Source organism: Diadema antillarum, unplaced genomic scaffold, assembly GCF_040938485.1.
Source record: "Diadema antillarum isolate AM-2024a unplaced genomic scaffold, OU_Dant_1.0 seq00001196_RagTag, whole genome shotgun sequence".
Classification (NCBI taxonomy): Eukaryota; Metazoa; Echinodermata; class Echinoidea; order Diadematoida; family Diadematidae; genus Diadema; species Diadema antillarum.
Genome location: NW_027271991.1, coordinates 30,716 through 96,133, shown reverse-complemented (window position 1 = coordinate 96,133; position 65,418 = coordinate 30,716). Strand labels below are relative to the sequence as shown.

Genomic DNA, 65,418 nt, shown 5'->3' with positions numbered 1-65,418 from the left:
TGTACGTAATTTGCATATTTCCTTCTGATTATAAAACGTACTAACAGTACCTGGGACAACTTGACTGTTATTAGGTCCCGAGCAGAACCTAAACATTGATCAATCTGAATACAATAAAAAAATATACTACACCTAGTATATATCACAGCACTACACAATATGCAACACATAGCAATTTTCATACAGCCTTGCATTTGTAGAGCTGTTTCTATTAATACAGAAGAAAAAGGCAACTGCTCTAATAGAAGCCATTGTAATGGAGAAACACAAAAGTTAAGTAGACTACGATAAATACATTCTAATACTGTTCACAAGAATATATGGACAAGATTACATGCAGACAGATTTACTTGTAAGCGTGTTACACACTGAATGTGCACTATAGATACAAAATATCATCCTTAAACTATTTTCTAATGGCATCTGCCTGTCTGATTTGTTTCCAAAGAGAGCATTTTCTATGTTTTTGTGACATCCTTGTGTACAACTGTCAGCTTACAAAAAATATCTTCCTGTGATACAAAGACTGCTTTCCCTATATAGGATGGCCTTTATACAACAGGTTTCACAGTGCATGCAAGATACATGTAGTTCTGTGTGTATACAGGCAGGCCTTTGACAGCATAATGGAAGATTCAGTATTATAATTTAACACATATCATATCTAGATGGTTTTAAGAAGAAAACTAAAGCTTTTAATTTTTCTTTTTCAAAGATACAAATGTTGTTTCTCAAAGGATCTGGAAAAACAGTGGAAGATGAAAATATGGTATATATAATCATAGGCACATCAAACACACAGATAAATAGAAACATTAGAATTCTCTTATACTTTGAATATAATATGAAATGCTGTGTGTTGATACACAGCAACATGAAAAAGAAATCAAAATGAGTTCATGGGACTTCAGACCAAAAAATAAATGGATGAATATAAATTGCAGTTCTTTGTTTAGCTCCACCATTTCCTGATGATCATTGCAATCTTGTATTTAAAGCAAGAAATTTTCCTGGTATGAAATTTTCAAGAACTGGAGCAGACGGCCTTTGCCCGTCACAAAATTTTCATGAATTCAATTCAATTCAATTTCAATTTAAATTTATTTTCATATTTCTCAATGAAAAAATACATCAAATATAACAAAATTAAATGAAGTACATGATATCAAGCTGGAGACATAATAAAATATTGCCACTGGCATTCATTGTATACAGTGTAGACAGAACTTTCATACTGTGTTTTGGCAAATTTTGCCTCTCGCGAAATTTGCATTTCCAAATTAAAATGCATGCAAACATTTCTGCTTTTACACTCTATAGTAATCATCATGATAAACAATGACAAATGTCATAACTAATAATTCCAAATCATTTCAGTGTTGATCATCAAAACAGTACAAATGTTAATGATTTGTCCTTACATTGCTACTATTTTGCTGTAATTCATCATGTGCATCATGATAATCACTTCGAGAGAAAAATGACAAATAAATGAAAGAGTGAGAATATGTGATCTAAAATAATATACAAAATGAAGTTGAAATCCCCCCCCCCCACAAAAAAAAAGTTTGGTCACAGGAAGGAAATATTTGATCTGCATATTCTAGTTTGTTTTTTCTGTTCCCTTTCATATCTGTGGCCATGGCAATGAAAAATATTTGATCAAGGATCAACTGTGCAAACACACTCCGAGTTCTGCAAAGAAATGACAAGTGTGATTAGAGCCATCTCACAAGTATACACTCAACATGTGAGGTCCATAATAAGGACAAGTCCATGTGTATTTGCATGTGTAAAAAGCAGAGCATACATTGGAGTGATGGGTGCATGGCACATACCAGCAGCCACCTTTATTGAGGACAAGTTGATTTTGCTGTAAGACATATTTTGTATTAATAAATGCCCAAGTATGGGGGTGGGTGTGGGGGAACTAGTCTTCAATGGGTTGAAAGAAAAAGAATCCTATTACGAGCTGTATGTCCTTCCTCTTTCGTTTTACATGTTTATGACACTAGAGTGGCCAAAGGGTGGATGGTGTCTTTGTTTTTTTCTTTTATCACTTCTGTTACATGAGAAGCTTGTCATATGGTGTACAGTTTGCATCCACGGTTTATTTCAGTTCCTCATAAATGCCTCATGTGAGCCAAAACAAGGTTATCATTTGCTGATAGTCTCTAATCAAGTGGCACACTGAGATTGATTTATTCAGCTGCGAATTTGATGGCACCACTCTTAACTACAACTCTACCGTGATATGCTCACCTCTACCAAGAATGTCATCATGAGTTTTTATTCTGATGTTGGTGTATAATTCAGTTTGCTGTTTTTTTTTTCATTGCCTGTTGATTGCAACTTTGGTTTTTGGTTGATTTGGACATACTTTTAGGGGCTGTCAGATGTGGTTCAAGAAAGAAATATTCATATTTTTGGTGATAATGCAGATCACTGTCTGGAACCAGGAATTATAATACTTCCAAGATTCTCCATCATTATGAGTTTAAAGACAGTTTGGTCATTCTAGTGTTATACCTTAAAACATACCCAGGAGGCTTTCTACATAGAAATACAGTGGACTCCCATTACAACGAAGTCCTTGGGACCGGCAGTTTTCTTTCGTTATATCGAAATTTCGTTATGGCTGAACAAATAAACAATAAAAAAACATAGGGCTGATAATTTCGCGACCTGGATTTTGATTTCGTTGTAACCTAAATTTCGTTATAACTGTGTTCGTTAAAACGGGAGTGCACTGCAAAAAAATAAAAAACAAAAAATCAAGGACAAAACCTAAAAGCGGATAATACAACACCACAGGATCTGATCTGGATATACATAGCAGTATTGTGGATCCAGTTAGGCTTAAATCCCACAAGTTAATATGAATTGAAAACAAAAATCAAACACTACACAGTAGTTGCAAATCCATTTGAGGAGAATGAACTGCCATGACAGAGGTTGTGTTCTCGGAACATTCCTGTCGAGGTGTTTGCTTCTCCTTCTGATATCTTGAAGCTGATAACTACATATCATTGGAACTTTATAGATGGATGAAAATAGCCTCATGACTCACAGCCCTGAGAATGTCAGTTTCTGGTAATCATTAACACAAGCACTCAAGCTGAACTGATTACTGTGATACACAGAATCACATGATGCTGGAGGATTGAAAAACAAAGTACTGTACATTGTAGACCCCACTCAATTTATTTTGCTCTCTTCTCTCTCTTTCTACAGTGTGTTTGTTGTTCTACATGGTGCAAGAAGTCAGAATGTCCTCTTCACACATATCATGAAATGCAAAAAAAGCATAGGAGCAAGGCAGATAATACAATGAGTTTAAATGTCAACTTAAAGAAGCAACTGGACTCAGTACATGGTTTTTATTTCCAAAAAGAAAGGATGGCAGCACAAAATTGTTCCATTTTTATACCATTCTCACAATCTTTGATGAAAGACTTTAAAGTGGAATGAGCTACATGTAAATTACAGCGTATGCAAGAAGTCTTTTCGCATCTTTACCTTATTGGTCCGAATTCATGAAGACCATGGTTTAAAGTAAGCATTAAATAGGCGTACCTTTATAGTTCAGTTTTAGTTCATTACTGGACGTCTGTTGGCGTACGCAATTTGTCAAGTAAATCTTAATTACACAGAAGGAATTTACATAAACCATGGTTTAAAATAAATTTAAACCAACCTCGTGAATTTGAGCCACTGAGTTTTGACAGTTTTTGGACAAGTATGGTATCTTGGAGACAAATTCTAGCTCCACAGCTTGGTGTTATACAAAATGTTACTACTGTGACAGTGGGAATTCAGAGAAAAGAAAGTGAGAGTCACAACAAACAAAAAAATCTAATCAAATATGTGCAATCACATTGCTTCAGCTGAAATAATGACTTACATGTTCAGACAATTAGTTTGCAGGACTTCAACTTCCACTGTACAGCCTCATACAATGGAATATGATGACAGGACTTGAGGTATTCATGGTTTACTAAACATAGATTACAATGAGTTTCTTTTTGTTTGTTTTTTCTAAGCAACAAAGATATCATTTGTATATAAAATCAGATGAATAAAGATAGCCAACATGACTGAGATGTCGATTTGAGGTGCAGGCGAAATACAGAATGTTACACCCAAAGAGCCTCATGCTATTGATGAAGGTTAGGAGTCCAGTTACAAAGTAACAGGATTTCTAACCAGTTACATCCTCTTAATGACATACACCAGACATTGATGCATTCAATAAACAGGATTTTAAACCCTAAGGTTTGAACATTCAGTTGATATATTCTCCACAACAAGAGCCATTATCACTGCCATGCATCAAACATGAACGCAAGTCAAAGAACTCTGAGAGTAATACACATTAATATGAATTGTCCGCACTGGCAGTGTTCACAGATCACCAACATGCCAAGATTATAATTGGCATAAAGTTTCAGACTACACTGTCTGAAATGAACTGTTCAAATGTCCACTCATAAATCTATTAATGTGTTCAAGAAGGTAAGCAAAACATGGTAGACACAAATTAATGCCAGTATATCTTTTACTCACACACAAGACAAAGACCCTATACTTTTTTTGGAAACTCCACAAAAATATGATGTATACTACATATGATTTGATGGTGATATTAACAATGAAAATCTGGTGGGCAGTAGCAGAATCAACATCAGAACATGATGCAAGACACTAACATGAGTATGTTTCTAGAACAGTCATGTACTCACACAGTATGAGCCGTGCATATATCTACAAATGTATAGACACACCCAGGGAGTAGGTATCTTTCCGCAGCATGTCTGAAAGGATACAATTTATCTCTTGGCTGGTATTTTTGGCGCTTGAAGGCATCTGAATCAGAAATTCAAACATCCATCAACACTGGCACATCTGTGAACTTATTTCAGACATGTGATTACAGCATCGCACTTGTTATGCACAGTAGCAAGCTTGACAGGAACAAAACAGTAAATGACGATTAAACCAGCATCCCGACAGACATGGCTTTACACTGATGAAACAGGCTGCATTGTGACTGGGTCATTTGCCACGTGTACTGCACCTGTGTCCATGATTTCAGGCTCTGCTTTGGGGGCAGGTTCTTGAAATGAGCGGGGAGGTTCGTGGACTATCCTGCTCGCAATCCGGTGTTGAGGCCTGAGAAGGAGATGAGGATAAATGTATCTTCGGTACTTGTAAGAGAAAAGGTTGACTCGGCGTGGAAGTTGATTCAATATCCTCACTTCATGTGTTAGATCATCTATATGAGCTCTCGGGCTGATAATACCATCCCCTTCATCCCCTTCATCCTCTTCATCCTCTCCTCTCAACTGATGGTTTGTCTTGTTGTGATCTACGTTTACTGGTTGTAATTCCAACAATTCAGTCTTCAGGTAAGGAGGTTGCTCCATTACAATTGTCTGATGCTTTTGATCATTCGCACCAGTTCTGAAAGCATGGGTATCATCCCCTTTGTCTGATGTTACAGTGTCTGGACTCTCCCCACCACAGGTGGGTGAGATGCAATACGGCAGCTGCCCTTTGGGGTGACAGAACCGGTAGTAGAAGACCATGAGGAAGATGCCCAGGAAGAAGCCGCCCCAGACGAACACGAGCGCCGGCAGGCCGTATATCTGTTCCTGCGATTCCTGGTAACTGTACCACAGCCCGAACATGACAGTATTCTCCACGAAGATGACGGTGTAAAAGAGCAGGGCACGGTATCGCGTGGCGCCCTCCTTGACGTTGAAGAAACAGAAGATGTGGATGAAGCCCATGACACAGTCAAAGAGGACCTCCTCAAATTTGGTGTCGCAGAAGGTCGTCTCCTGCCAGACCAGCCATACCGTGATGACCAACCAGTGGACACCGCCCACCACAAATATCCACCACTCGTAGATGGCAGCAAAGAGGGCCATGGCAATGACCCGGGATGTAATCGTGAACAGCCTCCAAGCCATACGCAACGCCAGTGCAAGATATGTGATGCTGTTCCCATCAGTGCATGAATCTCGCAGAGCCTTGTGGTAACCTTCCAACGCCCATGCCAATGACGACAGCGAAACCAGAGCACAGGCAGCTGCAGAACAAAAAGCATAGTAAACTGAATGAAACTGGTATTCATCAATATAACTCGCATTGTCAGTACAGACAAATGAGTCGTTAAATGCTGCAAAGATTTAAATGAATTATGAGGGTACACTGTATTAAAAAAAACGCTTTTGGGGGCATTCTTTTCAGACTTTTACATTTGAACTATATACTATTCATACTGAGTAGAGAGTTTCAGAATTTATAGTGATTGGGATGAGGAATAAGAATGTTTTCAAAATGTATAACATATTGCAATGAACAAGGATGATATGAGATGGCAGCCTCACCAAAGGTATGCACGGGTTGGAGCTCAAGAAAGAAGAACAAAAGAAGAAAGCATGCAGATATTCTACAGTGAAACAGTTATAAGCAAGGGGTATTGTGATGGAATTTAATACTCTAATACACTTCAGGAATATATCAGGTTCCTATGTCATCAGCTCTGTTCGGTGTAATTTGTTTAACATATTCAGAGTGTTGATTTTCTGCTCAAGGACCACAACAAATTCCACAAATCTGTACATGGAGCTGTCGATTTATGCACTATACGATGTGAAATTATGAAAATCGTCTGGAATGCCCCTTGAAAGGGGGTGTGGCTGACCTGTGAGCCAGTACAGTTCTTCTGTCTCCACCATGATGTACACCTGGAGAACAAGCTGAGGAGCCGACTCCATGAAGGCTTCCAGGAGGCGCAGCATGGTGATGTCGAGGTACTCGCAGATCACCAGCCGGTAGTACTTCTTCTCCTTGCGGCTCTGCAGGCCAAACTTCAGGGTGCGCCAGTACCTAAGGGGTACGGGAACAGGACAGTGTCACCAAGAAACAAAAAACAAACAAACAAACAAACAAACAAATGGGAAGTACCTTAAGGGGTACGGGAACAGGACAGGGTCACCAAGAAACAAAAAACAAAGAAAAAAACAAATAAACAAATGGGAAGATGCAAACTATGCATCATAGATGTATCAGAGATGTGCTATAAACATGCAGTAAAGTGACTGATGTGTGAATTAAAAAGAATCAGCAATATTGCAATAAAAAAAAAATCCACAACCTTAATGTAAGCTAGTTTTTAGATAGTATCCTTTGAAATGCATAATACTCTATTGATATAGATGAGTATTAAATACATGTACACAATGTCACAGTTGGTATGCATCATAAAGAAAAACTGTGCATGCAGCAATAACAAGTCACTTGTAATAACAGGGCCATCCATTTCATAAAATACAAAGACACTTTAAAAGGTAACCACAGGCTTGAGCATCATATGAAATAAAGTTGTGACTGATGGGATTAAAAGCAATCATAATTCTACGACTAGCCATACACTAAGCACAGTTGTAGTCACTGTAATCTGGGTTCAAACAATAAATACTTTCTCTGTTCAAACCTTTCGCTTGTGCCTAGTCTAGCTCCAAGACTTTAGGTTTTTTACATAACTGTAAGAAAACCATGATGCTACAAATCACTTTGCACTGTCTAAATGCTGGTTCAGTGCATCTCCCTCTCTCTCTCATATCATGCAATGGTGTGCCAATAAACACAAGCTTCATCTGAGGAGGAATGCTTTTCAAATGGTTTGATACACATCTAAGTGCCTGGAGACAAGACTAGAGCAATTTAACTGCTTCAGGGAGTTGAAGCTGCTTCTACTGCAATTACTATTGACCGATTCGGGTTCGTTGAGGGCAGCAGACATTTCATGGCACTGAGCGCAGCCTTAGTGGGTGTCTCAGCCGACCCCCCCTGCTCTCCCCCACCCCGGGCAACATGTTTATCGCGCACTTGTAACAGAGGTTCGCGCACTAAGCAAGCATTCGCGCACTCAGTACGAGACGCCCATTGGCTAAAGCAGTTTTTCATTCTGCGCGCGTGCTAGTGTAGGGAAAGGGGTGGGGAGTGGGAAGGGGGGGTCGGCTGAGACACCCACTATGGCTGCGCCCATGCCAAAAATACACATAGCGCATCACAGAATCGGTCAATACCGGTATGTGCTAAAGGCTTCTTCAATGAAACTCATACATTATGATGACGCTCATTCATCTCGCACCAAACCTACAAGATTATACTGCAAGTTCTCTGCACACAGAGTAGTTTCCAATTGAACTTCATCCATTAAAACAAATATCATTACCACTGGACTTATTTCAGGCTACGTTCATGGTAACAAAATGACATCCAAGGTAACTTTTAGTAACCTTTGAATGACCACAAAAGCCAAAAACATTTAAAGCCTCCTGCATCCTCCGGGACAGAAGCAAAAAACAAGACAAAACAAAACTACAACAACAAGCATACATGTATGTGATGTTGGGATGGAGAGAATAGCTTTACTCCCCTTTTGCTCTTACCTTTTCAGCGCACCAAGCTGGAGAACATGCGTAGCTAGCCAATCACACCAGCACACCAGCTTCCCTGCCCAACCTTTCTTCTTGTGGTCGGAGTCTTTCTCCAAGTCGGAGACGAACCACCTGAAGCTAAAATACTGGAGGACGAGGGATGGGATGAGTACGAAGATGAAGGTCATGATGCTCCACAAGTAATGGTCGCTGCGGAAATACTGCACCCCGACGAGGAGATCGGTCACTATGTCTGCAACATAAAGGATCATCCCGCTGAGCATGAAGGTGATGTTGAATATGGTGAAGTGGTCTTCCTTGATGCAGACGAGGCACCTGGACCCATCGCCCTCCTTCCCCTTTGTGGTCTCACAGCAGCTGTTGCCGTTCTCCTGCTGTGGCGGACACTCCAACTCCAACTCCAACTCCCAAAATGGCGTCTTGCGCAGTGCATTGGCAGTATCCCCAATATCAGTGGTATCCATCGTTATGGTAATGCCAGGCTCATATACCGGTAAACAGAAGTCAGTAAACCCTCTACGATTGATCCAATTAGAAACTAGGGACTGACTTTGGCATGATGTTTCTCCCTGCTATCAGCTGGTTCAGGGTTGACAACTGCAGTTTTCCTTGAATTGAATGCATTTCATGTTCTCGAACATGACTTGCCTGAGACTAGACGTAGACAATGACTTCTGTCCATTTTTTGTGTTGTATGCCCAAAGAGTTGTGTTGTATCTTCAGGCCATCAATAATTGATCTCAAGAGGTCTGCTAGCTAGTTGGAGCAATCACGTTTCGGAAACAAGAAGTTCCCACTGCAACACTCTTCTACCACATCTAAATGCCACTTTCTTCCTCCTGACGTTGAACAAAGAAATGAAGTTTCTTCGTGTCCCAGGGCACTTCTATGTGAATCAATTACTTACTCAGACTGTGAGAGACTGCACACTTCTCATGATAATGTAAACTGACCCTCATGGACACAAACACAATAGCGAGATAGACTTTAAAACACGGCAGACAAACTACATTGTATGCCACAGACTAAAATAACTGCTGACTGATTAATCCGAGAAGTAGAATTGACATCTTAGTACACTGTAAACCTTTCCAGTAATATGTGTGTTCACCTATTCTCTATCTACAGCTGCAATTTATGGGTACCATATCATGCAGTCCATGTACATTGTACCTGCCTTGACATCTGATAGGTTGAGCTCTTTGGACAGTGCTGTCAAGTTGTTTGCTTAACTATGACTAATCACTGTTTACAGAATCATAATAAGCAGGAGAATTGAAAAACAAAGCATAGTTGTACAGTGTAGATCTCACTCTGTTTATTTTGCTCTCATTCCTTTCTTTCTCTCTTTTTTTTTCTGTGTTCTTTTGGCATGAAAAGTCAAAATGCCTTTAAACATTTGACAAAATCTGAAATATAAGCAGAGGAATACTGCCACAAGACACAAACAGAGCTTTGATTGATACAATGAGTTCGAAGGGTGTTACAACTTGTAGCTTACAGGACATTTTTCCAAAATAAAATGTCAGTACAATATTGTTTCATTACCATTCACTCCATCCTAAAATTTTTTGCTGAACGGTTTGACATAGAACAAACTAAATTTACAGTGTAGAAAGTATCTACAAGACGAATTCAATTTCAAGGACAGCTTGGTGAAATATGAAATGTTACACCCGTGAAAGTAGATTTCAGAACAGAAAACTGATAGTCAAAACAAACAAATAGATAATTCACATTTGTGCAAGCACATTGCTTCAGCTGAAATAATATCTTGCATGATGTGTATGGGTGTAGTCACTTTTTATCTGCAAACCAAAACTTCAATGAAGAGTATGAACCATTCACCTTCAAACATCAACACCATCAAGTATGATGATGGCATATCTTGAGGTATTCATGGTTATGTGTTTACTGAACATACAATGTAGATTACAATAAGTTGTTGTTTGTTTTTTTCTGAAGCAGCAAAGAAATCATGTGTATTTGATCAAATCAGATCAATGCATCAAGAAATGCAACACTGATATAATGACTCACGGTGTCGGCAACATGCAGAATGTTCTGCCCCAAAGGACAGCTCATGCTATCGAAGAAGGTTATGACTCAAAAGATACAAAGCGCAGTGGCATAAAATTTCTTACTTGTTAATACCTAAGGTTAGAACATTCAGTTGATAAATTCCCCATGACAAAAGCCATCATCAATGCCATGCTTCAAACAGGTATTAAAGTCAAGAACTCTGGGAGTTACATTCATTTCAATATATGGAATTTTCTGCACTGCCAGTGTTCACAGATCAACAACAAGGCCACATTTTATTTGTAGTGTTAACCTCCTGGAGTAGGTACTGCTTCCTGATACAATAATGCTCTCCCACTCTCAATGCCTTTCTCCTCAGGGGGGAATCACGATGTATCATGACCAACCAATATGTGATCAAGGGCCAGTGTTATAAAGAGTTGCAATTGATCTTACAATTGATTTATTAAGCGCAACTTGTTGGATCAAGCGTAAGTTCAATATTGAGTGTAAGCCCTCTTTTTAATATCCACACTTACATTTGATTTCAAGACAAATCAAGCGTAACTTTCAGTAGATTGAGTGTTACTTGCGATAAATTGTAAAGTTGTTTATGAAACGCAATTTGCGATTGACTGCAACTTACATTGTACATCTGTATGTTCAATCTTTATGAAACAGGCCCAATGTTAAATAAGAGCTGTTCTCTTTTTTTATTATTCATACTCAGTATAACAGAACATTCCATCAAACATATATAATCATAACAAAATATGCCACTACCACAGAAGTATGTTTCAAATAGCAATGACTACCAGTCAACTAATTTTATACATGTATACGACCTTGTACATATTATATTTGATATCAAATTGTGTGCCCCCCCCAAAAAAAAGCACACCCTCAAAAATCCCTTTTTAAACAACGTATTGTAGGTGTTTAAGACTAAGATTTATTTTGTACCTGTCAAAATATTAAACAGATTAATATGGCACCACGGAAGATGATAGTCATATGATGTATGAGGAATTAGATAATATCAGCAGTCTCCTGCAGTCATTGTCGATGGCTAGGAGATGATAGGCAGCATGTACACTTTACTGCCCACACACAGACAAACACCCACAATTTTCTACATAGTATACATTACATATACATTGTACATTAATTTACTGTTAAGAAAGCGATATTGACCATATTGTGTGTGTTCCATAAGAATTACTTGTCCGTCATTGACACTTCAAGAGAATCATAATTTATTATCTTCAGTGCTCGTAAACACAAGGATGTCTTCCACATGACCAAAAGCCCCTATTATTCTTTGTGTCTGTTTGTTTGTTTGTTTCTTCATTTCCATCTGAGAAGATCGCTGGATAGCCCACTACATTCAGCTATGTCTGTGCCGACTCTAATTAAATTCTTTGCTCATGAATCACAGGTAGAATATAAGCTTCAATATAGCAAGACGGCATTAAAGGTATACTTGACACAAAGAGTGTCAGTGGCATCTGTTTCTGTGGTAGAAGGTCAGCAATATATGGCTGACACAAAAATCTCATTCACACACACACAAACAAGACACCAATTCCATAGTTTCTTTGGGAATTCCACAAAAATATGACACATATACCATATGTTGATAAACAATACTAAAATGTTATGGTTATATTTACGCTAACAAAACAGGTGGGCAGTAGTAGAATTAACATCAGAACTTGACACGTGATAACATTTAGACATTATGACAGCAGTCTGGAACAGTCATTTACTCACAGTATAAGAGGTGCATGTAGACACATCCACGGTCATATCTTTTCGCAGCATGTCTCAATTCTCTTGGCTGTTATTTCTCGTGCTTGAAGGCATCTGAATCACAAATTCAAACGCTCATCAACACTGGCACATCTGTGAACTCATTTCAGACCAGTGATTTAGGCATCGCACTTGCTGTGCGCGGCAGTAAGTTTGACAAAAGCAAACAGTAATTGGCCGATGAGCGCCACAATGGTAATGGCTTTACAATGTGTTCTCGGAGACAGTTTGCGTTGTGACTTCGCCATTTACCAAGCGTACTGCATATGTGTCTATGATTTCAGGCTGTGTCTTGGGGGCAGGTACTTGAGTTGAGCGGGGAGGTTTGAGGACTATGCTGCTCACAATCTTGTGTTTAGGCCCAAGAAGGAGATGAGGATGAACTTTTCTGCGGCATTTGTACGAGAAAAGGTTGACTCTGGATGGAGGCAGCTCCGATACACTCATTTGAGGTGTTTGAGTAGCTCTCAGGCTGATGGCACCATCTATTTCGTCTGATGGTTCAGTGTCTGGACTCTCCCCGCCACAGGTGGGTGAGATGCAGTACGGCAGCTGCCCGTTGGGGTGACAAAACCGGTAGTAGAAGGCCATGAGGAAGATGCCCAGGAAGAAGCCACCCCAGACGAACACGAGCGCCGGCAGGCCGTACATCTGCTCCCGCGAGTCCTGGTAGCTGTACCACAGCCCGAACATGACGGTATTCTCCACAAAGATGACGGTGTAGAAGAGCAGGGCGCGGTATCGCGTGGCGCCCTCCTTGACATTGAAGAAACAGAAGATGTGGATGAAGCCCATGACACAGTCAAAGAGGACCTCCTCAAATTTAGTGTCGCAGAAGGTCGTCTCCTGCCAGACCAGCCACACCGTGATGACCAACCAGTGGGCGCCGGCTACTACAAACACCCACCACTCGTAGATGGCGGCAAAGAGGGCCATGGCGATCACGCGGGATGTAATCGTAAAGAGCCTCCAAGCCATACGCAATGCCACAGCAACGTAGGTGATGTTCTTCCGGTCGGTGCGGGAATCTCGCAGAGCTTTGTGGTACGCTTCCAAGGCCCATGCCAGCGATGACAGCGAAACCAGAGCAGAGGCAGCTGTAGAACAAAAAGCACAGCAAACTGAGTGAATCTATTAATCATCAATACAACTGGGCATCATGTTCCCCCATTTTCAGTACAGACAAATGAGTTGAATGATGCAAATGATTCAAAGATTTAAATAAAAACTGGAGTATTAACAAATTTTTCTTCAGGCATTGTACTAGGTGTTTCAAAAAACATTTCCTACTTTTGATTCTTAATAATTCAAAAACTATATATCGGATAACACTGCCATTGATATGAGTGATAGCTGAATAGTGTACAATTTGGTTGAAGGTGGTTTAGATATGAAAGCATAAATAAGTTTCATGAAATCCATAGTTAATTTCACAGTTAGTTTCCAGACTTTGCTCTATTTTCAACCCTCTGTACAAAATTTCACTTTGCACAGGGGTCAATGGGAGTGTATGGGAGTGTGTGGTTAACACCCTGACAATGGTCCTGAACAATGACCAGGGTTTGAATGCTTCATTATTCATTCATGAGAAATTCCACCATCACAGCTAGTCTTTATTCAGCCTCTGGCAGTATCTGTGTAAAGTCAAACGCCAGTCGATACTGTCGTTGAGTCGCGTCAGTGCTCTCCCTACTTCTGAAAAACAAAATCACGATGAATACCTTCTGTTCCATCGTAAACGTGGTGAGGAAGTAAAGAAAATCAATTAGAGTATATATACACTTGTGTATATGGAGCCTTAAATAAATCTACTCTGAAACAAATCGCCCCAATGATAAATGCTGCTGAACTCTTTACCAAAAATGATCTCTTTTTATCGAAAAAGCGAAAAATTTGTCAATCTATTCAATTAGCAGACAGTTGTATCAAAATGAGGAACTTTAGATCATTCATGCTTATTTATATCCCAAATTTAGTGATATGTCAGAAGCAAAATTTGAAAATGATTGCCAGCTGGAATGAAATGTGGTGTTTGCAAGCACTTTACCGTGCATGAATTCAGACTAGCAGTGCCCAGGGCAATCCACATGAATTATTGATTAAGCATTCATGTGCCAGGGAGCACCAGACTGACTGCCTAGTCAACAGGTGGTTCAGGCATGTCCATTGTTCAGGGCCATTGTCAGCACACACTCACATACACATCATTGGTTCCTGTGCAAGGTTCAATTTTTGTACAGAGGGTTAAAATTTGACCAAAATCTGAAACCTTACTTCAAAATTAATCTTAGATTTAATGAAACTGATTTATGCTTTCACATGCAAATTGCCTCCAACCAAATTGTACACTATCCAGCTATTACTCATATCAATGACAGTTTTATCGAATGAATAGTTTTTGAAATATTTATGATCAAAAGTGGGAAATGTTTTTTGAAACACCTAGTACATGAATACAGGCAACTCTCATTGTAACAACATCCTCTGGACCTGCAGTTTCTTTTATGGAAATTTTGTTATACCCAAACAAAGAAAGTATTTACAAAGATATACATATAATACTTTTGGGACATGAATATTCACTTCATCATAACGGGAGTGCACTGTACTGTATAACTACACGTAGTATCATGTAGGAGACTATTTTTCACAAATTGGTACTTGCCAGACAATTTTGCACGCAGTACTGCAGTAACAGAATATCAAAGAAACAAGTACCATCCTTTTCCAGAGAAAAGAAAACGATATCCTCAACTTGCTAACAATATCCAACATGTTTGCCTAACAAGAGGCAATATTATTGTGAATACTGTTCACCTCGCAAAATTTGTGGCGATTAAAGCCATTGATAGCCATACTGCAATACAGCATCCTTGAAAAGGAAATGTCTCAGGCAAATCTACTGCATATGCCAAATCTTTTGCGAGGTTTTTATCTGCAAATTTTGTGAGTTGGGTGCTCTTATAGACACATCAAATTAAAGACATACAAAAATATTAAATGACTGTGATCCCAATATCAATGTGACGCACACATTTCATTCTCCATTCAGTACAGTACTCCTCCATCGCAAATTTGACCACTCGCAAAATCGTCTGGAAGTCCCAATTTCACACAAACTTAAATATTCGCTAAATATGTGGCGTACACAGTAAGTCATTTGTGTGGGAAAGAGAGTGTAGAAAGTGAAAAGGGGTGTGGATCTCAATCACTGCTGACCTGTGAGCCAGTAGAGTTCCTCTGTCTCAACCATGATGTACACCTGGAGAACCAGCTGTGGAGCCGACTCCATGAAGGCCTCGAGGAGGCGCAGCATGGTAATGTCCCGGTACTCATAGATCATCATCCGGTAGTACTTCTTCTCCTTGCGGCTCCGCAGGCCAAACTTTAGGGTGCGCCAGTACCTTGAGGGGAACAGGAAGAGAACAGAGGGTACACAAAAAATGTATAAGAAAATGTGAAGATGCAAAAGACAAAGATGTGGGGATATAGAAAGAATCTGCATCATGTAATGACCACAGCCATGAAGCTGTCTGATAAACATATAGATGTAAAAAATGCTGATATTCTGTTGATGTCTTTTTTATACCATCAAAGAAATTGAAAATGTGCTCAGCAATGACAAGTAAGTTTGTAATTACAGATCCATCAATGTACATTGTACGTGGGCTCTTTCAAAAGTAATCACAGCTTTTCTAGAGCATGTAACTTGAATATTAAGCATCAAACGAAACAGAGTTGTGATTGATGGCAATCAGTGCAATTATAATCCTCTGACCAGCCACGCACTAGACACAGCTGCAGTCAGTTGTAATCCGCTGCAATGCAAGTTCCTATAAATCTTTTCTGAACCTCTGGCTTGTGCCTAGTCTAGCTAAAAGACTCTTCACTTTCACTTCAATATCAAAGGCCTAATGCTACAAAAAAAAAAAACTTGGAATACAATGTAGTTGTAATGCTGGGATGGTGCATTTCTGTCTTTGAAGTAAATATCATTTGTGTGCCAAAAATTGTAATGTCAATTGTGAAAGAAAGATCTGGCACAGTAGACAAGACTGAAAAAATTCAAATGCTGCAGAAAGTTGAATTGGATACCTCCGCTTCTCATGTGGATGTACACTGTACATCACTATATCTGCCACAAGCTACAGAATATAATGTGCCTTTGAAGGAACTCATTGACAATCTGATGAAGCTCACTACCATGACCACTAAAGATTACCCTACACACTCTCTGCACAGAGGATCTGTAAATCTATTTCCATCTGGTAAATCAAGTATTATGACTGGACTTGAAGAGTTTGTTTGCAAAAACCGATAAGTCCATATTTGCCGAATGGAGATATTTGCGATTAAAGGTCAAGAAAAATAAAGAGAATAATAAGAAAATTGTTGCTTCTTTTGACCATAACTTCAAAAATGGACCTTTATATGTAGTGACCAATGTATCATTTAAAAGGTATTATTTTGTACTTTATGGCAGAGATCGTACTTCAAAATCTTCAAAAATGGACTTATCGGTTTTTGCAAACAAACTCTTCACTTATTTTAAGCCACATTCTTGGTCACAAACTGATATCTAAAGTATGTTTAATAGTGACCTTTGAAGGATCAAAAACTCAAATACTATGTACCTCCTTATCCTACTGGGCAGAGGAAAATAATGCAAAAAAAAAAAATGATATGATATGGGGCTGGAGTGAAGAATAGTTTAACTCTCCTTTTTGCTCTTACCTTTTCAGCGCACCAAGCTGGAGAACATGTGTGGCTAGCCAATCACACCAGCACAGCAACTTTTTTCCAAAGCCTTTGTTCTGGTGGTTGGAATCTTCCTCTAAGTCGGACACAAACCACCGGAAGCTAAAATACTGGAGGACGAGGGATGGCAAGAGCACGAAGATGAAGGTCATGATGCCCCACAAGAAATAGTCGCCGCGGAAATACTGCACCCCAACGAGGAGATCGGTCACCAGGTCGGCAACGTACATGATCATCCCACCGAGGATGAAGACCACATCGAATGTGGTGAAGCGGCCTTCCTTGATGCAGGTGAAGCAACCGGTCCCACCGCTCTCCTCCACCTTCGTGGTCTCAGAGCTGTCACTCTGGACGCGATCCCTGGACTCAGGAGGAGCACTGTTGCCATTCTCCTGCGGTGTCGGGTATTCCAACTCCAGCTCCCGCGATGGTGTCTTCCGCAGTGCATTGGTGGAATCTCCGATATCAGTGTTATCAGTCGTCATGGCGATACACAGTTCCTCCGATGAATCCAAACAGGAGTCAAGTTACCCCAAAGGATTAATCCTCATGGCATTTGTGGGCGTCTTTGGCATAATGTTTCTCCTTGTCAGCTGATTCAGTGTTGACATCAAGGGTTGTTAACTTCAAATGTCTTTCATGTTCTCTCCACAGATATCTTGCCTGTGACTAGACCTAGACTATGACAATGGTCCAATTCTGTGTTATACAGTATGCCTGGGGAGGTATGTTGTACTGTACATGGGCCCTACTGATCGATGTAAGTAGGTCTGGAAGCTGGCTAGAACATTTCCAAGTTTGGGAAACAGGAAGTCCCCACTGCAATGCTCCTCTCCCACGTCTGCATGCCACTTCCTTCCTCCTGAAAGGCAACAATTTAAACACAGAACAAAAATGTGACATTAAACTGACAAGTCAGATTTTGGTAGGTCAAAATTATGACAGGAGCACAGAGTAAGATCAAGAATTCATTCTTCTCCAATGATAGTTGTAACATGGAACTAATCAAACACTACACAGAGACAATTAAAAGACAAAACAATCTCTGTTGGGCTGTAAATGATACCACCTCACAAGCATATCAGCATTGCTCCCAACTGGTGGATATTTTGCATTAATGTTGGAAAATGAAGTCTTGTTCTGTACATTTATCCTTGGGCCTGCATATACAGTACTTGTACCTGCAAATCTGACATGGTCATTTCTAAAATTACACGTACCTCTCGAGGCACTATCAAAAACACGCCCAACTCTTCCCTCCCCCCCCCCCTTTTTCTTTTTTGTATATCATCCCTGCAGATGTCTGAGGGGACATTCTGAGAACTACTTTCTCTGGAACTAAAGTCATAAAAAATATGATTGTCTCTCAATCAACAAACACATGCTCAGACTACAGAAGCCTGAAATTGTGGTGAGAAGGTGATTTTTTAATATTGCACCTCATCTACAGTAGAGTACCTTGTTTTAAATATATATAATGTAGGACATCAAGGTGAAACGAGTCTTCACTAGTTTACTAGATAATCACCTTGCCACAGTACTTGGGACAAGAAGGCACCTACAATTTTGTATTTTGTATGCATGTACACAGAAGTACCCTAGCAAGTTGCTACTGTCAGTACTTTCTTACCTTCTCATCCTAAAACGAGCCATCAGTTGTATACAATGTGTAATAAACCGGTTCTGTAATGTTATTGTATTCAAATTGTATGCATGCTCTGTTCACAAAAGTTGCCCTAACAACCTCAAAGCTTTACCGGAGGCTTGCCAAACCTAGCAACAATTGAGTATATGAATATAAGAACGACCCAAGTCCATGGAAGATCATTTCGAGTAAACTAAAAAAAACTTCATATCTTTTTTATTTGTCCAATAATATTCTATTTAACTGTGATGGGAAGGCAACATTGTATATACAAATTAGAACATATATTATTATGACAATTAACATTTACATTAATTGTGTAGAGGCCATTTTGTGTGGTGGACTTGGGTCGTTCTTTGATTCATATGGACTTGGGTCGTTCTTTGATTCATATACATGATATTCTGCTATAGAGATGGGAGAAGGATGAGAGAGGGTGCTATTATATGAATGTAAGAATGACCCAAGTCCTTCATTCTTACATTAATATAAGATTTAACTCATTCATTTCAGGCACTTCCGGGGGTAATTAGGATTTATCATTTACACACAAGATGAGTCCATGCATAAGCTACAATTTCCCATGTCAAACTGAATTTGGCCAAAAATTAGACTTGGGTCGTTCTTATATTCATATACTCAATTATAAGTGATTTCTGCCTATTGATGAAACTTAATGGGAGGGAGAAGGTGAATGAAATGCTTCGTTACTATGGGCCACAGGAAAGAAACATCTAAATTGTAATAAATTACAGAAACGATGAACTGCATTTTGTCTTCACGTTCAAAACTAAGCAACGGCTACAGTGTAGTTTATCAAGATCATGTCATGTAGCACTTGTCCACTTCCTTATTTACACTATTACAGGCTGGAACGAAGCCAGTAATGTAACGAATCTCTTCTGAAAAAAAAAACAACAACAACAACTGTATATATTGAATGTATACATAATTACAATGTATGTATTAAAAAGCCTGTTTTTTTTTTTCTCTCTCTCTCCATTCTTTTTATACATGTACTAAGTAGCTGCATCACAACACCACAGTATAACTTTCAAATGCTGGATGGCTGGATACAGTCACTTCATCGCTATATGCTAAAGGTCACTACTTGTAATTTTTAACATTTGTATGTCGGCATGACCAGCAATTCTTTGGCCAGCTGCTGCTTTCAAGGCAATATCTTGCTCGCTAGGTATCATATCATCCACTTATCAGTACATTGTACCAAGGTACATGTATGAAATGTATAATAAAGTACAGCAGCAATAGATACTGTGCTGGACAAAGAAAACAAAATCCAACAAGACATCAAATGAATTGAGCAAGCCACAGAAGAGAAAATTTTAGAATGCAATGCGAGACATCATGCAGTGTTTGACACTAACTTTTTTTTTTCTCACAGACCGACCAGACACTGAAATCTTTGAATTTGAAAAAAAAAAAGAAGGAAATGTAGTGGCCCAAAAGGAAAAGATATACCTAGTAAAGATTCATTTTAAATTTTAGCTGCCCAATTGGACCACCATCAGATAGCCTTTTAGAGATCTGGTGGCCCAAAATCAAGTTTTGGTGGTCCCAGGCCACTGGGTCACTGCCAATCTCAAGCCCTGCATTACAGTTAACCATGTAGAATTCTAATGCACGTACTGAATAATGAAGCATTCCTAATAATTGTGAAATTGTATACATATGTTGGTAAAACCTTTGTAGAACCTCTAATTCTGTATGTTGAAGTAAAATGAGTACAGAAGTACTTTAGGTGAGGTTGACTGTATTCAGAAGGCACAGTTTCTTATATATCATCAATATGCACAAATATGCATATCAATTAAATTATTTGCCAGTATTTTCCCTTTTTAATAGTCCTGTTTATAGTGTCAAGTATGATGAGATGAAAGAGATAAATGCTACCATCCACTTTGATGCAGACTATATCGTAGATAGTGAAACAATCTCTATCTACTTGTGGATTTGTTTAATAATAAATTGTTTTTCTCACACTATATCAAGAAATGACACACACGAGACATCAGAAACAAAACTGAAAGTTCAAATCTGTGTCCCAGGGCACTTCAATAGGAATATATCATCATGGACTTTAACACTTGTAAGACAATAAAAGACCATGGAAGACTGTGCACAGCATCTACTTTTGATTATCTTGAAATAAATAGTAAACTGACCATGTAGACAAAGAGCTGAACAAAATTTTAAAAACATACATGTACAATATAGTCTAGTAAATACAGAGACTCCACCTCTCCCGTTTTCGACGGGAGATCTCCCGCCAAAAACCCATTTTTGCAGAATCTCCCGCTCTCCCGCTTGAGATTTAATTTCTCCCGCCCTGGCTCTGTGTCTCCCGTTGGAAAGGATTTCTTACTTATTGTTATTGTATGCTGACAAAATAAGCCTTAGATAGCACCAGAGAGCATCTAGAACCCTAGGAACTTCGCGCTTCGCACACATCAATTTGGAGTCTCCCGTTTGCTAGGGGTCTCAGGCAGGAGAATCTCCAGATCAGAAGGTGCTTTGGGTTGGAGTCCCTGTAAATACACTATGCCATAGAGTAAAATTGGTAATAATCAATCAAAGACATCTCAAACTTGAACATTCCACAAAAAATTACATCTTTAATCCTTGCTAGTAATGCAAATGTTGGTACATGTTTACCTGTCCTGTGTCCAATTACAGCTTGCAAGTATTACATGCAGTCAATGGAGAAATATACACATGTAGGCCTACTAGAGTCAAGCAAGGAGGATCTCTTCCCGCCTCCCTGATTCAAGTGCCTTACTACAATGTACAGGTACACTGCATAGTATACTTGATCCACTAATGAGTGTACAGAGTGCCAAACAAGTCATTTCCTGCCCTGTATTTAATTAGTTGAGGGGTTCGGTGATGTCACATTGCATAACAAGTGTACAGGTGTATGCAATAGTCTCCTTTTAATTGCACAGTTATCTGTCAAAACATTGTACATTCATTTGGAATGTTCAATGCACTACCGCTCAAATCCTTGATGGGGAAAATTGTCAAAGGGTGTGCAAAAAGATGAAAAGATATCATCACCACATAGATGGCAAGCAGAGGAGGGGCCATCTATTAAAGGAGACCTCTGAATGATTTTCAGACTTTTACATTTGAACAACTATGAAATTTGATTGTTCTGAGTATACAGAGTTTCAGAATTTATCATGACTGGGATGAGGAATAAGACAAAATCACAACATGAACAAGGATGATGACACGGCAGCTTCACCATAAAAATGCATGAGTGGGGGCTCAAGGAAGCAGGACAAATGATTAAAACAAGCATAAAATTTACACCTGGGTGAACTTGAAAAAGCAAGCAGTACTGTAATGGAATAACATTGCTTAAACAATGTACATTTCTGAAATATGTGAGCTTCCTACACTTGCTGTAAAATGTTATCATCCTTGTTTGGTGTAATTTGTTTCGGGGTTTTGGTTTTGGGGTGTTTTTTTTTCCCTGCTCAAGGATCATGACAAATTTCACAAATCTATTAATTGTCAATTAATGGACTACATGATGTAAAATTGTGAAAATAGTCTGGACTTTCCCTTTAAATCCAAAAGGGTTAGAATATTAGTCTAGTGAAGTCATCATCTTTATGCAGTCCATATAAAGACATGCAACATAACATTAAGTCAAGAAACCTAATTGCATTTAACTTTCCCAGGGACTGAGTGACTTTAAATCATAAACCCCGGAACATTCTCTCATTCATTCCTTAAAGGACAACAGTTGCCATCTTTTACACAAGCAAAGATGAGTTGAGAATGAAAATGTTTTGTTATCTTATAATGACCTAATGAACTTTGCAAAAAACTGTCTGAAATGTAATGCCTGCAATGCTGGAACTGCCCTCACACAACACATCCTGGCATGGTTGTTCATAATTTCAAGACATGAGTACAAGAACATTTTTCTGCCCAAGGGAAAAGAAGAAATTTGAAATTGATGAAGAGCCAATAGATGGTGTAATCTACATTTTCATGGTTGGTCTATTGTAATCATGCCATATTTTGTGATGAGCTAGTCCATCGATTGTGTAGCATTAACATTGCATTATACAATTGTATAGCATAAATGAGTCAAGCTAATGGGGCAATTGGTATCAAAATATGAATGGTGAGGGCATTGTTGTAGTTGTTGTAAGCACTAAATGCATAATACAATTGACACAGTGGCATAAAAATACAGCTAATATTGTAGAGCCTGAAATTCTTACATCTTACATTGCTTGTTTCTATCCCTAACTCACAATTTAAAACTATTTTGAAGCCCTAAAGTTGGGTTTTTGCATTTCATCTATAAAAAAAGTAAATAGTACCTAGATATCATTTTGAAACAAGATCTATCAAAACGTAAAATATACATTACATATATTTGCTTCAAATAGAATTCCGACATGTGTATGAATTCCCAATCAAAAGCAAAACAATAATCAATTTCAAGGAGGCACTACAAATGTATACTGTTCATAATCTTGCAGATTGTAGGCTGAGTTGCCTTTATACCCACCTGTCATTAGCCGTGCAGACTATTATTGATCCACAAGCAGGTTTCATTCCAAGAATTCATCCATCAAATGCACAACTTGCAGACATACCGGCATACAATTTACCCTTGCACAGCTTTTACACCTGATTGGTAAAGCAGTGTGTGTACACATTGTACGTACTGTGTGGGATGGTGTGAGCGGGTGTGAGTGTGTGTGTGTGTGTGTTTGCGTGTGTGTGCTTATTTTTGTGTACAATGGTACATTGTAGATGTGCAATGTGACACACCCAATGCCTGGGAAGATGAGGTACACATATGGATGGTCCATCAATATGAATCCGGTCAATAGGAACCCTACAGGTAGAACCCTAATAGCTAGACATTGATTTGCACTCACAGTACTCGGTGGAGCCAGAATTTTCAGATTGGAGACGACAGCCTCTTTCATGGCTTCATAGTGTACACAAGAACTTTTGCATGCATTGTAATTTTGTGAATCTTGGCTCCTTGCAAAATTTGCAAAAAAAAAAATCAAAGCACTTTTTAGTAAGTTGACTTTGATAAGTAGAGTATCCACAATTACGTGATATCTGTACTTATAAGAACAGGCAGAAAGTGACAGTGTGTAAAAAAGGACCACTGCCCCCCCCCCCCCCAAAAAAAAAATAAAAAAATAAAAAAATAAATAAATAAATAAATGAATAAATGAATGAATAAATAAAATAAAAACAAAAACATTAAAGTTCAAGGGAATTCTACAGTTTCATGTGCTTTTCCAGAAGACTGAGAAACCTTCAGAGTCATGTATGATGGTATTGACTACAAAACATTTAAATCTTTTCCCCACTTTATAAGGGGCATTCAGACTTCAGCAAGTGCCCCACACTTGTCTCACTTTTCTTCTCCAAAATAATCTGTAGTTCCTGGCAGGTGGGTTTCTCTCATTACCCTGCATCATACACAGATTAGATGAGAGAATGATTTCAAGGTAATCATGAATATCGTCGCTGGGGCGACAAGACCTTGTACAAATTGCCAAATGCTAACCTGTTGAGGACGAGTCCCAAGTGTACTCGGGTTTACAAGCATGTATGGGAAATGCTTGGCGTAGCAAAATCAAACTGTCCTCAACGGGTTAACTGGAGAAAAACAAAAAAACAAAAAAACATGGCAGCCAAAGCACTACAAATGTTGTATAGCAAATGGGATAGCCTTTCCTTTGACATGCCATGGTGGCTTTATTTTTTGGGTAAGACATCTAGGATTTGGACAGGACATCACTTAACTGATTATCTGACCATTAATCTGAAAAAGTCAATTTCACCAAAATTTGAGATACAAGGTCTTGTCACCCTAGCAAAGATATCTTTAATATTCTCTCTTTCTCTCTCAAATCCTAACTATCAAAATCTTTTTTTAAAAACAAGGCAATCGCCGAATTGTGTCTCGCCCATTCGCGTACAAGGAATTAATATTTTTTATAACTCCCACAAATTAATTGACCTGCTTATGACCTTTGACCTTGTGGTGACCTTCAACACCCTAAGGGACATTCACCATCCAAGTTTGGTCACAAACGGACAAAGGGATCAAAAGTAATGAGCCATAATCGAAACGCGCCATAAAAACTTAACATTGGGCCCTAAAAATTTGTTGACCCCTTTCTGTGACCTTTGACCTTGTGATGACCTTTAACTCCCCAAGGGACATCTACCGTCCAAGTTTGGTCACATACGGACATAGGGATCAAAAGTTATGAGCCACAATCAAAACGTGCCCTAAAAAATAACATTGGGCCCTAAAAGTTTGTTGACCCGTCTGTGACCTTTGACCTTGTGACGACCTTCACCTCCCCAAGGGACATCTTCCATCGAAGTTTGGTCACAAACGGACAAAGGGATCAAAAGTTATGAGCCATAAACGAAATGTGCCCTAAAAACTTAACATTGGGCCCTAAAAGTTCGTTGACCCCTGTCTGTAACCTTTGACCTTGTGGTTACCTTCAACTTCCCAAGAGACATCTACCATCACCCAAGTTTGATTGCCATTGTAGCAACATGTGCTGAGTTACGTGTGATAAGAGAGTCTTGCAAGTAAACTTAAACGTATGACCTCAAATGACCTTTGACCTTATCATGTGACCTCTTACGGCACCATAACATGAAGGTACCCCTAGTGCATCCATCACCCAAGTTTGATTGCCATTGTAGCAACATGTGTCGAGTTACATGTGATAAGAGAGTCTTGCAAGTAAACTTTAACGTTTGACCTCAAATGACCTTTGACCTTATCCTGTGACCTCCAACGGCACCATAACATGAAGGTACCCCCAGTGCATCTATGACCCAAGTTAGGTTGTAATCCAAGCAACTTATGTGAAGTTATTTGTCAAAAGAGAGTCTTGCAGGTAAACTTTAACATAGAAAAGAGAGTCTTGCACATACTCTTTAATTTATGACCTCAAATGACCTTTGACATCATCACATGACCTCTGACAACAACATAACATGAAGATACCCCTAGTGCTTCTATCACCCAAGTGTGGCTGCCATTGCTGTAACAGATGCCAAGTTATGCATCATAAGAGAGTCTTGCAGGTAAACTTTAACATTTGTGACGGACGACGGACGGACGACGGACGGACGACGGACGGACGACGGACGGACGACGGACGGACGACGGACGACGGACGGACGCCATTTGGATCCCTTAGGGCCTCACGCTCCTAATTCAACTCGCGCATTGCCTACCGGGAAGGCAGTACAAAGATGAGGTAATGTTATTTTTTACCAAAAAAATCATTAAAAATCAGTCAAGTGGAAAATTGCCACTGTTGGTAGTGTTTGACATTGCTTGAGGACAGGAGCTTCTGCAGGTTATGAAGAAGTTGAATGAATCAGGGTTTTTGTATTTTTAATAATTTTTTATTGATGTATGAGGTAATTTGCTATTTTTATCATTTTTGAGAGTGACTGGATGACTAGTCTCGTATGGAGGCTCTTAACTTTTTTTAGAGCTGGACAACATCCCAAAATATGTTGTTTGCTTGAAAGCAGAGAAAATTTCCCTTCATCTGCTTCAATTTAAAACAAGAGACCCGCGGGTCTAGCGCTCACCTGAGTATCGCAAGTTCACCTTTCACGCAGTCACTAATCTAAATTATTCACAGCTCTACCAAAATTTGACCAGGCATTCTCAAGTAGAAGATGAAAATGTACAATAAGGGCCCAATTTTTTTAAGATTCCTTAATTTGGGGGGATTGGGGCCCCCTGGGGCCCTCTGGGTGGGGCATGGTGCCCATTTTGATAAATTGAGATCCTGACCCCCTAGGGATGCTACCTGCCAAGTTTGACAAAAATCCATCATGAGGTTTTCAGGAAGAAGATGAAAATGTACAATTCAGGCCCCCATTTGGACCCTTCCAACCACCACCCCCCCCCCCCCCTACCCAAGAGGGGCACCCCTGGATCTCCTATGAACAAACTTGAAACTACAGTCATTAATGTACTCACTCATAGTATTATCTCAGCTCTATATATAACTTCTGATTCTAGAGAAGATTTATAAAGATTCCTTCATTAGGGGGATTTGGGACCCCTGGGGCCCCCTGGGTGGGGCATGGTGCCCATTTTAACAAATTGAGATCCTAACCCCCTAGGGATGCTACAATGTACCTGCCAAGTTTGGTGAAAATAGGTCATGGGGTTCTCAAGAAGAAGATAAAAATGTACAATTTAGGCCCCATTAGGACCCCTCCTCACCCCCTCCCCTGGGTCCCAAGGGGGGCACCCCTAATTCTGCCATGAACAAACTTGAAACTACAGTCATCAATGTACTAACTCATAGTATTAACTTAGCTCTATCACTTCTGGTTCTAGAGAAGAAGATTTTTGCAGATATTCCTTAATTTGGGGGGGTTTGGGCCCCCTGGGGGCCCCCTGGGTGGGGCATGGTGCCCATTTTCACAAATTGATTTCCTAACCCCCTAGGGATGCTACCTACCAAGTTTGGTGAAAATGGGTCATGGGGTTCTCAAGAAGACGATGAAAATGTACAATTTAGGCCCCATTAGAACCCTTCCCCACCCCCCTCCCCTGGGTCCCAAGGGGGGCACCCCTGATTCTGCCATGAACAAACTTGAAACTACAGTCATCAATGTACTAACTCATAGTATTAACTTAGCTCTATCACTTCTGGTTCTAGAGAAGATGATTTTTACAGATTCCTTAATTTTGGGGGGTTTGGGCCCCCCTGGGGGCCCCCTGGGTGGGGCATGGTGCCCATTTTAACAAATTGAGTTCCTAACCCCCTAGGGATGCTACCTGCCAAGTTTGATGAAAATCGGTCTTGGGGTTTTCAAGAAGAAGATGAAAATGTAAAAAGTTTACGCACGACGCACGACGGACGACGCACGACGGACGACGGACGACGGACGACGGACGACGCACGACGCACGACGCACGACGGACGCCGGACGAAGGGCGATCGCAATAGCTCACTTGAGCCTTTGGCTCAGGTGAGCTAAAAATTCCATGATTCGATTGATTTTTCATGATTCATGGAATATGCTGCATTTAACACAGGTTTATATGGGAGCCCGGAAAAGGAGCGTGAGGCCTATACTGTGAGACTGGCAGGCAGTGGGCATGAGAGTCGTCTGCTAGAATGCGATGTTCTCGCCAGCAAACGGCATGCAGAGTGTACGGGAAGGTTCCCGGGGTTACTGCCATGGTACCTGCTAGCTTAACTTCGGAAATATTCTTTAAGGGGTAAGTCAGGCCACTAGTAAACAAGTGTAGTCCTATTTCTAAGGTAGCCCTTGCCCTCAACTCTTACCATAGAACTAAAGTTGAATCCATTGCCGACCCAAAGTTAGATTTCAGCCCCAAATCAGATTCTAACCCCAAATTTAACCCTAACATTAGCTTTTAAAACCCTTACCCTAACCCTAACCCAAACCCAAACCCTAACCCAACTCTAATCATAGCCCTAAAGTTGAATCCATTGCCGACCCAAAGTTAGATTTCAGCCCCAAATCAGATTCTAACCCCAAATTTAACCCTAGCTGTTAAAACCCTAACCCTAAAACCCTATTAACCCTAACCCTGTACTAACCCTAAAACCCTAACCTAACCCTAACTAACCCTAACCCTAACTAACCCTAACTAGCCCTAACTAGCCCTAACTAGCCCTAACCCAAACCCTAACCCTAACCTAACCCTAACCCTATAATCCAAACCATAGCCCTAAATGCCAACCCAAAGTAAGATTTCAGCCCAAAATCAGATTCTAACCCCAAATTTAACCCTAGCTGCCTAGTAATATGAACAAGGCTCAAATTTAACCCAGTCTAAGCTAGTGTAGAACTCTAGTCTAAAGTTAGACCGAGTAACTTACGCCCTAGCCCTCACCCTGCCTAGCTTCCCCTCATCCTAACTGTGGGCCTATATCCTTAAGTTTACTTGTACACCTCAAAACTAGCACCCAGTGACAGTGTAACTGTATTATTTTCACTTTTACTGTGAAAATGGAGAGCTATGTGTGTAAAAACTGTGATGGACGTGCTTGGTCAAATGCAGACCGTGGTTTTTTGTGTTGGAAGTTTCCTTGCTGTACGAATTCATGTTCACGCACCAGCCTTGTGCCATTTATTCACCACTCATGGTCTACACATTCACTCCATTGCATTTCATTCTAACAACGAACTCAGCATGATTCTCTCAGAAAAATGTAGCAGGACTATCAGTTTTCAAAGTATCATAGTCATTTACTGACATTTAATGAATAATATATCTGTGTTGCAGGCTGTCATACACAATATTCTGGTCCTGGATCTGAGGGAGCCAGCAGGTTTGTTCATGAACGTTTTTATACAACAGTGTTTGTTTGTTTGTTTGTTTCTTTGTTTGTTTGTTTGTTTCTTTGTTTCTTTCTTTCTTTGTTGTTGTATTTTGAGGGGGGGGGGGGTGTTTTATGGCGACAAGCAAGAAGATTTGGATATGAATGCGGAAGAGTGGAGCAAACATTATTCCAAACAGTTAGAAATTAAGATGGACAAGAATGCGGGTGATGATCCAGTGGTATGCTGGCTTTTTACAGGCCGAGTCAATAAGGCTGTGACCATGTAAATGTGTTGGAATAATAATACTGGAGAACAGTGAATAAAGAACACTTGCATTCTGACTCCAGATCCAAGCAGTCAAGCATCTAACTAACCCCACAAAACATAAAATGTATAAACCTGTACTCATGCTCTCTGTTGTTGCCCTTATGTAGGGCCATTCTGTAGGCATGTCCTGGAACCCCCCCCCCCCCCCCCCCCCGCATTTCCCATCCTATCTTATTCTATCCTTCATATTCTAACCTCTGTGAACTCTAATCCCTCCCTTATATCGAGTTTTACAGTGATATGTATTTTAAAAGTACATCATAGTATATTTATGGCCTGGTGGTGGGCTCAAATGCTCCATGGAACAGTGAAATTGAACTTGCCTTTCTTGCTCATTGAACTTAAATATTTACCTTGATATAATATGAATAATTATTTTGATATTTTGGGAGGTTTTCAGGGTATCCAGCATTTAAACCTTCAAATTGGACTGAATGAATGTCATTGAATTATTGTCTATTTGGGCCCTACATCCAATTTCACCGAACCCAAGGTATAATGCCAGCAAGGGTGCATTGATTGGATTTCAGTACATGGTGCATTGTAGCTTGATGGGGTCCACTCTGCTGAAAACAAGCATGAAATGTAGAAAGTTTTATATCGTTGTAGTCGGAATTAATATCTCTACAAGATGAAAGCGTTCAAAAGGTGTTTGGAAGCACTTGACTGCTCTATAGGCCTCACGCTCCTAATTCAACTCGCGCATTGCCTACCGGGAAGGCAGTACAAAGATGAGGTAATGTTATTTTTTACCCAAAAAATCATTAAAAATCAGTCAAGTGGAAAATTGCCACTGTTGGTAGTGTTTGACATTGCTTGAGGACAGGAGCTTCTGCAGGTTATGAAGAAGTTGAATGAATCAGGGTTTTTGTATTTTTAATAATTTTTTATTGATGTATGAGGTAATTTGCTATTTTTATCATTTTTGAGAGTGACTGGATGACTAGTCTCGTATGGAGGCTCCTAACTTTTTTTAGAGCTGGACAACATCCCAAAATATGTTGTTTGCTTGAAAGCAGAGAAAATTTCCCTTCATCTGCTTCAATTTAAAAAAATTCCATGATTCGATTGATTTTTCATGATTCATGGAATATGCTGCATTTAACACAGGTTTATATGGGAGCCCGGAAAAGGAGCGTGAGGCCTTAGTCTCGCCTTCACCTCCGGTGGGCGAGACAAAAAAAAAAAAATGGATCCTTTGTGGGAAAAAAATAAATAAACATGGAGGTCTACTCTACTATTCCAGAGTTGTACAATTTTAATAGCAAAAATGACTCTGTAAAAGGGAAGGGTTTGAGTTGTGGTAAACATCATTACCAAGAGATAATTTTATAACCATTACAACATTGTTCATTTACACAAACGTTGTACATTGTATGTATTTGATAAGACAAACGAAAGCACTTCGAAGGAATGACATCATGGCCGGCTGAACCGTGGGGGCCGTGGGGGCTCGGGCCCCCACTATTTTTCTTTTTGTGCACCATACAAAGGAATACATAAGGTGTCATCACTTTGGGCCCCCACACTTTTTTTAACCAGGAAGTATGTAAGTGGCACTAAATATTTCCACTGAAGACCCTTTTTTTCTTTGCTTGTCAGCTGAAAAACCCTGGAAATGGAAGGGGAGAGATGAGCTGAGGACCTTTTTTTTTTTTAGGTGATCCGAGTATCCTCTCGGATCACCTTCTGTATCTGTACGGATTCTTTCTTCTTCTTTCTTTATTTCTCCCCAAAAGTTGTGCAGAGGTTAGCTCAGAAAGTGTTATGCCTATCAAGTTCAAACTTATACCATGTATGTATCGTGTCACAAAGACGGCAATCGAACTAAAATCAAAGTGATCAGTCGACCGTGACGTCACTATGACGTCATTATATGAAAACACATTCTCAATTATATCTCATTAATGGAATGGAGTTTTTCAATGAAATTTACGTCACATATATTTCAAGTCAAACGCATTCTACTCATATTCTAAAAAATTCATCTATACCTTAAAACGTGCGCGTACGCGCGCGTTGAAATATTTGTATGCTCAAATCGAGCTCAAAATTTTTTTGCACACGTTTCAGAACATTTGGAGCATTTTTTGAAAAATTGAAAAAATCGGACGGACGCGTACGCGCGCGCGCATATACGCACGCACAGCTCATATGCAATAAAAATTTCCAATTTCTTCACACGGATCAGATGTCTCAAATGTCAAGGTATATTTCTACCAAGTTTCAAGTCAATCTGACTCAATATGACGTCATACGGGCCAATCAAAGTTGAAATTCCGCGTGCGCGTCAATGGCGATATACAGTGCAACTATGCCAAAAAACCGATGATTTTAAATCTGATTTTACTCGTCAGGATGAACGGTGACCCCCCATTTTCTTTACATATTTTGAAAGCTGATGAGTTGTACATGTCATTTCATGGGCTGGCTCTGCTGACAAAATGATTAAAAGATATCAAATTTCTTAATAAAGTAAAAAAAGTACATTTTCAAAATGACGTCATCAAATTTCAAATTCACTCGAGCGTATCTCACTTAAATTTCGCCAATTTGCACCCAGATTTCAGTATGTTGTAGCTTATGAAATGTTCTTTCATTAATGTAAAAACAACATTTTGATTGGATAACGTCATCACCTCGTAAAAATGTATTGAAAGTATCCTTGTAAAATTTGACCAGTTTACGTGTTATCTCTATGGGAGAGCAGTTTTTCTGGCAGTGAAAATTGACATGACTATTTTTTTCGAGCACTAGCTCACTTATGCTTAGGTGAATTTTTCCAAGATTTTAGTATGTTGTAGCTGAGACTTTGGGCTATCGTAAGTGTGCCCTCCATTTTTTCGTACGACGTCGGCATCACGTCGAAAAACTTGGTTGAAAAATGGCACTTGGCTTCGATGCAACGTCATTTTGCTTAATACACAGGGCCTATGGAGCATGAAATAGGTCATAGCATAGCGCATCCGACTAGTAATCCTAAGGTCCCTGGTTCGAGGCTCACCCCTGCCAATATTTTTTTAAATTTTTTAAACACTTTTTTCTTCTTTTTCTTTAATTAGTCTTAATCTCCTTTCCTAACTTTACCTTTTTCTGATTTTTTCATGCTTCTCCTTCAAATTTCTTTAAGATTAACATAATTTTTTCTTTATTTTTCTTTCTTTCTACTACTTTCTGTGCAATAGATGAACAACAACAATGGTTATTAATCCCATATTTTGCACATGTTTTGTTCATGTCACGTACATTATTTCATAAGATAACAATTACTTGATCGGACACCATCTAGGGTATGTAAATTAGGGTCAAAGGTCATAAATGTTTCATCCTGTATCTTGGTGAATACATGTCCTATCTCTCCCATATTTTGCACACGCAAAGACCATGTTACAAGAATCATTTCACAAAATAACCACTTTTTGCTCAGATGCCATTTTGTCTGTGCAAATTGGGGTCAAAGGTCATATGTACTTCTTTCTTTATCTTCGTTATGACGTGTTATCTCTATGGGAGGGAATTTTTTTAATGTGACAATTAACATGATTGTCTTTATCGAGCACTAGCTCACTTACCCATCAGTGAATTTCTCCCAGATTTTATTATGTTGTAGCTGAGACGTTACGCTATCGAGAGTGTGCCTTCGTTTTTTCATACAATGTCGGAATCATGTTAAAAACTTGGTTGAAATTAAAGCTTATCTTCGATGTATTGAGATATTTCTTTCTTTGTGCAACTTTCTTTGCAATAACTCAAGAAAAACAGCCCCTACCACCTCCATGTTTTGCACCTGTTTAGTTCATGTCACGTACCTTATTTCATAATATTACAACTACTTGATTGGACACCATCTTGGGTATGTAAAATAGGGTCAAAGGTCATAAATGTTTCATCTTGTGTCTTGGGGAATACATGTCCTATCTTTCCCATATTTTGCACACGCAAAGACCACATTGTGAGAATCATTTCACAAAATAACCACTTTTCCCTCAGATGCCATCTTGGGAGTGTAAAGGTGGGTCAAAGGTCATATGTATTTGTTGCTGTATCTTCGTTATCTAGTGTATACAGAATTAGTACCAAAGATGGCAGACATGACTCCCTTTTCTAAATGAGAATCCAAACATGACACGGCCAATGTCTCTAAACACAGATGAAACATGTATGGTCTTGCCTATTGCGATCATGATTCGAATCATTGATTAAAAAAAAATCGGATCACCTTAATTTGTCAGTAATGACAAATTACAATCTCTAGTTTTTTTTTTTGCTTGTCAGCTGAAGAAACCCGGAAATGAAAGTGGAGAGATGAGTTGAGGACCTTTTTTGCTTGTAAGCTCATAAAACCCGTAAGTGGGCCCTCACACTTTTGAAAACGCACCGCCTGCCCTGGACATATCAACATCTTTTCTAATTTTCAATCATGTGAGTGGCTTATTGAATTAATCTCTGCATGTATTGTACAAATTATATTGTGATGGTTCAAAACATCGGCTCTTATCCAGTGGGTGAAACTACTGCACAGAGGATTCATATCTCAATAGTGAAACTGGTTACTTTTGTTTAATTCACTTATCTATTCAGAATTTATAAATAATTAATTTCCTGAGAACTGTGCGTTGTAACATATTTGTTAATGTTATAGTACTTTAAAGGACAAGTTCACCTTCATAGACATGTGGGTTGAGTGAATGCAGCAATATAGTAGAACACATCAGTGAGAGTTTGAACAAAATCAGACAATCCGTTGATAAGTTATGAATTTTTGAAGTTTCTGCTCAGTCACGACTGGATGAAAAGACTACTATAGCTTGTGATGTCACATGAGTACAACGATATAAAGAAAGAATAAAGAAAGTTCAACATATTTCCATTCTTCTCGCATAACAAAAGAACACTCGACTTCTCTCTTTCAGAAGGCAGGGGAAATAATATTACCCTTAGCATACATGTACGTCAGTAGCAAGTCGAAGAAATGTGCACTTTATTCAAAAAGTAAAGTTTTGTGAAATTCTTTTTTTATTTTCCTTATATAGTTGTACGCATGTGACATCATACACTGTAGTAGTCTTCTCTTCCAGCAGTGACTGCGCAGATACTTAAAATATTAGTAACTTTTGAACGGATTGTCCAATTTTCCTCAAACTTTCACTGATGTGTTCTACTAATATTGCTGTGTTCTCTCAATCCTTATGTATCATGAAGGTGGACTTGTCCTTTAACTTGTACAGTCTATATTACTGCATATCTGTGAACAAGAAAAAAAAAAGACAAAACACAAAGTTATTGCTCAAATAAATCCAGGGGTTGCAAGAATATTTTCAATAAGTAAAAGTTCAATTCATGGATTCAGGACTATCAAAACCTGAATGCATCTGCTGCCTTGCAAAACTGCATTTTGATACATGTACAAATTCAAACACAACCCAGAGCATTTCCTAGGGAGTCTTATCTGTTATAATTTATACAATACACCCGGTATCCCTTTAATAAAGACAGAGCATCTTATGTGCAGCAATGCTGCATGAAATACCAGTTTCCACCTCAGTCTGGTCAGTTTATTGTCACATCATAAACACAACAGTTGACTTTAGCTGCAGTAACAGTACAGGTAAACATCGCAGAGATTCAAATCGCTCAAAGCCATAAAAAGCGTCACCCTTTGTGCACATCTACTCTTGTATGGAATTAAATCAAAGAGTCCCGAGTATTATGTAATACATGAATCCAAAATCTTGGGGTCCCATTGTACAGTTTGCACGCATGACTGGGACACTTTTCAGTCTTTACTATAGGTTCTCCTAATGAGATCAGAGATGCAAGCAATTATGTTGTTACATAGATCTGCAATATCACAGAATCGTATCATAGAAATCACCTCCCCCTCCCCCATTAAAAAAAGAAATGAAGAACAAAACAAGCATGTCTTGCATATTTAATTGTAATGAAGAAGGAACTACACTCCAAAAAGAATGGTTTAGAAAAATTCAATTATTCATTTTACTCCACACTGAAATGATTCTACATAGACAGTCACAAAAAAAAAAAATAATTCAGCATAAGAAAAACAAAACAAAATAAATCATACAGTGTAACACCACAACAAAGCAGAAACTGAAAAAATTGGCCTAGATTGTGACATAACAAACAGGGCTGCTAGTGGTGCAGGGATTCAGGGAAAGGTAAACTACATCAGATTGATTTTTTATGAGAGCACGGTGACTTCCACACAGTTGGCTCCCTAGTTTTTATTGTCACCTACGAGAAAACATGTTTGTAACACCCTTACCTTACTTATCTCTCTACACTGGCTACCCATTCATTATCGAATCATGTTCAAGTTACTGCTATTTTTTTTTCATTCACTACATAGAACTGCTCCTCACTACGACTGTAGCTTGATTACCCCTTACAATCCTTCTAGGCGCCTTTCATACATGTAGGTCTTCAAACTCATCTCTACTTGCTGTGTACCACAAACTCATAATTCTTGGGATGATCGATCATTTCTGTATGCTGGCCCACTCCTATGGAATAGACTCCCACAAAACATTCATAATGAGTATAGAGCTCACTCAAAACCTGGTTATTTAGACAAGCTTTTTTGCGAACATTTCCTTTATTGCTTTTCTCATACCTCTTTCTCACTGCTTTCTGCCTCTCTCTTTCTCGCGCCATGAGCATCTATTCATGATGGATACCGGCGCATTACAAGTGTTCATATTATTATGATGCCCCCTCTTCTGAAAGATTTTAAAAGACTGTCTTTATAGTACAAATATATGTAGGGCCATTGATGTACATGTACATGTACATGTACCAGGGACATTTCAATGAAGCTCATTGATCTTGACTATACAGAGGACTTACCTTTAAGAAACTGTGCAAGTGAAGGGGCATTTTCAAAGTTATTACTCTGCATTTTACCATTACAAGTACAATCATCATTAGACATGCTGTATGTAAATTTATGGCCACAAAATTACATTTTTGCTTGATTTTGGTGGCCTTTGACTGTAAACTGTGACCCCTGTACTTTCAGGCCATTAATTTTTGACTCATTCTATCCTCACCATGGACACTCGTAGCATATCGATATACACTCAGCAAAAAAAGAAAGTAAACACTTTTTCGAGTTCATATCTTTCATAGAAGGTTTTGATGAAAATCAATGTATCATATACCATATTAAAGGTAATTTAATTGGCTATCAAGTTAGCAGCTTAAATCAAAACAAAACTTTACGCATGAGTGAACATATTCATTTTTGCCCACCAAGGCACAAAAGTAAAAATTGCAAAATTTGACAAGTTGTCTTTCATTTGGCAATGTCCTTCAAGATAACAATGACAACAAAAAGCCAGTTTAACACAATGAGAGACATGAATGAAATAGCAAAAACAAGGTTTTGTTCTCTTTATCTCTTTGTAACATCAAACAAAAACAAAATGGGAAACTAAAGGGGGAAAATAAGAATTTTCTGTCAGCTTAAACTTCAAACGACATAGGGAATACTGGCATAGAGATGATTAAATAAACAGAATTTCTTTATTTTATTCTTCTCTATTTAGTAATTTAAGGATTCATGAGATAAATTCAAGAACCAAATATTATCTACAAGTTTTCCAATTTCAAAAAAAATTGAAATTTCTACCATTTTTGTTAATATTGCTTCTTCTCTTTATTTCATTTGAATTGGGGTTTGACCAAAGATTCTTCATTTTTCTCCCTTCGTTTTGGCCTTTATTGATATTTTGGGCTTCAAAGATATCATAGAGATCAAAGGTTTGTTTTATCAACTTAAGTAATGTATCTAATTGTGTTAAATATGTCTTTTGTTCTCTAATATTGTTCCACGGAAGAGCACTTGCACATGAATGACAACTTGTTCATTTTTGCAATTTTTGCTTTTGTGCCTTGGAAGAGAAAAACAAAGGTGTTCACTCATGCGTAAAGTTTCTCTTTTTATTGACCTACTAGGCTGATAGCCAATTAAATTACCTTCTATATGGTATATAATACATTAACTTCAACCTTAATATTCTATGAGAAATATAAACTTGAAAAAGTGTTTACTTTCTTTTTTTGCTGAGTGCAAGACTTTCAAAAGAATATTATTTTACACCAAAGTAACCACTGACCCTGACCTTTGATCTACCATCAGTTTGGGATCATCAAAAAGTGTATGACTTTTTACCTTCACCTTCTAGCACTATCACTCCATGGAAATATTTGCCTGATTTTATAGTTCTACGCTTTCTACAAAAACATGGGGTACCACTAGACATCCTTCAAGATGAAACCCATTATCTCTGACCTGTACCCTAGCAAGATTTGCCTAAAATGTAGTCATCTGCATTTCATGTTGCCTACCTGGACCAGGTAACAATATACTGTGCAGTTTGTTTAAAGTTTGTTTGTCTGTTTGTTTGTTTTTTTTTAATCTTAATACAAGATGTGAGATAGTGAGCAACAAAACACAAAACAAAACAAAACAAAACAATTAAAGCTTCCAGCTTCATCTCGGGTAAAGGCACAAAAATATATGAAACAAAATGCAAGGCCTTTCTTAGAACAAAAAAAAAAAAAATATGAGAATGGGTCCACTTGCAATATAACAAAAGAACCTTGAAGTGACGAACAACAACTGTACTTCACTGCCTAGGCTAGACTATCTGTTTAATAGCAGGTTGAATTGTATAGTTTATCCAAAAGAACCAATGAATTTCACAGTACTAAATACACACTAGAAAATCAGTATGATTGAGGTGACATTAAAACTGGGTCTGAAAGAGGCATGTTAGATTTTCAGAAGTTATGGAATTTTGCAGTTAAACAATCTGTAAATAAGAAAAACAAATATTGGTCGAGAGAAGTGCAAATAATTTCATAAATGAAAGAAATTTCTGCCACACTGTAGTATAAGCAGCTCTTTGTTATTGTTGTTGCTTTGTTTGTTCCTCTGCTTGTTGTACTCCTGGCCTGGAGTGCCTGCATACAGTCAGCAGACTTAAACTACAGTTGAACCTCTATTATCCGGCCTCCCTTTATCCGGATCTCTCTATTATCCGGACGCAATCTCGCCGTGATTTTTTTTTTTAATGATTACGGGAAGAAAGGGGGATTCCCAACTCCTTGAGAACTCCTACCCAAACACACATGAATTACATATTACTTCCAATATGATTAACATACATTGCATCAAATTTCCTTCCAAATTGCTTACCTTCAGACATTTCAACATCCCGAAACATCCCCAAATGTAACAATGAAAAGGTTGCAGTATACACATGGGTACTACATGTGGTACTACAATGGGCTACATCAGTACACGTTTATATGTATGTATAAAGCATTGAGTCTCCCATATCCGGCCACATCCCTTATCCGGATGAGCCCCGGTCCCGACTTGTCCGGATACGAGAGGTTCAACTGTATTATTATAAGGAACAGTTACAAATAATAAGAGGTTGATTAATTCAACACCTGTCCTGGATCATTGTTCACTGGAGAAAGGTGTGGGCTCAATGCCCAATGTCAGTGGCGTATCCAGAGGGGGTGCATGCCCCCCGGCCCGGCCCATCCCCTGCCCCTTGTTTCTTGTTAAAACAAAAGAAATAAAAAGAAAAAATGGCGGCATGTGCACCCCTTTAATTTTGTAAAGGCGCCTTCCCTTTACATCCCCCTCCTGGGGCCTGTTGCATAAAAAGTTACAATTATGGTAACTTTGCCATCCAGTGGCAACTTCCATGGATTTCTTGATTTTGATTGGCTGTAGTGTTGAGTATTGTTACCATGGCATGGGTGGTAGTTACCATGGCACCGCATGGGCATGGCATCTGGCATTGGATGGCAAAGTTACAATTTTAACTTTATATAATATATATCAGTTCGGGAAACCCACTCACAAGGGGGGCCCCTCCTTATAAGTAACCCGTCCCCCTTATAAGTAACCCCGTCCCCCTTATAAGTAACCCCCGGGGCACCCCTTATAAGGAGTCTCCACGCTTTTTTGCAATGCAACGCGAAAATGAAAGGACTGCGGCAATTCGCTTGATTATGTCCATAAAGCTTCACAAGTTTCCTAGTTACTCACGAAATTTGAGCAAAATCGGTTTGAGGCATCATATCTAAAATCATGGATTTAAATGCGTGTCAAACGACCCATGCGAATGCTGAAATGCGAGCGATTACTGGCGTCAGTGTCGCCAGGCGCGGCGGCGCGGCAATGCTTGAGTGCAGACGTGGCGACTGAGTACGGTACTCAGTCGCGTTGCATTGCAAAAAAGCGTGGAGACTCCTTATAAGGGGTGCCCCGGGGGTTACTTATAAGGGGGACGGGGTTACTTATAAGGGGGACGGGTTACTTATAAGGAGGGGCCCCCCTTGTGAGTGGGTTTCCCGAACTGATATGCAACGGGCCCCTGGATCTGCCCCTGGAGAGTGTAGGCTGTAGTGTAGGAGAATCTGATACTTTAGTAGCGCATGCACTGCTCGATTAAGGTAAAATGTCGCATCGATAATAATAGGGCCGTAAAGTGCACAATTGCCGTCTCTCCGACTTAAATCAACAACAACAAAGAAGTGGGTACTCTACCCGTCTTTACATTAAAATTTTTACATGTCTGAGCCATTTAGCCTACATACTTTCATATAGGTGGGACTATTATTACGGTTCGATACACCTGCGGATTTTATTTAACGCCCATTAATCATCTATCCAGCGTTGTCACTGGCGATGAAATGAACACGATACGCAAACTTACAGCGACAACCATCATTGAATATGGTGAGACTTACCTGTCTTATTTCGTAAGATGACCTGTCAGTCGGTCGAATGCAAAGAATCTCTTCAGCAGAACATCTCCACCTAGTTTGACTCATCGGGCAGGAATTGTGATACCTTCGTTGTCGATGAATGACACACACACACATCATTCTATCGGACGCTGATTCAATGATCGATGAGCTGCAGCCGTGGCTGCAGCATGCAAGTGCATCATGCAGCTCAGTGCATCTGTTCGACTGCAAGTCAGCAGAGGGCGCCCTTGAAGAAAATGGTAAGACGCGATTGACCCACATTCACTCTGGAACTACGTTTTGGTCCTGCGACAAAAAAAAAAAGATAATTAATGTAAATAATTAATTAAATAAATAAATAAATACATAAATAAATAAATAAATAAAGAAATAAAGAAAGAAAGAAAGAAAGAAAGAAAGAAAGAAACAAACAAACAAACAAACAAACAAACAAATAAATAAATAAATGAATAAATAAATAGATGAATAAATGAATGAATGAATGAATAAATAAAATATGAATAAATACCTGGTAAACAAATAAAAATGATACAAAAGCTCCTACGAAAATTCTGCAAGCTAAGTCATAGACATAACTTCTACTCACACACATAACCCTAAAATCCACCGCAATCCTAACCCTTTACACGTTCTATAACCCTAAGTCCTTAGAGAAGAATAAGACCGGAGCAATTGCCGCAGGAGAAAAAAAAAATCATGTGTCACCTTGAACTATGAATACAATAACAATATCATTGGTCCTACCTGGGCCCTGTTGCATAATAACTGAAATCAAACACAAGTCAGAAAATCAAAGTAACAGAAGTCTGTGAACACTCAATTCTCAGGCCCTTTGCCATGGTTTTTCAATAGGAGTGCATAGGTCAAGAAAAGGGGGTATACCATGAGCTTAGAGGGCCTTTCTCTTTGGTGTTGACTGGAGAAGACGTCGCAGCCGCAGCGACTACCGCAAACTCGTGTGGTAAGGAGATCAGTCACCGCGACTCGGCTGCAAGAAGGCGACTCCAGGGTGACTTCGGAGACGTCTGCAAACAAGATGGTAATTTTCTTGGTCCTCAAGTGGCAGAAACGTCTCCGCGATGTCTCCGCACCGTGTCTGGTCGCCAATGGGTCACTCTCCTAAAAGTCGCAGAGCCGTCTTGGTGACCTCCAGACAAAATACATGTAATATTAGTCTCCGCAACTTGGCCGCACCGCGAAGACGTCGCGGAGACGTCTCCGAGATCATACTGGAGACTGGAAAAATATCTCCGAAAAATCGAGCATGTTCGATTCTCGCGCGACTGCCAAAAGACTCGGTAAGATTTTGGGAGACGTCGCGGAAACGTTTTAAAAACTTTGCCCTATACTTTGGCAAAATGAAGCAAGTGACATTTTTTTTTTTATGAATATTAACTTTTTTATTGATCTGTCATATTTGAGGCATGCTCTATTTACCGGAAAAATCCAAAAGTTACAATTTGGCCCGTTTTTGAGATATTCGGGTGGCAAAAGGAAGCAAGAGCACAAAATTGCATGAAAAAAGTGGCAAAAGGAAGCAACAACTCATTATGACTGTCACTTGCTTCCCTTTGCCAAATCATTTATACTCGACTTTGGCAAAAGGGAACAAGTAGCATCCTTATGATTTGATTGTCACATGCTTCCTTTTGCCAATTTTTGTATGTTTGCTAATTAATCTGTACCTTGGCAAAAAGAAGCAAGTTACAACTTTATGATGATTGTCACTTGCTTCCTTTTGCCAAATTATTTATATTTGCACACAATCAAAAATACTTCGGCAAAAGGAATCAAGTGACATCCCTTATGATATGATTGTCACTTGCTTCCTTTTGCCATTTTTTTATGTTTGATACAAATCTACACTTGGGCAAAAGGAAACAAGTAACGTATGTTTGTCACATGCATGCTTCCTTTTGCCAGATTTTTCATGTTTGCTAAAATCTATAATACTTTGGCAAAAGGAAGCAAGTAACATCATGATATGATTGTCACATGCTTCCTTTTGCCAGATTGTTCATGTTTGCTACAAATGAAGAGTTTATTCGCAAAAACCGATAAGTTCATATTTGCCAAATGGAGATATTTGCGATTAAAGGTCAGGAAAAATAAAGAGAATAATAAGAAAATAATATTTGCTTCTTTTGACCATAACTTCAAAAATGTACCTTTATTGTTATTATGTAGTGACCGATATGTCATTTAAAAGGTATTATTTTGTACTTTATGACAGAGACTTTACTTCAAAATCTTCAAAAATGGACTTATCGGTTTTTGCAAACAAACTCTTCAAATCTATAATACATTGGCAAAAGGAAGCAAGTTACATAATGATGAGTTTCTATGGGAATATCAAAATTCTTCGAATTGTCATAAATGCATCACCATAATTGTATTATGACTTGCACGAATACCAACATTATTTCTCATCCTAAATCTCCATGTTGAAGGGCCCACCCAAAGACATATTTTCTTCGTAGCATTGTACTGCCAAAGTAGGGCAGAACTAGTATAAGGAGACTGGAGTCAGCGGAGTGCCACTATGTTGCCAACTACTAGTAGTCTCCGAGTACGTTGGGATACCCACTTTACGCAGCTTTCGTTACAAGCACCTCGCAATGGTTTTGTTTGGGTTTTTTCCCATAAAGAGGATTTTTTTTTTTTCATAAAGGGACGCACATCACTGTTTTCGCGCATGAGCTTTCCGAACGTCTTCAGTCTTAATGGCTCTGCCCCAGAATACTTACTGAAACTTTATAATCCCCCAAATATTAAAGATCATTCGATTGTAGATTGCTTGTTGTTCCCAAAACGAAGAATTCATGGGCAATCGGTTTATGCATGCACATCATGCTGCCAGCATGGACCTTTCCTGACAATGTGCAATCAGTCAATTGCCTCTTAAACATTTCGAATGTCGACTGCTTTAAAGGGATATGGCATAGTATTGGTTGTTGTTGTTGTTGTTATAATTTTTGGCGTTGCATTCAAATTCGAATATTTCACGCCAAACAATTTATTGTTTTATTTTTAGACATCAGTTTATATTTTTATCACACTTATCATAAACATAATATTTTTCAAAATATATATGAAATAAACATAAAAAACTGTCCTTTGCACTGGTCCACTCAACCATACTTGGTTGAGGTGAGGATTGGGCTTTTAACTTTGTTGTTGTTGTGAGATACCAAGAAACTACTAACTTATGAAACACCAGAGCATACCATTCTAAGAGGAATTCAAATTGATTTGATGAAAATAGGTTCAAAAACAAAGTAAGACAAAGCCATCATACTTACTCAGATCGCCCTGTTTGGGGTATCTCAGCCATTTCAGAAGCAATTTTCATCAAATAAACTCTGAATTCCTTTTGGAATAAGATGCTCTTTCATATTTTATAAGAGGTTTGATGGGGGACGGGTACCCGTGCACTCTTAAAACATCCGGGTCAGAACTGACCTGGAAAGGGTCCTTTTTGGGTCACACACCGTTCCGGGTCAGAAATGACAAGGAATGGGGTCAAATATTATCAATTCAGAGTCATGAATTGGGTCAGGGTGACCCCATTTGGGGTCTTCATGACCAAATTCCTAGTCATTTTTGACCCGGATTGGTGTGTAACCCCAACGGACCCAGTTCCGGGTCAGTTCTGACTCTTTTTTTTTTTTTTTTTTTTTCTTTTTTTTTTTAAGAGTGTGGTACCGACTTCTTTAGATTATCCAGTGAGGGAAACGCTTCCCCCCCCCCCTTGATTTTTGCCACCAAATATTCATCTTTTTCTTTTTCCTTTTACTGAAGAGTTTTGCTAGATTTTATAACGGCGAGCATGCTCAAAAGGTTATTTTTTAAAAAAAAGTGATTAAACTTTTCCAGAAAGAATAGTGCACCAAACATCATGTGTGTGCCTGTCGATCGAGATCCCCGACATCCCACATCCGAAAATGCAAAAGCGCCCTCTTATGGGGGGAGGGCTAAACAATGATCCCCCTCTCTCCAGGTTGTAAAAATAAATATCATTTTTAGGGACACTGTGCAGATGCACATGCGGATCAAGAGGTGACAGATACTACCATGATTTAGTCAGTAGCATTGCATCTAAATGTTTAATTTTCTTACTTTTTGGGAAAAAATGGAAAAAGAAGTTATTCCCAAAAGTGTACACCAGATCATTCAATTCCAATGAAAAACAAAAACAACAACAACAAACACCGCAAAAGCTCTTTTGTGGGAGGAGGACACCCCTGGTCTGCCATCCCCATCCCCATCCCCTTCTGTTCATCTCCATTGTGTGGTGCGCTGCAAAATGTGGCATTAGGCTGCGTTCACATCGCATAGAAGTATTCGGTATTCGCTATTCGCTATTCGCTATTCGCTATTCGGGCACAGAATACACCATCACCCGCACCGTCAACTCACCATCCCATGCAGTGAGGATTTCTTCCTCCTACATCCCAGCAAATCTTATTAACAATTTCTAAACTGCATCAAAATGTCAGTCTATAATGCTTATTTTTGCTAAAGGGCAAATCCAGACCAAAAGTGTCATTATAGAAACGAGAGACGGTAATACTATATTGCTTACGTCCTTGGACAAGATGTTTACCTACAATCATGTCCCTCTCGACCTAGGTGTAAATGGTCACCTGCATGGCAACGCTCTATTAAGGCAATAACAATATCAGGGCCCTCTGACCAAGAGCAGGGGCAACACTGAAGAGGCTACCCTGGGTAAAATTAGTCCTTATATTATCATCATACGCTAATCAAAATGTTAATACGCTGTCCTATATGATTAATTTTAGTCTGTCACATTGCCTCAGGATATTTATTAATCTATTTTTTACTTCTTAATTGAAAAAAGGCAAAGAATCCGGCCAATGTGTATCAGACCTTTCATTAACAATATCAATTCCACAAATGCAAAAGCTTCCTCTTGTGGCAGAGACGGGGAGGAGGGGAAGGTGGCGGGACACCCCTCCCACCCCAGTTCGGTCGGATCTCCATAATTATCAAAATAATGCATGTGCGGAACGAGAGATGAATGTACATGATTTAGCCGATCGCATTGTCTTAATGGGATATTCATCTCTTACTTTTTGATTGATAAATTCGCAATAGCTCCATCAAAGTGCACAGTAGATATCTCAATACCCGGTTCAAAAAATACTAGAGCTCCCTACCGTGCATGTTTATTATAATGATAGGGGGACATCCCGTCCCACCCTCAGGTACACCTCTATAACAAGATGGTATTCTAATTTTGTTTACGATGCATATTTGCGATCACGAGGTGGAAATTAATACCCTGATTTAGCCATTCACACTGTCTCTGAATATTCATTTCTCTTATTTTTTGACTGAACATTTTGCAAAATATTCTGCCAAAGTGTGCACCAGAGCCCGTTTCATAAAACATGTGGGATAACAACTTTTGCTGGAATGGCGAATTTCCATATCAATTGGGAAGCTGAATACATGTCGTTACCTTGACCGAAAGATCGGTCTGTATCTGTCCGTCGGGGAATGTTCCGCGGAGACTGCGTCTGGCTTCACGGATCCCCTCCGTATACGGAGGACAGCGTTAATGGCAAAATATAAAAAGAGTCCTCCGGACAGACGGATCTTTCTGTCTAGTCGTTACCATGATAATTGCCATCAGAGTCCAGCAAAAGTTGATGTCATATCAACCTTTTATGAAATTGGACCTGGATCACTCAATTTCAATTCTAAAAAAAAATATTTTAATCTCCCTCATGAGGGTGGGGACACCCCGTACCCTGGGCCCCCTTGGTCCACGTCCATAAACTTTATACAGTAGGCCCTACACACGTACAAGCGGGTGGGTTCACTGTGGGAAGGATTTGGGAAAGAAAGACAGAAAGAAAAGAAGAAAGAGAAAGAAAAAGAAAGAAAGAAAGAAAGAAAAGGTTCCCCCTTGGAATAGAGTTTGCCAAGAGTGTTTGGGACAAGAACGAAAAAGAAAGAGTATCAATAGGCCTATTCATATGATTCTGTTGGTATAAGTTCGAAATGGGCATAAAGTAAATGACGTCGATGTAGGACAATTTGTCAATCAGTTGCAAAGTAAATGACTGTAGACTAGATGCTGTACTCGGGCAATTGTGATGTAAAAATCTGTCGTTGCAGCGTTATTTTTTTTCCTGCGTCATGAGTGGCGGATCCATGAATTACATAAAGAGGGGGCGCGTTTACAAATTAAAGGGGGGACGCACGCACCCCTTCCCCCATTTATTTATTTTTATTTCTTTTGTTTCAACAAAAAAAAAATAAAGGGGGGGGGGGGCGCGCGCCGGTTGCGGTCCTCCCTGGATCCGCCCCTGATATGGTATAAATACCTCAATGCAACACAATCAAGCTTATAATGCCACGTGCATTTTAGTAGTGAGTACCGGTACTAGGGTATTTTCTCGACGGAGTGAGCATATGCTTCAACAAATCGCGATGTAAGGCCTTATAATATAACATAATAAAAAAAAATGGTTTTATTTATTGCTGTATGTTTCTAGTAGGCTTATCTCTACCTATGTATGTGTATGTACATGTTAGTTTATGCACGCAAAAAAAAATCCCTTGACTGAAAAATGAAGTAGAATCAAGTTGAACTTAATATTGTACGTATTTAAATGTCATTTACATGGAAAAAAAATATCTGACGTTATTCCATTTGGAACGTATTCATCGCTGCTGGCTGCAGGACGGTGTGTCAAGAAATTTACCAAGCAGGTAAGCTGTCAGCAACCTTTTTAGCTCAATTCCATCGCCTGCCTGGTTATTCATTGAATATCATGTCAGTAAACCGGACGCATGCTTATTGGGATGATAATGACAAAAATTATGTAAAACTTTTGTAAAGGTACAAGACAGTGTACTGAAGCCCTGCATGCATGCGCGACGAGCCAAGAAGTTCATTGTGGTGGTGTGGTCAAATGCCGGTTCATGATTGGTCGATATTCTGGGGGCTCGCCGACTCTCTCGCGCTCGGTGTGTTGTGTACGCTCGATGGGAATGCAACGTAGTGCATGCCGACAATAATGCGTAAATGCATGCAGCTGCCTCTGCTGCACAGACAAATCCGCTTCACGTGTTTGTATGTGTGGGCTTCGAATTCACGCATGCATTGTTGTGCTGTAGCTAGCTAGCTGTCACATACACAGTCACCGGGCCTGCACTTTTGTCGCAGCACGGAATTCCGTCAATACTGTACGTACGTAGTCTCTCGCTCGACCGTGCATGCAGGTGAACCTCGCCGCGCCTTGGACGACACAACAGAAACATATTAGTAGTAAATTTACATACCCTCATTTTACTTGAAATCGTATGAAAGCCGCTTTCAGTCGTCATCCGGCCAGTGAATGATCCAGTTCCTCTCTGAAATCTTCCCAGCCTTGTAACGATTAGAGATCGTGTCGTCGAATCAGGTTTGTCCAAATTGAAGACGTGAGATTTGTCATTCCATCGTCCATCGAATCCACTTTTACATGTGTGTCGCACATGCTATGTCGTCGGATAATTTGTCCACTGGTGGAAAACTCAGTGACAGTGATCACTGATCATGCTGATTACTCAGTAGATGCTCTCTAGCCCCTAACGTTAGCTATGGGTATGATGTATCACAAATATTTAGGAGCTGACGATTACGTTACGCCTTACGGATTATGTTAGTGACATCGAGAGCATCACATTCGAGCACAGCTGATTGTCCGTCGAGTGTTGAGTGTGTAGAATCTAATTAATCCTGTTGGCTGTACTAGACTAGTACAATGTACATGATATGAGTAGGGGATGTGCATGTTGACGAGTTGTTGTGCTTGTGGATGTGCCTAAAAGCCGAAGGTAAATGGCACTGCCTAACACTGAACAGCTAACGTTTGTGTCGTTAGTAGAATGAATCCTAACATGGTAGTAGTAGTAATAGTAAAGTCTACACTACCTAGCCTAGTGTAGTTACTAAAAACTAAAGAGTAGAATCTAAGTGGAGAAATTTCTAATTCTAGTTTTCTACATCAGTCCGGGAAACCTGGTCATGAGGACTGCTCCCCCGTACGAGGACTGCCCCGCCTCATGAGGACCCCCCGTACGCCTCATGAGGACTCACCGTACGCCTCATGAGGCCCCCGGGGGAGGGCCTCAAGAGGACCCCTATTCACTTCTTATTCATCTCACATCTGACGTATAAGTTGTCGCAACTTTGTACGGCGATTTTTTGTTACACACACATGTCCACTATCCATGATGAAAAGAAAAAAAAATCCTGTCTTTTTTTTTTCTTCAAAAATTGAGTTTTAATCAACCAATACAGAGCGCCCATCAAAACACGGGTGCCAGCGTGTTCGCACAATGCAAGACTGCCGCACCAAGCGGCCTGATCCGACTGAATATTTTCGGTGCTTTTTTCTGCGGCTCTCACCTCTCCGCGCATGCGAATCAGCTTGCGCACGCACCAAAGGATACTGCATCCTCACTCTGAAAATCTCTCAGCTTGCGCGCTGTCTGTATGTGCTAATGAGTATGGGGATGCGTGATGTGATGTGACGTCTCGTCGTGGGATTCCAGAAAAAGCGCCCAAAGTTTAGCGGAATTGAGGAAGAAAGTGAACCCATCATACCTACAAAGTGATTAGTTTGCTAACAAACTGGAATACCCACCTACTCTATCAGTGTGGAATAGTAATTTGGAATATATGCGCAAGATCAGGTTAGTACTGATTTTAAAATTCTCGTTATGAATTTGTGTCAAAAGATGTCAGACTTCAGCTTCACGAGGCTGATTCGCGCGCGGAGAGGTGAGAGCCGCAGAAAAAAGCACCGAAAATATTCAGTCGGATCAGGCCACTTGGTGCGGCAGTCTTGCATTGTGCGAACACGCTGGCGCCCGTGTTTTGATGGGCGCTCTGCATTGGTTGATTAAAACTCAATTTTTAAAGAAAAAAACAGACAGGATTTTTTCTTCTTTTCATCATGGATAGTGGACATGTGTGTGTAACAAAAAATCACCGTACAAAGTTGCAACAATTTGTATTCGTCAGATGTGAGATGAATAAGAAGTGAATAGGGGTCCTCTTGAGGCCCTCCCCCGGGGGCCTCATGAGGCGTACGGGGGGTCCTCATGAGGCGGGGCAGTCCTCGGGTTTCCCGGACTGCATGTACCATAAGCACAAGTCACAAAAGGGACCGCCACGAACAACTAGTGTAACGTTACAGTGTACATGGTAGCAATGCCATCTAAAGTCAATAACTGAATTATAGAGTGAGGCCTTAACTGCCCACTGGTACTCGGTAAAATAAAAGTTAATTTGTGTTTTGTTGTACTTGTAAGTTGTATGTAGGCCTAGGCCGAGTATATTACAGGGAAGGCCTCCTTTTAAAACTTCCTTAAGAAAAGTATGGTAGGGCCCTCGCTCATGTCCCAGTCCTACAACGTACAAATACCAATTTGAATAGATGCCTTTAACCCGTTGAGGACGGTTTGATATTGCTACAACACGCATTTCCCATAGACGCTTGCCCGAGTATACTCGGGACTCGTCCTCAACCGGTTAATATATTTGATTCTTGCCTGACCAGATGCCAGGTGAAGCATGTGACACTTGTGCTAATTGTGTACAGCGACATGGCTGTGTTTATAGTTTACCAATAATTTGATTCTACTTCTAGATCTAACTGTTAGACCCTGTGTTTTTTGGCCTTCTATACTTTCAGGTCGACTTTACATTTTGCATTGGGAATAGTTCCTCTCTGACTGGCTTTTTTAGCAAGTGAGCTATCTATTGCTATCGAATTCTCAAGCACAGATCTTGTGTGTTAGTGCCTGGAATGGAAAAAGGGCGTGTGCTCTATGCATTATTACATGGATGGTGTGGTGCTACTGCCAAACTGGTAGCTAGTGATAGAAGCTTGAACTTAGTTTCACATCTTACTGTACAGTAGTCTGTTCCTCCCATGATCAGATGGCACCACTGTGGGTAGAAGTAGAAATGAAGTCTCTTTAATACTGATAGTACTATTAGGGTAGGTTGTTCCATAGCCGGTTCACTTTCGGTTTATTAATTATAGATCTCCGTGTGTGGTACACAACTCTGCCGTACAGTTGACTCTAGTAGTAGTAGGATACAATTAGAGTGGGTACAATTATCACCGTCAGGCAGGTGTGAGAGAGACCCCCCTGGGACTATTATTCTGTACCTCTTGGGGTTTTGTCTTTGTTTGGTTTATAATTAATTTCCTCGCACCTACTGATGCGACCTGGGAGGTCTCAACTTGGTGTTGGCTGCTTTGTTTCAGCAAAAACTATCGTTCATCAAGAAAACAATATTGGCTAGTGATTTCCAGAATGCAGACCCCCAAATGATTTATAAAAGCATGAGACTTGTGCACCAGGGACTTTCTCACCCTATAACTCGCCTTTCTAACAAGCTTTTCTCACACCTCTCAAAATGAAAGAAACCGAAATCAAGGCAAGCACAACTTGAGTAAAAAGAATGAACCATACAAATGGCATGGAAATCATATGCAGTAGGCTTACAGAGTGTGGCGGAAGAAGCATTATGCTTGTAGGCCATTAACATGTCAAGGCTTCTACCCTAATAAAAGATAGCAAGTGACTAAATTTGAAATCCAGACAAAACAATACAAACCAGTACAAACAAAAACTACATACAAATTAGGCCTACTTACATCGATAATGATTTATCACAGAAACAGAGGAACATGGATTTCCAACCACCAAAATGTAATATTTTGGCCTAAAAAGAAATTGCATCAGATTATTAAAGAGCATTTCATATCACCAGATTGCATGGTTTACACTGTACAGTTTTACACTACAGTGCTATTATCTGCATTTATCTAAAGTGAAAAGTCAAGAGAGGGAGAATAGCGATACAGAATGCTTTTCGAATGGCGTTTACAAACGTGATTTGAAACGCAATTCTCATTTTGCCGCGTTTATCTAGCCATCATATAATCGCGATTTGAGTGTTGTCACTGTGCTGCTGCTTTGCACCGTTTGACCTGGGAAGTAGAGGTCAACTGATTACCACAAGAATATGCCTTCATCATTCATGGACAAACAATAGATACACAAACACACAAATGGCACACACTTTTCTCCACAACAGAAAACAGCTGGAAGTTGACCTGGGCAGCTCATATATTATATTTAAAACGTATTTCAAAACAGCATTGGGTATTATATCTCCTGCACAGAGGCCATTGTCTCAAATGCATTTCATATTGCCCTTTGAGTTGCGTCTCAGTTTGGTGTCTCAAAACACGTTCTTAGACACAGTTGCATTTGCCTATCACCTGAAAATGCCTCAAATGCATTTAGGATCATGAATCTGCCTTAAGAAAATGTTTAGATAAAAGCTCCCTAAAGCTCATTACATGTAAAAGGGGATACCCCCACTTGGGCCACTGTTCTCCCTCAGACTTCATACTACTGTACGGTTAACCCATGTCTGCACTTCTTCAACTCCAATTTCAGACTCCTCTTCCCTCAAAAAACCAAGCTAATCCTTGACAAGTTCAAACAAAAGTTAACAATGCCCTTAAAATGAATCCCCATTATGTACAGAGCTAATTACATTCAGGGTGACAATTCATTTCAAAACAATACAATCCCCAGCCTATGTATTACAAAGTATAAAAAACATTCATGGTCCCAAGATGCTGAGCTATGAGTATACACCCCGCTTTTGTTATTGAAATGCATGTATGCACACAAGGGCCATTTAATCCCTTTGTGAAACAACTCTTTACAATACTGCATGCATACTGTTGACAACTGCCCAACCCAATAAATCTGAGAAATGGTACAGCTCCAACCAGTCACCTTCACGAATGATGTTGTATCATGCATTAACTCTTCATGTGCCATGGTGGAAACCCCCTGTGTGCCACGTTATTCTGAGACACGAAGGTAGTCATGCTTTGAGAAAGAATTATGTTTTTCCGATTTGTATAACTTCTACAAATGTCTGTTAAGATGGGCATAATACAACGTAGGCAAAGTCAAAGAGGAATGCCAAGCTTTGTTACGATATAACTTGTATGACGAATCTATTGTCAATTTTTCTTTTGAATGACCAGTTGCTACTAACATTACTCTAAAGGCATGACTTTTGCACATTAAACCGTGACAGAAACTTAGAATGTACATGTACGAGCAAATCTAGTTGGGAACATCGCTTGATAGTCGACCTCCACATAGAATGCAAGTCATATACGAGAGGATCAAAAGCACAAGAAACGCTTTCATTGTGTCATGGGATTAGCAGTAATTAGCGGTTTATCGATCGGTCTTGGCAGCTTTGTTTCTTGAGCAGAATATGCGAAGTTGGCACGCCGTCGACTGAGTCGGACGTGCGAACGTGGCACATAAAGAGTTAATTAAGGTTTGGTCTTTCAGTTATCCCAGTCAAAATTTTGGTTGACAACTGTAAACCAGTTGCTGTCTTCCACAAAATTGGGATGTACCACACTTTCAAATTTCATTACCAAATACAAGTGGCACACATAGTCCTATAATGCACACTTCCTGTTGTAAATTATATTACAAGGAAATGAAGATTAACGTGGGCTTGCATGGTCTTTATTAGCTTGGCATGGCCAAGACAAGCAACACAGTATTTATATTACACATGTATCAAAAAATAGATTTTGAGGTCTTGAAGAGTTCACAGTTCAAGAAATCAGTCATTAATGTATCAAAGATATAAAAAGTGTCCCCATCTCTGCTTACTGGCTACAAATACAAACTTGCTATAAATGAAATTAAACATTTCATCTCAAAATACTGGTACTCCAAATCAAATCCTGGCAAATTGTGTCGGGCAGAATTTTTTTTTTTTTTTTTTTTTTTAAATTTTTATTTTTACATAAGTAGTATACCAAATTTGTCCTTAAAGAAGGTACTTGTATACAAATGTAGGCCTACCAGGTATAAAATCATATGTAATCCTATCCAAATGGTGGAAAATGAATTTCGAACCCTTCTGAGAACTACGATCCTTTAACCTGGTGAGGATGGGCTGATTTCGCTACATCACGCATTTCCCATAGACCCTTGCCCGAGTACACTGGGGACTTGTCCTCATTGGGTTAAAGGGATGGTGCAGTTTTGGTTGAGATGGGGCTTCAGGTTTTAAAGTTATGATATTTTATTGTCAGGGCTTTTCTTAGATAATGAGAAACCTTTTATGAAATATGAAAAAAAAAACCCAAACATATACTTTCAAGAGGAATTCATAGTTTGTTTGATGAAAATTGTTTTTTTCAATGGCCGAAATATGTGACCGTGCACCTCAAAACGAACATAAAGTCGCACACACTGATTTTGCGTGAGGACTGAAAATAAGTGAAATGGGTCAACCTAGCCGAAATTGACTTTTTCATATTTTCTTAAAGAGCGGGTCTTCTTTAAAATTATGCTAAAATTTGGTATCATAAAACGGGCAGGAAAGTGTGGTTTTTTTGGCAGTTTATCTCGAACATTTTTGGTAGAATAGTGTGATTAGGTGTGTCTTTAGAATCCCTATTTCATTTCTGAAAAACCTTGTTCACACTCTTCACCTACAACTCTATTAACTTTTGAAAGGATAGTGCTACTGCTTTGAAAGTTGGCATTGATTAAGGACAGAATTTGTTAATGAGGCATGCTTAATTTCAGTTTAATCTGATAATCCCTTCATTGTTGTTACTATGGTGGTTTACTTCCTGTTTTTTTGTCCCATTCATCGCACAGCCAGCACGGTTTGGTAAAGATTAAGCGTTTGAATAGACACTGTACTTCAGAGCCTCTTTTCTCAGTTCACACTTTTCCTGAGTTTGTGCTTTCTTTCCAATAGTTAGATAGGTTAGGAGAGTCCATTTGATTTGAGTTATACATCATTTTAAAGCTTAAAGTCTGCTCTTTCAGAATATGGTCTTAACTAAAAATTCATGTCTGGCGACTTTTTGTTTGTTTTGAGGTGCAGGGTCACATATATTAAAAAAAGTGATCCTATTGAAATAAGGTTGGACCCACCTATGGGATTGAGCACTTTGTTTTACTTTGTTTTTTGATATCTCGGTCATTTCAAAAATGATTTCCATCGAACAGACTTTGAATTCCTCTCAGAATTGTAATATTTCATAATGTAGTTTCTATTAACTCTTTAGGCCACCCTATGTGCCATGGTGGAAACCCAGTATGTGCCACATTTTTCTGAGATGCTAACGTAGTCATGCTTTGAGATAGTGTTCTGTTTTTCAAGTCTATGTAAACTTTTATAGATTTCTGTTGATCTGGACAAATAGTGAGTAAAGTTGTGGAGAAAATGCCAAACTTTTCTTCGATGTATTGTACGACAAATGTATAGTGAATGTTTTATCTTTCACATGACTAGTATAGCTACATTACTGTAAAATAAAACGGCATAACTTTTGCATATAAAACAGTGACAGAAACTTTCAGTTTACAACACAAATCCAGTAAAGAACACTGCTTGATAGTCAATCACCAAGTAAGATTCAAGCTACACAAGTACAATGAGAGAGGAACGGAAGCGCGAGAAATGCTTTCATTGTAATGTGGCACTTGGCGGGTTTGTGCGTTTGAGCAGAATGCATGTATGCGAGGTTGGCACGCTGTAGACTGAGTTGGACGTGCGAACGTGGCACATAAAGAGTTAAGTATCTCACCGAAAAATCAAAGGCTGAATCCTCTGCAAACACATAGAGACCAGACACCCACATGGATTTTAAAGGGATGGTATAGTGTTGGTTGAGGTTCAACCTCAACCAACACTATACTGTACCATCCCTTTAAAATCCATGTGGGTGTCCCTTCTGTGTGTGTGTGTGTGTGTATTTGTCAATTTACACTGCATACTACAAGAATTAACAGTCTATGGTAAGTACGTGTAACTACCACCCCCCCCCCCCCCCCCCCCATTGAGTGGTACTTATCATCGCATGTAAATTGACACAACCTTGCAAAGTAAACACTGATCAAGTTTCTACACAATATACATTGTAGTCTGTATCATCAGTACATAAGGGCATTTCCGTGAGTTGTGCGACATGACCACCAAAATTTTACCCGCATATTTCAGGACAACTGATAATCTTACTTTGTTAGCCATAGTTTGAAGTGTGTGAAACCAACTTTACCTTTAAGAAAAGTTCCCTTTTGTGCATTTTTATACCTTTTGAAACCAGAAAGCATTTTTTGACCTAAAAATCCCTAAAAATGCATTTTTGTTGCTCTTTGTGATTATTTTTTATATTTGAGGCTCAAATCCAACTTTGTTTGGTTTTACAAATCAAAAATATATTAATCTAGCAGTAAATAAAGTGGAGACCTCGATATAAGATATGTACTTCGGACACCAGCGTGCTCTTACATAGCTCGAGAAGCTGCTGTAACGTGAGTTACCGAAACATGAACTTTTTAACCTAGCAATTTTACTATGCCCAACTGAGACATGGTATTTTGGATTATCAAATAACTATGCAGCACACATCCAAGAAATATGATGGGACCTCTAGTCTTTGCTTCAAATTCTCATAACAGAGGTCTTAAGATTGTAACGTGAGTTACCATGTAACGTGAGTTACCACAATGTAACGTGAGTTACCGACATGATTTTTCTTTAATACCAAGAAATAATATGAAGGTTGTGATTGTAAGTAACCAATGAGTACATGATTACTGAACTCTTCTATTAAGATTCTATTTCCAGTAGATTGTTATTCTCTTGGTCTCTCTCTATCACCAAACCAACTGGTCTACATGTACAATGTATTAATTACACATGTTCATCACATGTTAACTTCTGAAAGAAACTGTTCCATATTTACTATTTAATAGTACAGTGCACGTATACTGATCTGTTACGAAAGTTATTAAAAGAAATTTCTTCTAAAGCTGCATGGACCTTGTTCCAGCAAATTATCAAAATTTTGTGATAACTATTCATAGCCTCCTGATTGGGATAATCACGGCATGATTACTCTTGAAAAGTTCTTGTTTTTGTAATTCAAGTGATTACTATTTGACATTTCATAGTTTATACCTACCTGTATAGACCAAAGCCATTGTTTATGAGGCTGAAACATTTACATGTATGAACAGAATTTTAAGATTGGAGCTCGCTTCCTGCTGTTTTTTCTGAGATTTTTGAGAACTGAACATTGTGAATTTGACACGCTTATGTGTTTTATACTATTCTACTCTGAGGTTTTAGCTATATTGTTGCAAAATCCTACAATGAAACTTTTCCATGTTTACTATAATTTACTTTACGTGCTGATCTATTACCAAAAACTTGTTGAATGTGAACCTCATTATCAGACATTTTCTTTAAGAGCTGGACAGTCATGTACAAAATGTAAAGCAAACTATCAACATTTTGTGATATTAATACATTGTAGTTAGCCTCCTGATCATAAAAATATTTACTATTCATGTTTTTCATTGGGATTTACTGCTTCAGTCTGCTTGATTACTCTAGAAAATACTGGTATACTTTTTACATGTATACATGTGCAATTTGAATAATGGCTACTTGACATTTCATAGACCAAAGCCATTGTTTTTTAAGGCTTAAACATTTATGAAAATGTTTTATTAAACTGATCAATACTGGTAGCAGATAACTAAAATTAATCTGCAGTTTCTGTAATTCAAGTCTAATTTCTGTACCAGTTTAGTATAAGAATTTGTAAACAAATCAAACATACAAACAATTGATTATTGAGTAATTCAAACAATTATCAAATAATTGGAATATAAATTGCGTTGTTTAAAAGTTAAAAGATTTATTGAAATATTCATTTCTGAACCTTTAAACTCTCCACAGACTACATGTACAGGTCTCTAGTCTCGTGACTCAGTGTATTAAACAGAATAGTTTATGGATGACTTGTTTTATCTAGATAGCCTGAAATCCATTTAAATCTAGTAAAATAAGAAAACAATCAAATCAAATTCTCAATTAAATCCTCAATTTCTGATGCATTTGTTAACTGGAAAAGAGTGTAATTTAATGACATAGACTCTGTTTCATATCATTTTGTTGAATACAATTTTTGTCTCAGTACAAATGAAAGCTTGGAAAACGACTCAATTAAAAATGAAATTTATCTTCAAGTTGGTATTCTAAAATGTAAAGTTTCCTGCCTTTTGGTAATCTCATGGATAAAATGGGATTAATTACTGTCAGATCAATGTTCAAATCAATTAGATTCCTTATTCATGGAGTTTGTTTGTGAAAAAAAAGTTGTCTTGGTAAGTTTTCTTTGGATTCTTAAGACAAAAAATTGTCTTGTGATCATGTGGACAAACTGTAACGTGAGTTACCGTAACGTGAGTTACCGCTTCACATGACGATACCTGGAGAATGTAAGACAATTTGAATTTTTACCATACTCGGTGATGTATGTTGTTAGTCCATGACTTTGACACAATAGACTTTAAAGTCTCTCTGTTTCTTGTTTGAGGAAACTTTTGAATATAAGACATGCCAAATTTTTGCATGTCCAAATTATGTAACGTGAGTTACCGACATTTGTAGTGTTTTTTCTCATAGTTCTCATAAGAGTCTGTGGATGTAATGTTGCTGTGAGGTAGGATGGAGGTGCATGATACTCATTCACATATAGTAACTCATATCACTAATTAGGTTTTAAGGATATTGATTTCAACGACCTAATTTTGAGTTCAAAATGTAACGTGAGTTACCGTGGAAATGCCCATAAACTTGAAGATTGAAGTACGGTAGTAGGCCTACAAAGTGTTTAAACAAGTACAGCTACGTAGCAATAGACTGTAAAGGTCAATGTACTTTTTATTCAATTTGTTTTTCTGCCTGACTGACAAACCTTTTTCAGCTGGTTGTTTGTTTTGTTTTTATGTTCAGTGATGAAAAATATTGTCATAAAGGATACTCAATCTATTAAAATGACTGTGCCGTTTATAAAGTGATGAGAATTAGCATACATGATAATTTGTCCTGTTCATTGTAGGCCTACATTTTTTATGAATGATGTGCAAAGCCATCAATTTTTAAAGATCCTAACAGTAATGCATTTTGCCATACTAGACCCGCACCCTCAGGTTCCCAGGGTCATATTTGCTTTGTGATGATAAAACTTAACTGTTTTATTTTGCCGTTGATCACACACACTGTGCAGGACATACACGTTTTATTATTACAATGTTCCAAAAAGATTGTACAGTGACCGTAATGTGACATTGGGCATACCAGTGTGTGGACGTACTGTGGCGAGTTGCACTGTGGGAGTTATTGATAAAACTTTGAGTTTCTCTATGCATGCTATTCATATACAACTCCGGACAAATTATCATTATGTTTAAAAAAAACCAAAACAAAGCAAAAACCCAAGTGGGATCAGTTTTGGGGTCATGATAATTATTAACAAGGCTTTTATGTGTGTCCACACACATGAATCGATGGTCAACATACAATGTATCTTCAACGAAACTCAAGTTTTTAGGGTGTGTGTGAACAGTGCAAAATGTTTCATTTGCAGCAGAGTTATTTTTTTTTTCTTTTGAGAATGATGGCAAATAAAGTCATATGTTTGCATCAAAATGCAAATCAAAATGCAAAAAAAAAAAGGGGGGAATATCTTTTGTGTGAGAATGCAACTAATCTGTTTTCTAAAGGGAGTTACCTACACAAATTTGTTGTTTCCTTCTGAGTGTAGTCTGGCATTGTCAACTGCTGGGAGCCTTGAGGTGCCAAAAGGTAAAAAGATGTTTAAATAGCAGTGTTCATCTTCAACATACAACTGTAGGTGCCTGGTAGTCTGTTATTGTTCTTTGTCAGTTGTTCCAAGGTCAAGTCACAATAATGGGAATACGTGTCGTGGTGTGCATCAACAAAATCTGATATTTTAAAGATTTGAACATTTAGTCCTTGCCATGGTACCGTAGGACCAGGGAGGTTTTCGTCTCACCTCCCTGGTAGGACCTACTTGTAGGCCTACAACAAAATGATCCTAAAGTCGGGCGAGGTCGATTATTTGAAAATTACATAATATAATCCCCTAATCTTTCTGCTTTAGATTGATATATAACACATTTTATAAAAATAATCGGCTGCGGAGATATCGATGTTTAAAAGAGAGCATGTCTAGACGTCTGGAAATCACTGTTTCGAGAAAAGCGCCCTAAAAGTCTTCCTTTCGACGCAATCGCGATCAAGGGACACGCAAGTTAGTTTTCATCTCTGGACAATAGAAGGTAAGCCCTAGCAACCCCCGAAGAGTTCATTCAAGCACATCAGCGTCGGCGGTCTCCTCACCAACCAATCAGTGACCAGGATGTGAGAAGCGGCTGAGCATAGCGCACCCAGCCCGCACGCACCAGTCGACTGGGCAGTGTGCGAGCTTCACGCTTCGGTTAACAGCAAGCAGCAAACTGACCAATGAGATCACTCTGGTCGTTGTTAGGGGCGGAACCTATCGGTGGCGCTCAATCCAAATTTTCTAACCAGTTTCTGCTTCGTTGAAACGCCAAAAAAACATGGCTCAGAAAAACGCTATTTTTTGGTCTTTCCTTTGATCATTTTGCTTCAAAATTTTGACAGATGATAGAAGACATGTGGGACTCCAATAATATGTCAAAATCAGAAAATCGTAAGTTTTGACCAATTTTAATGCTCTGACTTTAAACTCTATATTTACGGCTTCGATCGTGCGCGACTTTAGGACCTTTTTGTTGTAGCGGGTCACATTTGTACTGTACTGTATTCATAGGCCTTCATGTAGCCAGGCAGGTCTCACCTCCCTGATGTAAATTACATTGTAGCTAATGCACCTATCACATTTTTTGTTGTCCCCGCCGAACGAGTTCGAGCAGGGGACTATGAAACGGGCTCCGTACGCACTGGCGTAGCCAGGGGGGGGCGATGGGGGTGGTCGCCCCCCCCCCCCCCCCCTAAGATTTGGACCGGGGATTTGGGAGGCGGAAAAAAAATGCGTGTATACTGTATGCATGCACATGAAGCGGGTCTCCTTTGCAACCCTTCATCAAATAAGATATTTTTTTTTTTTGAATATTTCACTCAAAGTGTGCACCAGATCGTTGAATTTCAATTCAAAATATGCAAAATCTCTCGTGCTTGGGAGGGGGTATCCCCCTCCCAAACCCTCCCCCTCTGTGCCTCTTTCCCTAGCTAAGTACACTTCTTAGATTTGCAAAAAATTATGAATAATTCTGAGTGCACAAGACTTATCACTTATATTCCGAAAACTCAAGGTTCCCTCATCTATAAGGGGAATTTCCCCTTTTAATCGACCCTTTCCTCCCTCAGCCCCCCCCCCCCCATCAGTTTTTTTTTTTTTTTTGTTGGTGATTTCCCAAATGTTGATTCCATCAAATATGCGTATACGAGATATCTCAATTTCAACCTTAAAAAGGCAAAAGTTCCATCGGAAGGGAAGGGTGGAGATAACACTCGCCCACGCCTTCTCCCTGCTCGCCCCCCCCCCCCCCCCCCCGCGATGCATAGAAGTAGACTGTGGCTATACCCAGATCGCTTTATTTCAATTCTAAAAACGCAAAAGCTCCGCGAGCGGGAGGGGGAATCCCCCTTCCCCTAAGCTCTACATCACTAGACTTTATACATATACACACAGATGGTGCACATTCGGAATAAGAGCTAAATTCCGTGATTTTAACACTTCGATGAAAAAGTATTGCACCAAAAATTTGCACCAGATCGCTGAATTTCAGGTCTGAAAACGCAAAATCACCTTCGTGTGGCAGGGGATATGCCCCTATCTACACCCTCGTGTGCATGCTTGTTCTGTTTGATTGCTGAACAGACAGCGTTCATGATATTCAGTGTAAGAATTAATACAAGAAGACTAGTGTATTTGAATTATACCATTTTATAGGCAAATTGTTCAATAATAATCTAGACTAAAATATACTGCTATATACCTTAAAGAAGTGGGACTGTTTCAACTCGTTAAAACACGCAAAAACATGCATCAAATTGCACCATTTGCAACATCAAAATGCAAAAAGTTCTCACCGTGGGAGGGGGGACACCCCCCTCCCACACCCTCCCCTCCCCCCTCGCTCGCTCCACTCACTCGGGTTCAGTCGCTTTCATGATATTCAGTGAAAAGAATTAATACAAGAAGTGTATTTAAATTATAGCATTTTAGAGGCAAATAGCTCAATAATAATCTACACTAAAATGTACTGCTACCTTGAGCAAGTGGGACTGTTTCACGTCGATAAAACGCGCAAAAAACATGCATCAAATTGCACCATTTGCAACATCAAAATGCAAAAAGTTCTTACCGTGGGAGGGGGGAAACCCCTCTCACACACCCTCCCCTCCCCCTCGCTCGCTCCGCTCGCTAGGGTTCAGTCGCGTTCATGATATTCAGTGAAAAGAATTAATACAAGAAGTGTATTTAAATTATGCCATTTTATAGGCAAATTGTTCAATGATAATCTACAATAAAATATACTGCTATATACCTTAAACAAGTGGGACTGTTTCACGTCGATAATACGCGCAAAAACATGCATCAAATTGCACCATTTACAACATCAAAATGCACAAAGTTCTTATCGTGGGAGGGGGGACACCCCCCTCCCACACCCTCCCCTCCCCCTTCTCTCGCTCCGCTCGCTAGGGTTCAGTCGCGTTCATGATATTCAGTGAAAAGAATTAATACAAGAACTGTATTTAAATTATATCATTTTATAGGAAAATTGTTCAATAATAATCTACACTAAAATATACTGCTACCTTAACCAAGCGGGACAGTTTCACGTCGATAGAACGCGCAAAAACATGCATCAAATTGCACCATTTGCAACATCGAAATGCAAAAAGTTCTTACCGTGGGAGGGGGGCCCCCCACACCCTCCCTTACCCCCTCGCTCACTCCGCTCGCTCGGGTTCAGTCGCGTTCATGATATTCAGTGAAAAGAATTAATACAAGAAGTGTGTTTAAATTGTACCATTTTATAGGCAAATTGTTCAATAATAATCTACACTAAAATATACTGCTACCTTTAACAAGTGGGACTGTTTCACGTCGATAAAATGCGCAAAAACATGCATCAAATTGCATCATTGCAAAATCATAATGCAAAAAGTTCTTACCGTGGGAGGGGGGAAACCCCTCTCACACACCCTCCCTTACCCCCTCGCTCACTCCGCTCGCTCGGGTTCAGTCGCGTTCATGATATTCAGTGAAAAGAATTAATACAAGAAGTGTGTTTAAATTGTACCATTTTATAGGCAAATTGTTCAATAATAATCTACACTAAAATATACTGCTATATACCTTAAACAAGTGGGACTGTTTCACGTCGATAATACGCGCAAAAACATGCATCAAATTGCACCATTTACAACATCAAAATGCACAAAGTTCTTACCGTGGGAGGGGGGAAACCCCTCTCACACACCCTCCCCTCCCCCTCGCTCGCTCCGCTCGCTAGGGTTCAGTCGCGTTCATGATATTCAGTGAAAAGAATTAATACAAGAAGTGTATTTAAATTATGCCATTTTATAGGAAAATTGTTCAATGATAATCTACACTAAAATATACTGCTATATACCTTAAACAAGTGGGACTGTTTCACGTCGATAATACGCGCAAAAACATGCATCAAATTGCACCATTTACAACATCAAAATGCACAAAGTTCTTACCGTGGGAGGGGGGACACCCCCCTCCCACACCCTCCCCTACCCCCTCGCTCGCTCCGCTCGCTCGGGTTCAGTCGCGTTCATGATATTCAGTGAAAAGAATTAATACAAGAAGTGTATTTAAATTATACCCTTTTATAGGCAAATTGTTCAATAATAATCTACATCAAAATAAACTGCTACCATAAACAAGTGGGACTGTTTCACGTCGATAAAACGCGCAAAAACATGCATCAAATCGCACCATTTACAACATCAAAATGCAAAAAGTTCTTACCGTGGGAGGGGGGAAACCCCCCTCCCACACGCTCGCTCCGCTCGCTCGGGCTCGGTCGCTTCGCTCCCTCGCAGACTAATCGCCCCCCCTAAGATGAAATCCTGGCTACGCCGTTGTCCGTACGTGTGTGTGTCCGTGTGTCCGTGTGTCCATCTGTCCGTCCGTCTTTGCGTCCGTGTGTGATCAAAATGTTCAAAATGCTACTCCTTCGCCATTTCTAACCCGATTTTGATTCTGTTTGCTTTATATGATAGCACTACATGGGAGCTGTGAAGCTTCTGTACAGAATTTCAGTTGTGACCTTTGACCTTGACCTTTGACCTACATTGTACATTTTGCTTCAAAATGCTACTCCTTCGCCATTTCTAACCCGATTTTAATTCCGTTTGCTTTATATGATGGCACTAGGTGAGGGCTTCAAAACTTCTACACAGAATTTTGACCTTTGACTTCTTTGACCTTTGACCTTGATTTTTGACCTACATTGTACATTGCCTACAAAATGCTACTCCTTCGCCATTTCTAACCCGATTTTGATTCCGTTTGCTTTATGTGATGGCGCTAGGTGAGGGCTTCAAAACTTCTACACAGAATTTTGACCTATGACTTCTTTGACCTTTGACCTTGATTTTTGATCTATATTGTACATTTTGCTACAAAATGCTACTCCTTCGCCATTTGTAACCCGATTTCAATTCCGTTTGCTTTAAGTGATGGCACTAGGTGAGGGCTTCAAAACTTCTACACAGAATTTTGACCTTGGACTTCTTTGACCTCTGACCTTGATTTTTTACCTGTATTGTACATTTTGCTACCAAATGCTACTCCTTCGCCATTTCTAACCCGATTTCGATTCCGTTTGCTTTATGTGATGGCACTAGGTGAGGGCTTCAAAACTTCTACACAGAATTTTGACCTTTGACTTCTTTGACCTTTGACCTTGATTTTTTACCTATATTGTACATTGGCTACAAAATGCTACTCCTTCGCCATTTCTAACCCGATTTCGATTCCGTTTGCTTTATGTGATGGCACTAGGTGAGGGCTTCAAAACTTCTACATAGAATTTTGACCTTTGACTTCTTTGACCTTTGACCTTGATCTTTTTACCTATATTGTACATTTTGCTACTACAGTTGTAAATGCTACTTCCGGCGGGGACATATATTACGCACCGCGTAATTTCTGCTTTTCCTTGTTTTGTTTATTTTTTCAACATGAGCTATTGTTAACATGTCCAGGATATTGTATTTCTGCTTAAAGTATAACCATCATTTTAGGGAGAGTTGTGTAAACCTACGTGCTACATGTATTCACAGCTGTAGTGGAAGTAAATGCATTCAATACAGTGCAGCATTAATGTACATTGTAGACTATCAAATGGAAAATATTGAAGCAGTTTGTCACAGAAGTGAGAAGACTACCGGTACTTTTGTTTGGTTTTGTTCAAGATTGTTTTTGCTGTAAATCACATGTGATGTGTATTATTCACTTCTGATAATTAGTGCATGCAGTGCTCTACGAGACATACAAGCCACATAGTCTTGTGACAGAACAACTCTTTCTCAAAATGTTCAATGAATGCCATATAATTAATAGCAGACATTAATTTCATGAACATACTGGCAGCCAGCACTCTCTAAAGTTAATGTGAATAGTGATGGATTGGGAGTAGGAGCCAATCTTTATGAAGGCAAACAAACAAATGGAAAAAAAAATACATGCCCAGTTGGATAAGAAACGGGTGGGACTGGAGTGTGAGGGTAAAGGGGTTGGGGGTTGGGGGAAGGGGTCTTCAATGGCTCATTTTTAAAAACTTTTTTTATGATAAAATTTCGCTCTTTCCCAAACCTAGCAGATCGACGAGTCCCAAGTATACTCAGGCAGTTGTGTTGTCGGGAAATCAAACCGTCCTCAACAGGTTAAAAGAGGTGAATTCGAACATTGACATACATGTACGTGTACAACATTGTATGTATTGTTTTTCCATCATGGGGACCGGCCAAATTGAAATGAAATTATACTACACTTCCATAATACAATGTATTTGCAGTCACACCTAAAAAACATTTCAGCAAGGAGTAGTCTGGATGGCTTAGACTAGCCAAGTGGGGGTATGACAGGGGTGTGTCCACAGAACCATGTCCAGGATGACTTTGTGGTATGTCTGATATGATGAATATAACATGTG

The 65,418-nt window shown here is 39.3% G+C and overlaps 2 protein-coding genes across 3 annotated transcripts; both read right to left on the bottom strand.

Moving 5' to 3' along the window:
- Nucleotides 1-5,021: 5,021 nt before the first annotated feature.
- Nucleotides 5,022-9,381, bottom strand: LOC139744611 (XK-related protein 6-like). Its single transcript, XM_071655041.1, has 3 exons — nt 8,466-9,381; nt 6,713-6,897; nt 5,022-6,094 (listed from the first exon to the last, which is right to left on the bottom strand). Exons 1-3 carry the CDS (start codon nt 8,936-8,938, stop codon nt 5,022-5,024), a joined length of 1,731 nt encoding a protein of 576 aa, XP_071511142.1. The 5' UTR covers nt 8,939-9,381.
- A 2,008-nt stretch (nt 9,382-11,389) lies between these two features.
- Nucleotides 11,390-40,346, bottom strand: LOC139744608 (XK-related protein 6-like). 2 transcript variants are annotated; one of them, XM_071655038.1, is made up of 4 exons: nt 40,213-40,346; nt 17,043-17,928; nt 15,528-15,712; nt 11,390-13,405 (listed from the first exon to the last, which is right to left on the bottom strand). In XM_071655038.1, exons 2-4 carry the CDS (start codon nt 17,549-17,551, stop codon nt 12,513-12,515), a joined length of 1,587 nt encoding a protein of 528 aa, XP_071511139.1. In that variant the 5' UTR covers nt 17,552-17,928; nt 40,213-40,346; the 3' UTR covers nt 11,390-12,512. The 2 variants fall into 2 exon arrangements, with proteins under 2 accessions (XP_071511139.1, XP_071511140.1); XM_071655039.1 differs by having other exon boundaries at nt 17,043-17,925; nt 40,213-40,315.
- Nucleotides 40,347-65,418: the final 25,072 nt, after the last annotated feature.

Bases quoted from the DNA above. Each gene is read 5' to 3' on its own strand.
- LOC139744611 (XM_071655041.1), bottom strand. From the start codon at position 8,938: ATGGATACCACTGATATTGGGGATACTGCCAATGCACTGCGCAAGACG. The intron at 6,898-8,465 runs GTAAGAGCAAAA...CGTACCCCTTAG, and splicing joins CAGCTTGGTGCGCTGAAAAG to GTACTGGCGCACCCTGAAGT. The intron at 6,095-6,712 runs GTCAGCCACACC...TTTGTTCTGCAG, and splicing joins AGAACTGTACTGGCTCACAG to CTGCCTGTGCTCTGGTTTCG.
- LOC139744608 (XM_071655038.1), bottom strand. From the start codon at position 17,551: ATGACGACTGATAACACTGATATCGGAGATTCCACCAATGCACTGCGG. The intron at 15,713-17,042 runs GTAAGAGCAAAA...GTTCCCCTCAAG, and splicing joins CAGCTTGGTGCGCTGAAAAG to GTACTGGCGCACCCTAAAGT. The intron at 13,406-15,527 runs GTCAGCAGTGAT...TTTGTTCTACAG, and splicing joins GGAACTCTACTGGCTCACAG to CTGCCTCTGCTCTGGTTTCG.